The sequence below is a fragment of the Pan troglodytes genome, chromosome X (genome assembly GCF_028858775.2).
Source record: "Pan troglodytes isolate AG18354 chromosome X, NHGRI_mPanTro3-v2.0_pri, whole genome shotgun sequence".
Lineage (NCBI taxonomy): Eukaryota > Metazoa > Chordata > Mammalia > Primates > Hominidae > Pan > Pan troglodytes.
The window spans coordinates 4,643,548-4,715,636 of NC_072421.2; positions in this window are offsets into that span (position 1 = coordinate 4,643,548).

Genomic DNA, 72,089 nt, shown 5'->3' on the forward strand with positions numbered 1-72,089 from the left:
GGACTTGCAGATGCAATTGATGGAATTATAGGAGCATCACATATGCAGACCAGGTTATTATTAAAGTCGAGATCACTTTGGTTTTCAAGTCTCTCCCACTGTTAGTTTTCCCCAGAGTTTATTCTTAAGGATTTTCTTGATATCAGTGGGTGCAGAAAGAATTAAGAACATTACCAAAATTATGTACATGTTTGTGTCTACTGCCTGTTAGCTATGATGTGGTTGAGATGGAAGCATCAATTTTAACCTGTCTCAAGACCGAGCCATGTCTTTAATTAAAGTAGAACCATTGGAATCCTGCGCATGCACAATTACTCAGCATACACTCCAAAACCCTTATCTTATTTTAAAAATGTTTTTATCTGTATACATGTAAGAGGTACAAGTGCAGTTTTGTTACACAGGTACATTGCATAGTTGTGAAGTCTAGGCTTTTTGTGTAACCATCACTTGAATGGTGAACATTGCATCCAATAGGTAATTTTTCATCCCTCACTCCCCCTTCCCAACCCAATCCTTCTCAGTCTCTAATGCCCATGATTCTACACTCTATGTCTTCCTGTACACATTATTTAGGTCGCACTTAAACATGAGAATTTATGGTATTTAAATTTGTTTCTGTGTTATTTCACTTACAAGAATGGCTTTCAGTTCAAGCCATGTTGCATCAAAAGACACAATTTATTTATTTATTTTTGTCCCAGAATTTATTCTTGAGGATTTTCTTGATATCAGTGGGTGGAGCATGAATTAAGAACACTACCAAAATTTTGTGTAATTTTCTTTATCCAATCATTTTCTTTATCCAATCTCATTTTCTTTCTCCAGTCATCTGTTGGACACTTAGGTTGATTCCATATCTTTGCTATTGTGAATAGTGTTACAATAAACATATGAGTGCAGATGTCTTTTTGACAGGGTGGTTTCTTGTCCTTTTAATGCACTCTATTTGTGTAGGACCAAGAATCAAGATGTTCCTGTAAGTCAAGAGCATTTTTTCGTGTTCCCCCTCAGTCACCAAGTAAGCTGTGTTGCTCAGGGAAAAAGTTCTTCCAATTATTTGCACTGGGGTTTGAGCTAAAAATGAGCTAAAAATGGGTTTTCATTACCAAGGATAAACTACATTGTTTTACTTACTTTCTACCATTTGTTTGCAGGAGTTCCATTTGTGCCCAAACTTTACTTCCCCAGAAGTTTAAAGGCGGTGTCTCAGGATGACTCATGCATGAATCTTACGTGAATAGCCCTGCTATTCTACATGCAAGGTTGCTCGTGGGTGCTATTGATTTTGGAATCTGCATCCAAGCTGGGTCTCTTGGCCCCTGCCACAATGCAGGGGCATCTCAGCACATGCAGCCTCTGATGAGACCAAATTCTCTCAAGCTCTCAGAGGACTCAATTTGTTAAAGCAATGCTATAGTCTATGCAGAATTGATAAGAAACAGTCACCCTCCCTTCTAAGCTCTGCTTGTTGATATGAGCAGCTTAGAGGCAAATCTGAGTCTAATGTCTTGCCCAAGTGCACGTCAATCGTTTCATTGCAGATAAATAATAATTGGTGACCCAAAAATATGACGCTTGATGGATCATGAGATAGAGACTTAAAGAAAGAAAGAAAGAAAAAGAACAGATATTCTGCTCCATTTATCAAATGAACCTAATACTGTTTATTAAGAGTAAGTTTAAAATCAGACACTAATAATATGTGAGAAAGATGTTACTTTCGTTTGGGGGTAATGCCAGTGATGGCTTATGAAATCATAGAATTTATCATTAAACTTTCCATTTTCCATTGGTCCTAATGGAAGGACCTATGTTCCTATTCTGAATTGAAGGTCTCTTTTGCCATGCACATGACATATGGGTAACATTTAATTAGACTGAATAAATTAGAGGAATGATATCCGCTTTCAAGTCCCAGAGCATTCTGGCTTTTCTTCTATGGACTGACTTCATGGCTCTCCTAATTATCTCCTTGGCCTTGGTTAGTTAACTGGGTTAAGAGGTCAGAAGATCTTAAAACAAAAACAGTATTCCTAACTTGATTTTTCTCACCCTCATTAATTTTTAGAAGGATGCTTTAAAGTAGGAATATTACTTTCTTCCTATTTGTGAAATATGGATCAAGAGACTTGCATTTGGACCACACTTCTTGGAAATGGATGGGGCCCCCCAAAGCAGTCCCTTGTATATCTGCACATTTAATAAATGAGCGTATTCATTGGACATTTTCTTTACTGGGCATGGCAGATCGGTCTTGACCATACTCTTCTTTAGAGTGAAGCCATTTTTCTTGAGTTGCAGAGCAGTTGCTGCAGTATTAAATCAGAGATGTTGTGGCAGAACCAGGCACATACGGGCGATAAAATGCCCAGATTGGAGCTGATTGGTATATCAAATTATGGGAAGATTATCCAGGCTGACAACATGACGGGTTTACCTTGCCTCAAAAATGGAAATGTTACTTCCTTCCACTGCGGGATGGCTTATTAATAAGAACATCAGTGGATGAGTGGGCTTGCTGGGGAGGAGGAAGGATGAAGGAGTTTACCTTGCTCAAGGACAAGTCAGATTTTCTTCTCTGTAAAAAAGGAAGGCAGGTCTGGCACAGTGGCTTATGCCTGTAATCTTAGTACTTTGGGAGGCCAAGGCAGGGGGATTGCTTAAGCCGAGGAGAGGGAGACCAGCCTGGGCACCATAGTGAGACCCTATCTCTACAAAAAAATTTAAAAGCTGGGTGTGGTGGTGAGCACATGTGGTCCTAGCTACTTGGGAGGCAGAGGTGGGAGAATCACTTGAGCCCAGGAGTTGGAGATTGCAGTGAGCCGGGACTGTGCCACTGCACTCCAGCCTGAGTGACAGAGTGCAAAAAATTTTAAAAAGTGAGAAATAAAAAAGGAAAGCAGGTAAATTATATGTATACCAGGTAATATGGTGATTTGCTGGACATTTGGTTACAAAGTAAAAGGGAGAGTAAAAGTTAGGGAATAATAGAGAACATTATTAAAAATCAAACTCACCAATTCTCTAGAAAATGCAATAGAGAAAGAAAGGACTAAACTAGGTGTATTAGTCTGTTTTCATGCTGCTGATAAAGACATACCCAAGACTGGGCAATTTACAAAAGAAAGTGGTGTAATGGATGTACAGTTCCATGTGGCTGGGGAAGTCTCACAATTATGACAGAAGGCAAGGAGGAACATGTCGTGTCTTACATGGATGGCAGCAGGCAAAGAGAAAGAGCTTGTGCAGGGAAACTCCTGTTCTTAAAACCATCAGATATCGTGAGACTTATTCACTATCACAAGAGCAGCATGAGAAAGACCCGCCCTCATGATTCAATTACCTCCCACCAGGTCCCTCCCACAACATGTGGGAATTCAAGATGAGATTTGGGTGGCGACACAGCCAAACCATATCACTAGGTGATTGTTTTTCTTCTCTTGTTTCACTGGTCTTAGTCTCCTTGGCCTCAGCTAGACCATAAGAAAGAGCAAATGTGTGCTTTGTTGTTATTTATTACTATCTGATCCAATCATGATATTTTAGAGCCAGTTTTCTTCTCCTGAAAACCTGGGGCAGTTTGCATCATAAACCACAGCAAGAGAGATCAACAGTGATTAAGTGGCAAGCAGTGCTACTGAGAACAAGTTTTTCACAACACGCTAAAGTCATACAGTGCAGAGCTTCCCTAAGCACCCAAGAAACACATTCAACACCCTTAGAGCCAAGAGACAAGAAGCTTGGAGTCCTGTTGGTTTCATGAATACTCTAGGAGTATGAAGGACCCAGCAGGGGCCTGAGATGGGAAAATAATTATGTAAACTCAGACGGCCAGGGATGTTGTTTGAACAAATCATAGCTCCACAAATCCCCTTTAAAACTGCAGTCTGGCATGAAAAGCCCTATTAGAATTTCAAAACAAGGTAGTCTCCAATCTTCACAAAGCTGCACCTTGGGGATCAGAGCAGGGATTCCCAGGAGAACACCACAGAACCATAATCACTCTACTCTGCTAGAGTAAACTTTTTTTTTTTTGGACATTCAGGTTGCTTTCAAGTGCATTTCACAAACTCCTGGGTCATGGTGGTGGGCAGATTTTCAGGTGGCTCTCAGGACCTTCACCTCCTGGAGTTCATGCCCTTCAACAACCCACTCCTCTTGAATGTGGGCAGGAGGTGTGACCAATGAAAAATGGCTATGGTGATGAGTTGTCTGTCACTCCCAGGACTACATCTTCCTAGGTGACTCTCTATGGTCTTGTTCTCCTTGCTGACTTTGTAGATATGAGCTTCCATTTGTCCTGAATACAATAGGAAATGAATTCTGCCAATAACCCAAGATAGCTGGGAAGAGAACCCTTTTCCAGTTATGAAGACACAGCTATGGCTGACCTCTGATTGCAGTATTACTTAGCATTACTAAGGCCTTTCAAGGCTGAATAATATTCCATTGTGTATGTATATCCCATTTTATTTATCCATTCATCCATTGATGGACAATTAGGTTGATTCCATATCTTGGTTATTGTGAATAGTGCTGCAATGCACGTGGAAGTGCAGACATCTCTACAACATACTGATTTCCAATCTTTTGGGTACATACCCAGAAGTGCAATTGCTGGATCATCTGGTAGTTCTATTTTTAATTTTTTTTTTTTTTCTGGAAACTCCATGCTGTTTTGTATAATGGCTGCACTAACTTACCTTCCTGGTAACAGTGTGATAGGGTTCCCTTTCTCCACATTCTCAACAACACTTGTCGTATTTTGTCTTTTCTTTTTCTTTTTTCAGTATGAATGTTTACAGTGGCTTTATTTGTAAAGACAAAATCTGGAAAAACGTCAGATGTCCTTCATCAGGTTAATGAATAAACTAAAGCAGGGGTCCCCAAGGCCATGAAGGGTCCAGGCCATGGAGCAGTAACAATCCATGGCCCATTAGGAACTGGGCCATATAACAAGAGGTGAGTGGTGAGGGAGTGAAGCTTCATCTCTATTTACAGCCACTCCCCATTGCTCACATTACCACCTGAACTTTGCCCCCTGTCAGATCAGCAGCAGCATTAGATTCTCATAGGAGTGTGAACCCTATTATGAAATGTGTTTGCGAAGGATCTAGGTTGTGCATTCATTATGAGAATCTAATGCCTGATGATCTGTCATGTCTCCCATCACCCCCAGGTGGCACTGTTCAGTTGCAGGAAAACAAACTCAGGGCTTCCACTGATTCTACATTATAGTGAGTTGTATAATTATTTCATTATATATTATGATGTAACAATGATAGAAATAAAGTGCACAATAAATGTAATGCACTTAAATCATCCCAAAACTATACTGGCCCCAGCCCTCAACCTCCACTCGGTCCATGGAAAAATTGTCTTCCACAAAACCAGTCCCTGGTGCCAAAAAGGTTGGGGACCGCTGAACTAAAGGTAGTAAATCCATCCATAAAATGTATTGCTACTCATTAAAAAAAAGTAATGAACTGCTGAAACGTGCTACAATGTGGAAGAATCTCAAAATAATTTTGCTAACATAGAAACTAGAGAAAAAGACTACATAGGTTTTATTACAATTATACAAAATTTCAGAAAATCTAAACTGATTTTTCAGTTTGGCTGGAAGTTTTTTCTCACGAGTCAGCCTAGGGTTAGATTTGGCTTTCTTGTCAATCACCATCTGACAAGAATAGAAATAGACTCACTATTCTTGGCATTGCCAATGTGTTCATGACCTTTAAGACTTATCTAACCACAAAAGTAACTGGCAAGCTGTAATCTATGCCCTTTTGATAATAGCCATCTTAACAGGTGTGGGCTGATGTCTCCTTAAAGTTTAAATTTGCATTTCCCTGATGATTAATGATGTTGAGCGGTTTTTTTTTATATGCTTGTTGGCCCTTTGCATGTCTCTTGAGACAAGTGTCTTTTAAAAGTGATTATACCCTTCTGTTTAACAGGTAATTTTATCACACAGAGATGCTGCTACTTTCAATATTGTTCTTTTCATGGATTAAATACTGCATAACAATTTCTCTACTTAAATATTCACTCCATATGTGTTTAGTTTATAGTATAAATTTTCCAAATTGTACAATCTGGTAGTCCTATGTACATGATGGTCTTTTCTCATCCACATCTTCTAAAGAATCCCCTCCAAGAAGGCTTCCACAAATACTGGGGCCATGTCATTCTGCAGAAAATTTCTTGCCAACTCCAGCCTTGGCTAAACCCAGCATTATTTTTTCCATTCATCACTGCGGAGAAAATAGGGAAAAAATGTAAATTACAACACTGGGTAGAATGTTTTGCTTTTTATTTCATTAATTTCACTGGGTCACTCAAGGATGCTTGGCAACCTGTTAATTTGTCTCTAACTGAAACACTTTGTCAGCCGGGCGCAGTGGCTCAAGCCTGTAATCCCAGCACTTTGGGAGGCCGAGATGGGTGGATCACGAGGTCAGGAGATCGAGACCATCCTGGCTAACACGGTGAAACCCTGTCTCTACTAAAAATTCAAAAAAAATTAGCCGGTCATGGTGGCAGGTGCCTGTAGTCCCAGCTACTCGGGAGGCTGAGGCAGGAGAATGGCATGAACCCGGGAGGCGGAGCTTGCAGTGAGCCGAGATCGCGCCACTGCACTCCAGCCTGGGCGACAGAGCAAGACTCCATCAAAAAAAAAAATAATAATAATAATAAAAAAGAAGAAGATGAAACACTTTGTCCACATCAGCTTTCATAAGTATTGTTTATTCTCATCAAGCCCTCAAGCCTATTTTAACTCTTTCCTTTAAAAAAGCAGCTTCATTATGGTATAATTCGCATACCACAAATTATACCCTCTTAAAATTTGGTGAGTTTTGACAAATGTTTACTCATGGTTAATCAGAAAAACCACCAAAATATATGATGTTTCCATCAACTTAAATATTCTTTTCAGTATTTTTGCAATTGGCATATCTTCCACTCCCCTCATTCTCTGGAAGCCACTAATCTGCTTTGGCTATCTAGTTCTGTATACAGTTTGTTTTTTCTACATTTAAATAGGAACAAAATTACACGGCTTTCATTTTGTTTTTTCTTAGATTTTTTTTTAAAACTTAGAGTTGTGTTTTGAGATGCATCTTGCGGTTTCCATGCAGACGGCACAATCAACAACTCCCTCCAATGTCAAGTTTGGTTAGGATGTATAGACTGATGACACCACATGCCCCAAGAGAATATGACATTTGTTATTCACATAATGAGACTTTATGGGGAACTGTGGAGTCAGGGGATGACACAAATTTGTCCAGAATGATTTGAGCCTGGCAGCAAATGGTGACTTTGGTTTTTATTATTATTAGGCGGCACCAGCTGGGGTTTGCATGGTTTGAACTACTCACTGTCAGTAGGAGAGGTTGCATGCAGATATTGTCATCAGTTTGCCCAGATGTGGAGGCCAAAGGAGAAGATGTAGGTCGGGCTCGAAAACTCTCATGTATCAAATGTGAAGTCAGAATATACAAAAAACTAAAACAACAGTAAATAAAACAAATAATGCCATTTAAAAATGGGCAAAGGAAATAAAGAGACATTTCTCCAAAGAAGATATATAAATGGCCAACAGGTGTATGAAAAAATACTCATCATAACTATCATCAAGGAAATGCAAATCAAAACCGCTATGAGATATCATTTCAACCAAGGTAGAATGGCTATTAATAAAATACAAAAAGTAACAGATAATGTCGAGGATGTGGAGAAAAAGGAATTTTTATACACTGTTGGTGGGAATGTAAATTAGTACAGCCACCATAGAGAACAGTATGGAGATTTATCAGAAGACTAAAAATAGAATTACAATAAGATCCAGCATTCCAACTCCTGGGTATTTATTCAAAGGAAAAGAAATCAATATCTCACAAAGACACCTGCACCTCCATGTTTATTGCAGCACTATTTACAATAGCAAAGATATGGAATCAACCTAAGTGTTCATCAGTGGATGATTGGATAAAGAAAACATGGTACATAAACACAATGGAATCCTATTCAGCCATAAAAAGACTAAAATCATAAACCAGGCACAGAAAGACAAATATCTCATATTTTCACTTATACATGGGAGATAAAAAAGTGGATCTCATGGAGTTAGAGACGGGTTATGTTATGGGAATGGGGGATGAGGGAGGTTAGTTAACCCTTTTCCCATTTGCCAGGGACAACTTACCAGGGGCACTTGGGGCTGCAGTGTTTACAACGAGACAACTTTGCCCTGTAATATCTCACTTTTATTATTATTTTCACATTGCTCTAGTATGTCGACTTTGGGAACAAAACACAGCATTGTATTTTTAGTAGTGGCAATTCCATTTACAAAAATATAGCAATTCTTCATTGCTGAAAATGTTAAATCCTAGAAAACATAGCATTCCTACACGTGATGTTAACATTGATCTCTAACAGTTGTTGGCTGAAGATTCATTTCATGAATCCAGTTTTCCTGAAATAGATGACTCTGATGATTCAAATGATTCTTATGCTAGTTCTGTTTACAAATAACACCAATAACAGTTTTTATATCTTATGTTCACATTGAAAATCAGTCAGACTTGCTTTGGCCTCAAAGAGCGTATTTCTGTAAAATTAAATAAGCACTGGCAGCAAGCTGCACTTTTATTTTCTAAGTGGTAAAAGTAGCGGGTACTAACATATATTTAGGTAGAAAAAAGAAGTTATTATGTTCAATAGCAGGGTAAGGTGACTATATTTAACAACAATGCAATATCGATAAACTTTTAGCTAGACTTCTCAAGGAAAGAATAAAATTAAAATTAATTTTTAAAACAGAAACATCCAAGTTGTATGTGAGCAGTTTCTTCCTACTTATTGCTGAGTAGTAGATGATATTGGAAACAGACCATGAATTGTTTATCCAGTCAACTGATAATGAATATTTAGCTTATTTCTAGTTCGATGCTATTAGGAATAATGCTACCATGAATGTTAGCATGAAAGTCTTTCTGTGGACACGTTCTTATTTCTCTTAGGAATTTCTGTCCTAGGTATTTCACTAGGTCATATTGTAAAGGGATAGGTAATTTTATAAGAAATTGGCAAACTGTTTTCCCAAGTGGTTGTGACATTTTTACACTCTCACAAGAAAAATCCGACAGTTCCAGTTTCTCCCCTTCATCACCTACATATGGTATTTTTAGATCTGTTTGTTTCTTGCTTTCAGACTTTCTAATGATTTAATGATAATCTCATTGTAGTTTTAATTTGCATTTGTACTGATGTGCGTCTTTTCATGCGCTATTGATTATTAATATGACTTCATTTGAGAAATGTCTATTCCAATATTTGCCCATTAAAAATTATATTATTGGACTTGAGTTGTGAGAGTTAATTATATTTAGAATGCATAAACTTTGTAACACACATTATTTCATTTGGTTAATTATTCTCTAATGTCTTTTAACAATGTTTTGTAATTTTCTGTGTACAGGTTTTGCACATAATTTGTTAAATATATATCTAAGTATTTCATTTTTGATGTAACTGTAAATGCTTCGCAATTGAATTTTCATTAGGTTTTGGCTTGTATAAATCATACACTCGGTTTCACATATTTCCCTTATTTTCAGTTCCTTGGTTAATGCTCTCATTATTTCCGTGGGCTTTTTTGAAGAGTCTTTAAGATTTGCTGCATCCACGATAATTACATCTTCAAATAAAGACAGGTTCACTACTTTCTTGCTAGAGTATATAAAATTTCTTTTTCTTTATTTAGTTAATGGCTTGAACACCCAGTGCCATGTTAAAGAAAAATGGGTCTTAGAGGAAGAGCATTCAGTTTTTCATCAATAATTATGAAGTTAGCTGTCCTTTTTCTTTGTAGATGTCTTTTTGAGGTTAATTAATTCATTTTCTATTCCTAGTTTGCTGAAGTCTGTTTTACAACTGTGTTTGTCACATTTTTTTCTGCGTCTTTTGAAATTTTTTTCTTATTCTGTAAATATGGTGACTTGCATTAATTTATTTTTTTTTTAGTACTGAATCTTCTTTCCATTCCTGGGATAAAGCTCAATTGGTCCTTATTTATCATGTATTTTATGTATATTCCCTGGTTTAATTTTCTAATATTTCTGTCAAGGATTTCTGCACTTATGTTTATGAGAGATATTGGTAATGTCTTTTCTGGTTTTAATAGCAGAATAATGTGTGTTTCATAAGATGAATTGGAAGATGTTCCTTCCTTTTCACTTTTTGGAAGAGCTTATGTAGTATTGGTTTTTTTTATTTATTATAAATTTGGTAGAATTTACCAGTGAAACTGACTGGTTTCAGAGTTTTTCTTGTGGTGAGCTATTAATAATTAATTCCATTTTCTTAATAGATTTGGCCTATTCATATTTTCCATTTCGTACCGTATCCGTTTCAGTTACATATTTCAAGAATTTACCATTTTTCTTCAAGATTTTATATTTGTTTACTCAAAGTCCTTCATAGTATTTCCTTATTATGTTTTTAAAGTTTGTAGAATCTGTAATAATTTATATTATAAAATCCCTGACATTGTTAAATTCTGTCTTTTTTTCCTTGAGAAGTCTAGCTAAAAGTGTTATCAATTTTATGAATCTTTACAAAAGAATCATCTTTTGGTTTCATTGATTTTCTTGTTTCCTTCTTTTTCTATTTTGATTATTTCTTTTTATATTGTTACTTTCACTCTTTTACTTAGCTTTTGTTTAACTTTTAGTTTTTTTTTTCTTTTTTCTAGCTTCTTCAATGGGAAACTTAGGTTTGGGAAACTTTCTTATTTTATAGGCTTATTTAAAGCTTTAAGTTTCCCTGTAAGCATTAAGCTTTAGCTGAAAACTACCACTTTTATACTGAGTTTTAATTTTCGTTCAGTCAACATATTTTTCTACTTCCCTTGCAATTATTTTTTTCTTCTTCCTATGGACTATTTAGAAATGTGCTTTAAATTCCAAATAGGGGATTACTAGTTGTGTGTGTGTGTGTGTATGTGTGTGTGTGCGTGTGTGTATGTGTGTGTGTGCATGTGTGTGTGTGCATGTGTTTCAATTTTAACTCCACCATGCTCAGACTTCAATCATTTTAAATTTATGGGGACTTATTTCTCAGCTCGGCATGTGGTGAATCTTAATGAATGCCTTCTGGGCACTTAAAAATAATGTATTTTATCATTATGGAATATAGTGTTCTATAAATGTCACCTATGTTAATATTGCTGCTCATAGATGCTATATTCTTGTTGATTTTCTGCCTACTTGTTCTAGCATTTACTGACTGGGGAGTCTTGGAATCTCTAAATGTAATTGTGGGTTTATCTATTTCTCCTTGCAGTTCTGTCAGTTTTTTTTTTTTTTTTAATGTGTGTGTGCTGAAGTTCTTGTATTACCAAGTGCATACACACTCACAATTGTTATAATAGATTGACTCTTGTTTCCTTTTGAAATTCCCCCTCTTTATCTTTGCTAATAGTTCTTGGCCTGAAGTGTACTTTGTCTGAGATTAATATTGTTTCTTTGCTTTTCTACAATTAACACTTAAATCACATGCTTTTTTTCTGTTGTTTTCTTTTAACCCCTTGTGAGATTTTGTTTTTAAATTGTATTTCTTGTAGAATGTAATTAGTAACAAGCCTGCACATGTACCCCTGAAACTAAAATACAAGTTTAAAAAAAGAATGTAATTACTTCTTTTGTGTGTGCATGTCCTGTCTGGTCATCTGTGGTTTTATTGGCATGCTTATTTTCAGTAATAAAATCATGAATATGGTTGGATGCAACTCTACCGTCTTGCTATTTTTTTTTTAAATTCATCTTATTTGTTCTCCGTTTCTCCTCAGCTTTTCTGCCTTCTTTTAGATTCAGTGTTTAAATTTGCCATTTTATCTCTCTATTGCCTTATGAGTGATTCTTTCTACTTTATTTATTTTTGGGGACTTCTCTAGGGCTGCACTATCCAATTCGGTAGTCTCTGGCCGCATATCACCTTGAGCTCTTGCAGTGTGGCTAATATAACTGAGCAATTCATTTTTAATTTTATTTCAATTATTTTAAATTTAAATTTAAAAAATGAAAGCAGTATAAAATAGTTTGCTATTAAGCACAATTTTATTATTTTGTTAGGACTATATTTTATTTTAATTGTTGCCTTGTGTAAGATCTTTTTGTTATATTGTCCTATTCGTGTTGAGTGAGTGCATAGTTTTTCCCATTACACGTACACTAGTCCCAGATGTCATCAGGATCAACAGATTGATTCAGTTTGAATAATCTTTTATAGACTGATATAGCATTGTTATTTGTTGATTTTTGTGTTTTTTTTTTGAGTCAGCAACATTTGTGGTGATACCTCTGTAAATAGTAACAAGTAATTACATAGAAATATTTATTATTTTAATCATAACATAATTAAATCATTTTGTAATTTATAAAGTGTCTGCATATTTTAAAATGTACAATGAAGGCACAGAATTGTGTAGAAATGCTAAAGTGAAAATGAAGACCCGAATTGCAAGGAACAAAGAGATCTGAAGAAGGCACATTGCAAATATCCTGAATGTCACTTGAAATTTTCTGTGACAGCGAAAAACCATAAAGTTGTCTGTTTGCTGTAAAACAAAAATTAAATGACAGTAAACAGGACAATATTAAGAGATGCTTTTAGTAAATCCAAAATGAATTTAATTGAAAGTGGATATTTTCCTCAAAAATCAAAAACGATAAATAAAGTTAGTCATCTGAAATCTGAAATAAATGCTTAAACAATGGGTAATGATTTTTCACAATGTCTGAATAGGTGACAACAGCCAGTTATATAGTGGCTTGAATTTATGTGCACATCTCCCTCTCTCTTTTTCTCATAGAGATAGAAAGATGGCAAAATAAATAATTATTTTGGCTATGAAGATATTTGGCTGGAAACGTATGAGAAAGAGACTAAAAATTATCTTACAAAATGCAAAAGAGAGAGATTTTCAATAAAGTCCCCAGACAACTTTCCATGGGATGCAACACCTTTCTAATGACATTGGAGATCGATTAATTCAAAATTAGAACCATTAAAAGTGTATTTCTCTCCCGGGCATGATGGCTCATACCTGTAATCCTAGCACTTTGGGAGGCCCAGGTGGGCGAATTATTTGAGGTCAGGAGTTCGAGACCAGCCTGACCAACATGGTGAAACCCTGTCTCTGCTAAAAATACAAAAATTGTCTGGGCATGGTAGTGCATGCTTATAATCCAGCTACTTGGGAGGCTGAGGCAGGAGGATCACTTGAACCCAGGAGGCAGAGGCTGCAGTGAGCCAAGATCAGCCTCTGCACTCCAGACTGGGCGACAGAGCAAGACTCCGTCTCAAACAAAAAAAAAAAAAAAAAAAAAAAAGGAAAGTATTTATTTAGCCTTTGGTGATTTGTGTACAATAATATAAAGGACACTGTCTAATTCATAGTTTGGGAACGTTTTGTTTCAAAAGACTGAAGTTTATGAAAAAAAAAAAAAAATCACCTGGCAGTCTAATATCAAATTCATGGTATTACTGGAAAGGGGTCCTGATCTAGACCCCAAGAGAGGGTTCTTGAATTTCACACAAGAAAGAATTCACACGAATCCATAGAGTAAAGTGAAAGTAAGTTTATTAAGAAAGTAAAGGGATAAAAAGAATGGCTACTCCATAGACAGAGCAGTGGCATGGGCTGCTTGACTGAGTATACTTACAGTTATTTCTTGATTATAGGCTATGCAAGGGGTGGATTATTCATGAGTTTTCCAGGAAAGGGGTGAGCAATTCCTGGAACTGAGTTCCTCCCCTTTTACACCACATAGAGTAACTTCCGGACATTGCCATGGCATTTGTAAACTGTCCTGGTGCTGATGAAAGTGTCTTTCAGCAGCTAATGCATTATAACTAGCGCATAATGAGCAGTGAGCACAACCAGAGTCACTTTCCTCCCATCTTGGTTTTGGTGGGTTCTGGCCAGCTTCTTTACTGCAACCTGTTTTATCAGCAAGGTCTTCGTGCCCTGTAGCTTGTGCTGACCTCCTATCTCATCCTGTGACTAAGAATGCCTAACCTCCTGGGAATGCAGCCCAGCAGGTCTCAGCCTCATTTCACCCAGCCCCCTGTTCAAGATGGAGTCTCTCTGTTCAAAGGCCTCTGACAATGAGGGCAGAGATCAAGGAGAGATCACACCCGGGCAGGGTTGGGTCTACAGCTCTTTGTTATTTTTCCGGTGTCCCAAATGGAGCTCTGGACAAAGAAGGTTTCAAAACACAGATATTGCGTGGGGTTTCCTGACACTATTGGGAATCCTCAGTCACTCGGATGTATGAAACCAACTTACTGTAATATTAAAGCAAAAGCAAACAACAGAAACTGAATGAAAATCTTGCAATCTATCAATCTTCTCTAAGTTTTCACTCCTTAACAGGACACAGAACCTGGAGTCCTCTGGTCATTACTCCCCCCCTACACCCCCGACAATTAACCCGTGAATGTTGAGCACATTCTCACCTGGTTACTCTGTTTCATTAATTTCCTCCATTGTTTTGTTAAACACTCCTGCAAACAAACAAACTCTCCTTTTTTCTTAAAAATGCCAGAGACATCTACCTGATTTATCATTGGAATGACTTTCTCTCTGAAAATAACTGTTTTTTTTTTTTTTTTTTTTTTTTTTTCACTCTGGTTATTCTCTCGCATTTCTAACTATTGGTCCAGGAACTTGAGTCTATATTTTCTTTGTAATGGCATTTGTCAGACCATGACTCTTGTAGCCTCTTCTAAAATCTCCACTATTCTAAAATTGAACATTTGGCCATATAACCATCTACACATCCTTTCCACCATTTTATCCACCAATACTCTTTCAATGGTGTTAACTTAGAATCGGTGAATCTCCAATACCATTAGAAACGTGCTTCATCTCATGGGAAATTGTCTGGGGACTTCACTGAAAATCTCTGTTTTGCATTTTGTAAAATAATTGTTTAGTGTCTTTCTCATACTTTTCTAACCAAATATTTTCATAGCCAAAATAATGATTTATTTCTTCCATTTTTCTATCTCTGTGTATGTGTGTGAGAGAAAAATGTGGACACAAATTGAAGCCATTATATAAGTGGCTGTTGTCATATGCTCAGACCCTGTGAAAAATCATTACACATTGTTTAAGCATTTGTTTCAGATTTCAGATGACTGATTCTATTGATCTTCTTTGACTATTGAGAAAAAAACACTTATAGTTAAATTCATTTTGGATTTACTAAAAGCATCTTTTAAGAGATACCATCTAACGCCAGTCAGAATGGCTATTAATAAAAAGTAAAAAAATAACAGATGCTGGCAAGGTTGTGGAGGAAAAGGAACGCTTATACACTGTTGATGGGAGTGTAAATTAGTTCAACCATTGTGGAAGACAGTGTGACAATTCTCCAAAGACCTAAAGCCAGAAATACCATTCAACCCAGCAATTCCATTACTGGGTATATACCCAAAGGAATATAAATCATTCTATTATAAAGACACATGCACATGCATGTTCACTGCAGCACTATTCACAATAACAGAGACATGGAATCAGCCTAAATGCCCATCAGTGATAGACTAGATAAAGAAAATATGGTACATATGCACCATGGAATACTATGCAGCCATAAAAAAGAATGAGATCAAGTTCTTTGCAGTGACATGGTTGGAGCTGGAGGCTATTATCCTAAGCAAACTAATGCAGGAACAGAAAGCCAAATACTGCATGTTCTCACTTATAAGTGGAAGCTAAATGATGAGAACGCATGGGCACACAGAGGGGACCAACATACATTGGAGCCTTTTGGAGGGTAGAGGGTGGGAGGAGGAAGAGGATCTGGAAAATAATTAATGAGTATTAGGCTTAATACCTGAGTGATGAAATAATTGTTTCAACAAATACCCATGACATAAGTTTACCTATGCACTTGTACCCTGGAACTTAAATGTTTTTTTAAAAATTCCAGTTTACTGTCATTTAATTTTTTTACAGCAAAAAAACAACTATTGTTTTTTCCTATCACAGAAAATTTCAAGTGACATTCAGGAAATTTACAATGTGCCTTCTTTAGGTCTCTTTGTCCCTTGCCATTTTGGTCTTCATTCCAGCTTTTGCTAAACCCTAGCTCCAGGTTTCATGAACAACCATCGCAGTAGGTCCTCCATGTTTCTTTCCTGGTGAGCTCACCTTTGTGTCCCTCTGAAGCCACCTAGAATCCTTTCATCTTGCAATGACTAAGTCTAGACTTCCTGTTCTTCATAGTCCAGAAATTTGACATTTGCAGTCCACAGACCCAAGCATTCACACTGTCTAGGAAACTGATGCATGTGTCAGAAATAAAGCATGTCAGACTCCACCTCCAAACCTACTTCTCTGGGATATCCCCCTACCAGGGGTTGATTTAGTTGGTCGTCAACAATCTCTGGCATTCTTTCTCCTTTCACAACTTTGCACATCTTTCCAGTGTGCATCCGAAATTGAGAAACCAGAGCCCAAACCACCAAACATACTTGTCCTAGGTTCCATTGCTTCTCAGAGAGTCTCCCTACTGGAAAGGCGTCTTAGATATATCTTCTCATGAGGTTAAATGTCAGTCCTAAACTCGGTATAAATGAATCACTAACTTTAAAATATCTGGAACTGTTGCAGATCATGAAGTTTTGTTCAAGCAATCCTATAACTACCTCTACTAGGCAGCTGCCAATTCTCTTCATAAACACAACCAACCTTCACCTTGAATTCAGGCTTGATAAGGGATTTGCACTGAACTCCTCTTCAATCAGTAGAGTAGTTCTTTGCTGAATACAGTAAACCTGTCAACACTGAAAATGTTCTACAAAGAAGGAAATGACAGATACTGGGGTCTACTTGTGGGGGAAGGATGGGAGGAGGGAGAGGAATAGGAAAGATAACTATTGGGTACTGGGCTTAAAACCAGGGTGATGAAATAATCTGCATGACAAACACCTGTGACACATGTTTACTGATGTAACAAACCTTCCCATGTACCCCCAAACCTAAAATAAAAGTCGAAAAAAAGAAAATGTTCTATTACTTTAAGAAAAAACTCTGATTTCAACTTATCGTTACATTTTAATAATACTATTAAATTTATTTATAAATAAATATAAAAAATAATACTATTAAATTTATTTATAAATAAATAGTATTAAAAATAATACTATTAAATATTCCAGTACTCACAGTCTGTTTAGTTGTGAGAAAACGACTTCGTTTAAAGTACTTGGTATTTCTTCAAATGTTACACATAACTAAGATTTAAATCAGCAGCCCCCAACCGTTTTGGCACCAGGGATTGGTTTAGTGGAAGACAATTTTTCCACAGACAGTGGTGGCGGGATTGTGGGGGATGGTTTTGGGATGATTCAAGCACATTACATTTATTGGACACTGATTTCTATTTTTATTCCATTGTAATATATAATTAAATAATTATACGACTCACCATCATGTAGAATCAGTGGGAGCCCTGAGCTTGTTTTCATGCAACTAGACAGTCCCATCTGGGGGCGATGGGAGACAGTGACAGATCATCAGGCATTAGATTCTCATAAGGAGCATGCAATTTAGATATCTCGCATGCACAGTTCACAATAGAGTTCTCGCTCCTATGAGAATCATGCCGCTGCTGATCTGACAGGAGGCAGAGCTCAGGCAGTGATGAGAGAGATGGGGAGTGGCTATAAATACAGATAAAGCTTTGCTTGCTGAACCACGGCTCACAGGCCATGGACGAGTAGTGGTCCATGGCCCAGGGGCTGGGGACCCCTGATTTAAAGCATCCCTGTATCTTAGATAATGTGCAAATAGCACATGTCTAAGGTTTGGTTCTCAAGCAACAGGACCTGGGCTGAGTATTCTTGTTTGGTGAGGTACTGAGCAAATGCTCTCAGGAGAAACCCATAAAAAGCAAAGACAAGCAGGTGGAGAAGACCAGGAGTCCTCAGTTTGATCCTACAGGGAGCTGTACAGTCTAAGTGGTCCCAGAGGGTATTCCTCACCCAGAGCAAATGAAGCAGAGCTGCATTGGTCAGGTGTTTGCTAGCAGTTAACTTAGGATGTGTGCAGGAATATCAACTCCCAGTCATCTCCAGGTGAGGTAGAAGCAAATAAATGGTTCTCTGAAAAAGAGTGCAGGTATGAATTTATAGCAGCAACAGCACAGCATCTCTATAAAGAGGATTTGCATGGAGAACCCAGTATGTAGTAGCATGAAAACAGTCTATTTTCAGCCTCACTTTTCTGTGGTCTATAAAACTCTACCTGTACACAGGCTCTTGACTTACTCTGGAATAAAATGCCATTTACTCCCCACAGTTTCTCTTCCTCCAGGCTACTCTACTGCTTTCTTCCTATTTCTTCACTTGTTACTTCGAGTTTGTCACGAGCAATTAATTTCTGTCTCTGAAAGTAACCCTGTTTAATTCACCAAGGAGCCATGGCTCTTCACAGCATTTTAGCCTTACAATTAGAGCATAGTTTTTTAATGGGTTTATAATCTGCTTCCTCTCAAGAAGAAGAAAAATCAGGATGAAAACCTCCTGCAACTATTCATGGTATTTTTAAGAGGCTCGGGGAAAGAAAAGCTACCATAGAAATACAAATTGGCTAATGTGTGTCTTTAATTATATATAACACATAAATATATATAAATATGTAAACATATATATATATATTTTTCACAACCGAAACCTCCAGTGTCCATTTATATCTTCTCTCTTTTATCCCCCAAAAAAGAATATAGAAGAAAAAGTTTTGACAATTGATATTTGATTTCAAGGTTTTATTTGATCAGGTGTGGTGGCTCACTCCTGTAATCCCAGCACTTTGGGAGGCCCAGTCAGGCGGAAGACTTGATGTCAGGAGTTTGAGACCAGCCTGGCCTATCTCTACTAAAAATACAAGAATTAGCCAGGGCGTTGTGGCACACACCCATAGTCCCAGATACTCAGGAGGCTGAAGCAGGAGAATTGCTTGAACCCAAGGGGCGGAAGTTGTAGTGAACCGAGATCGTGTCACTACACTCCAGCCTGGGCGACAGAGCAAGACTCCATCTGAGAAAGAAAAACAAAATTTAAATTAATTTATTCACCTTCACTCTGGGCTTTTTTCCATGTAAGTAATGTCTCTTCATTCTTTTTATTTAAAATCTGCTCTGTCTTCATGTTTAGGAAACCCTCCAATGACATATATTCCTCGTTTTATGTTTATACTCACTTTCCACATAGAGCAGCAGATTTGATTTGCAATTCTACCTATTTAAATTGCAGGTTACTATGAAAGTTAGACCAGACTAGACATTCTCAAACTTTTCAGCATGTAAGAATAAACTGGGTGAACATTTTGCTTGCAGATTCTGTGATCTCATGTCGAGGAAAACTGGTTCTATCAGTTTGGGTAGGAACAAGGATGGGTCTATTTAACAGATAGTCCCAGGTGATTGTGCAGCGAGTTGCCCATGGTGCAAATACTAAGACTTGCTGTGAGGTGATCAGCCCTAGGAAGACAAAGGATCGTCTAACTTGTTTGCATTTTCTTAGTTGCATCAATGGATGCTAAAATAACTTTTTTTTTCCCGTAAACTGACCATGGATAATCAATGGTTCCCTCATTTTTATGAAATCATACAGAGCAAAACAGTAAAAGCCTTTCATTTCCCATTTGAAAGTAAGAGTCTGGGTCAGGTTCTCCTGCCCTGATAAACATGTGGCCTGCCTACCTTTACTACATTCCACATTTTCTGAATGTTATGGGATTTGTGCTTTGCATAGTGTTTCACTAAATGATAATGTGTCCTGTTGCTTTCCAAACTTTTCATGTTTCAGCCTTATTATCTTCAGTACTGTATTTTGTTTTACTGACAGCCCACTCATGGATAACTTGTTTACACCCCCCCCCACCCCACCCATGTGACCAGGTGAACTCCTATTCATCCCTCAAAAACCTGAATAGCTAGTACCATCTCTGGAAAGTTTTTTTCTTATACATATCTATTCATCCATCCCTGTGTACCTCTTTTTTTTTTTTTTTTTTTGCCTCTGTACTGTCTCTATACTTTAAGTACTTCCATGTCTGCACACACTCATTGAACATGCACGTGCTCATTCTCCCTCTTAGACTGCAAGAGATGTTGGAGGGGACATTAGAATATTGCCTGGAACATGGTAGGGACATACATTTTTGGTTGAATTTATCTAAATCATCATGCAGTAAACTGTTTTCAGACATTGCCAAATGTCCCCCCCTCCCCCGGGGTAAAATCACTCCCAGTGGGGGACATTTGACAATGTCTGAAAAGAGTTTTGGCTGTCACAGTTGGGAGAGTGGACACTACTGGGGTCCCGTGTGTAGAGACCAGGGGGTGATGTTAAAAATCCTACAATGCACAGGACGGTCCCCATAGCAAACAATCACTGGGTTCAAACTGTCAATTGGGCCAAGGTGAGAAACCCTAATTGTATTGTGTGCTTTCTGATGGAAAGCACTACACAACTTATAAGTTACATTACAAGTCATATAATTTGAGATTTTTGCAAAGCAGTTAATTATACACCCAGAGTAGTGACCAGACAATATGGAAAAGTCAATCTTATTAAATGAGTTGATGCTTGGTGATAGATTGATCAATTGCATAATTGAAGAGTTATTTTTTTTTGTAAAAATTTTATGTGAGGTTTTGAAGGCATATGTGGGCTATGTGCTAGAAAAATCTCATCCACTGCCTTCATTTCCAAAATAAAAACATGGTGAATTTTGTCTGATATAGTTCATTCCTCCCTCACAGTCTTATGTCATGTTAGAAACAAATCCAAGGATATTTCTTCCATATGCCATATTCTCACCCACTTGAGTGAGAAGAATAGTACAAAATTTTTCCTTCTGGTTTTTTCTGTTGTGTGGGGTTTTTGTTTGTTTATTTGTTTGTTTGTTGTTGTTGTTTTGCTTTTGTTGATTCTAGATCCTTTCTGTCAAAGCGAAGAATGGACCAAAAGGGAAAATACAGCAAGTATTTCCATGGAACAACCTCAGGGCTGTGTTGGAAACGGGAGAAGTCTGCCATTATGGTGATATAGTTCTACATTCCTCACGGAACAACACGGGCAAAAGTAATTTGTGTTTATTTATCCTGCCGTTATTCACAAAATTTGAAACACTTGTAACATGTAAAACTTAAGCTACACCAATTGCCGAGAGATGTATACATCCAGACTTCTAATATGCTTGAAGGTAAGCAGGTGATGTGTGTGACTAAGAGAGGAACCATCTCAGCTATCACAAATCATACAGATCAGAGAAAGAATGAGAGACTCAATCCTTATATTAAATTCAGTGTGCTGATGAGAGAGGATACCTAATCTAGTCTGGTGGGTCAAAGAAGTTTTGCAGAAATGAGGGATGAAGAAACAGCATGCAGAAAAGGTGGAGTGTAGCCTTGAGTAGAAGTTGAGTGTGAGAAAATAGCCAAGCTGTTATTAAACAATAAGAAATATTCTTCTGTGAGAGAAAGCTCAACATGTTTTAAGGGCAAAATCAGGCAGAATCATGTCCCATATGGCTGGTGCTTAGCATGAGAGAGAGGTAGGAGAGAGCAAGAGGGATAATTATGAGATGGGAGCAGCAGGCAGAGGACATTGTTGTGGCCCAGCAGATCCAATAAGGTATTTATAATTCATATGAAAAGCAATGTGGACATTTTTAGCCTGGGGGTGGTGAGATTCGTGTTCTGTTTTGGAAGGATAACTCTGGATACATAGTGTTGTCTGGTTTGGAAGAGAAGCAAGATGGTACCAATGAGAAAAGAGTGGATGCTCTTTTTAGCATCAACCAGGCTTCCTCTGATCTTTGCAGCCTTCTTGTAGTGGTAATGGAGACACGGTAGTGGTTTGGGTGCATGTGTATCATGGGTGGGCAGGGTTGGAAATGGGTGCGTTCAACTGGTATTTACCAAGTGGAATTGACAGGACATGCTGACACACAGGATCTCAGAGGAGGGAAGAGAGCAGAGTCCAGGATTAATCTTGTGTGCTTTTTGCTTGGAAAGGGATAGTGAAGACATGAATTGAGACAATGGACACTGGAGTGGCAATGATCACTAGTGATATGCTGGCAAAGAGATGATGCACTTGGTCATGATGAGTTAAAGGTGATGAAGGCAACCAAGTTAGGATGTCCTCCAGGTGGTGGAAAAGGAGATTTTTTAAATGTTGTGTGGATACAAATGAGATTCTACTCAGCCTTAAAACAGAAGGAAATTCTGTCATTTGCAACAGCATGAATGAAACTGGAGGACAGAATGTTAAGTGAAATAAACCAGGCATAGAGAAACAAATACCACACAATCTTACTTATATGTGAAATCCAAAAAAGTAAAACTCATAGAAGTAGAGAATGGAATGATACTTACCAGGAGCTGGGTGGGAGGCTTAGGAGATGTTGGTCAAAGCATACAAAGTTCCAATTAGACGAGAAGAACAAATTTGAAAGATCTATTGTACAGCATGCTGACTATAGTTAATCATAACATAATGCGTCTGTCAAAATTGCTAAAACAGTAGATTTGAAATGTTTTCACCACAAATGATAGGTTTTTAAAGTGGTGAATATGCTAATTAGCTTCATTTAATCATGTAATATATCATGTTTTATATACATGTGTGTATATCTATATCTATCTATATATAGATATTAAGACCTCAAATTGTACCCTATAAATATATACAATTATTATTTGTCAATTAAAACAAAATAATACCTTAAAAGGCTCTGAAACTGTAACTCAAGGTTTGGGAATGATATCAACTTTTCTTTTCTTCATGTAATTTTTTAAATGTTTTCTCTAGAGATTGTCATCATCTTGGGGGAAGAGACCTGGATTTGCCAATTTCTCATAAAAGTACTTGAACTTGAGGAAGACAACTGAAAAATATTACCCGTTATTTCCTATCATGAAAATAGACTTGAAACAGAACCCTGCCATTCTTGGCTGGGCGTGGCGGTTCATGCCTATAATCGCAGCACTTTAGGAGGCCAAGGAGGGCAAATCACTTGAGCTCACGAGTTCAAGACCAGCTTGGGTAACATGGTGAAACCTTGTTTCTTACAAAAAATACAAAAAATTAGCTGAGCGTGATGGTGCTCACCTGTAGTCCCAGCTACTTGGAAGGCTGAGGTGGGAGGATGGCTTGAGGCTGGGAAGTGGAGGTTGCAGTGAGCTGAGATGGAGCTACTGTACTCCAGCCTGGGTGACAGAGTGAGACCTTGTCTCAAAAACAAAACAAAACATTCTACCATTCTTTACATCCTTCTAGAGCAATTGATTGCTCAGCACTAGGATTAGACAAGATAACTTTGTGGTCATATTTGATCAAGATGAGCAGTATTTCTTCAGTGTAAGGCATTTCTGCATTATTTGATTGGCCCTAACTATTTAGCAATTATGTCTTTCATTTAGCCTGTATTCATTGCGCTGTATGTTCTTAGGAAAATGTGTGTTGTTTGCATATTCTTTCCAAACAAGGTTTGAATATTTTAAGACAGGGGCGTTCTGTCCTATTACTTTATTAACTCTTATATGAGTAGGCTAATTTTCCAAAAACTGGGTACTGTATACAGTTGGACTGCAAATAATAATAGCAATCATTATTATTATTATTATATTTCTGGAAAGATATTTTGAGTGCTTAGGGGGGAAAATTATGTTGGCATGCAGCTGCATTAGTCTTAGTACCTAAAAAGGGAAAAAGATGCTTCAATTATTCATTTCAAATACTCTTATGGGATGAAGAAGACAGGAGATCTGGGTTCAAACAGCAGCACACCTGACAATTTGGGTCTGGATTATTATTTGTGTGGCATGAGACTGTCCCATGCACTGTGAGAGGTTTATCAGCCTTCGTGCTCTCCACCCACTAGAAGCCAATAGCAACCCTCACTCTGAGCCTTGCCAAGGAAAAACGTCTCAAGATTAAAGTTAAAGATGATGAAGTCATCCAAGTTAGGATGTGCTCTAGGTGGTATAAAAGGAGATTAGAATGACATATACATACACAATAGGATTTTATTCAGCCTTAAAATAGAAGGAAATTCTGTCATTTGTAAAAGTATGGATAAAGCTGGAGGAGATTATGCTAAGTGAAACAACCCAGGAGTAGAGAGACAAATACCACATAATCTCACTTACATGTGGAATCTAAAAAAGTCAAACTCATAGAAGTAGAGAGTAGTGACCAGGGGGGATTGCCAGATTTAGCAAATAGGGCAAGTTAATTTTGATTTGCAGAAAAAAATGAGTAATTATTTAGTGTAAGTATGTCCCTTGCAATATTTTGTCTGGAAAGCCTGCCTGGTGTGTAAACATCACCTTCAGTGTGCTCTTCTTATTTCTGTCTTCTTAAATTTACAAATACCTCAGGATGTCAGGCTTTGCAGGGAGACATGGCATTTTACATTAGGAGAGTACTCAATGCTGTTCTACCTGTATATTTTTAGGTAGAATCACAAATTCAGAACGATCTATCTCAGGGGCCCACATTGTCCCCATTTATTGTTAATTGCATATTTTCCACCTTCCTCCATCTACGAAACTCAGACAGTGTTAAACACTGACGTGTGCTAAATGCATCTATTACTTGAGTAGGATGCTGTATTGCAAATTTCTCAATGCCCCTTTAGAATTCCTCTTGTGGGAAATAACTGAAAGTTCTAATTATATTTCATGGGCTTGATGAATCTCTTGTCTGTAACAGTTTTTCCTCCAGGTTATTTCTGCTTGGAAATCTTAAGTTGGTAAAAAAATAAAGTGTACTCTTCTGCCTGAGGAACTGAGTGGCCTTTATCTTCCAGCCTGCTGGTCCTAATCTAGTTACCTGGTGTGAAGAGTCATTTTTGGCAGTGAGACTAGACTGCACTGACAATGGGTAATGCCTCCTAACACAACAGCCAGCAGACCCACAAAATTAAAAGGAGGCATTTCATAGGTTATTTCTGGCAAGTTTTAGAGCTGATGAAAACCTCAAGTAGCTTTTACTCAGAGATTAATGCATAAAATAGATGCATAAAAGTTGCAATGGGTTTATAAACTAAGTACACGGATCTGTGTGGTCCTTTTAAAAAAAATTGGGTCTACCTCTATTCCCTCAGACTCTGAACATGGAAAGAACTCAATAAATGCTAATCGCTAAAGGGAGGTTAAAATAGGGTGTCTCCACCTTAACCAGAAGCTTATACTTTTCTACTGGTGAATCATGTCACTCTTAGCCTTTTTCTTGTTTTCTTTCCATAAAATAAATTGTCCTCATCTGTGATAGTGATAATGGTAATGATGGTGATGGTGGGGACGCTGATGATGGTGATGATGATGGTGATGGTGGCAATGATGGTTATGGTAATGATGGTAATAATGATAGCAATGATGGTGATAACACTGATGATAATGGTGATGATGGTAATAATGTTGATGATGGTGGTGATGATGATGATGGTGATGATGGGGATGATGATGATCGTGATGACGGTGATAATGATAATGATGATGGTGATGGCGATGATGATGATGGTGATGATAGTGATGGTGTTGGTGATGATGGTGGTAATGATGATAAAGATGTTGATGATGATTTTATCTCTGTTCTACTTATTTATTTTAAATTTTAACAAGCTTTTAGTAAGTGTTCTTCACTAAGATTGTGATCAGCTTAAATCACTCCAAGAACAAGTCTAAAATCTTTTTAAGAAAACAAGACGTCACATACACAAAAAGATGAGCAACACTGTGAGTAACAAGTAATTCAGAAACAGCCCTGAGGCTAATGGAAATGCACTGTAAGTTTCCTGTATCTGGGCTCTCCCATATGTATCTCTACTAACTCACATTATACTCTAGTACTCTAGTTTCAGTATTTTATCTCTCCTTTGTAACACATTCTTTTTTGTTTTTTGTATTTTTTCAGAGGGAATTTTGCTCTGTTGCCCAGGCAGTGGCACGATCTTGGCTCACTGCAACTTTCTCCTCCCGGGTTCAAGTGATTCTCCTGCCTCAGTCTCCCGAGTAGCTGGGATTACAGCTGTTGCACCACCACACCGAGCTAATTTTTTTTTTTCAGTAGAGACGGGGGTTTCACTATGTTGGCCAGGCTGGTCTCAAACTCCTGACCTCAAGTGATCCACCAGCCTTGGCCTCTCAAAGTGTTGGGATTACAGGCGTGAGCCACCATGCCCAGCCTGTAACACATTCTTTCATGAGGCTTATTCATCCCTGATGGGAAACCACTCTCCTTTCTCTAGCAAATAATGACTACCTGTAATGACTACCCTCTAGCTGTAATGACTTTGCCCCTTCCTCACCTTTATTTAAAACCTGTCTGTCTTTCAAAAATGCCTCTTCGACATCTGCGTCCTCTGATTTCTCCAACCCACATTGATCTCCTTTCCCTTAGGACACACTATTATTGGGGTCTAATTTGTGATGGAATTACAAACTAATTTACCTTGCTACTCAGCAATTCCATGAACATATGCGCTGCTTTAACCATCTAATATAACACACACAAATGGGCAACAGGTTTGGTTGACCAGAAAAATCAGAAAGAGAAAAAAACCTGTGTGTTTATACTTTTAACTTTTAATCAATAGACGTAAACAATTTTTTAAAAATCAGCCTCATAACGAAATTTAGGGTATAATACAGCAGAAATGAATGAAAAGCAACAATGAAGCAATTCCTCCCCTGCTCCCACCAAATCTGCACCCACCAAATCAAAGCTATTAGCAACATATTGATAAATGTCAATACTTTGATCACTCTATATGATCGATTGCCTTTCTGAAGGCTTACTTTTCCTTTACTATATTAAAAAATTGTTTTTCAGGCTTCAAAAAATTCAATTATACTTAAAAATTCTAATAACCCTTCTAGTAGTAGCGTATTCATATTTTAATTTTTTAAAATATTGTTCTAAGTAAATAATGTAAAAAGAGGAGAAAACAAAAGAAAAGGGAGAGTAACAGCACAAAGTCATCAGTATTTACCTCTCAGTGTTGACTGGGGCACAATTATCTCGTTTTTATTCAGCTAAAAAAGAAAAAAATGTTAGTTATTTTCTTTTCACTTTTATTGTGTGATCCACAGCACATAGTCAACACTCTTTGGACATCTGCCCACTCTGTTTCCAGCGTTGGGCAAACACTTGAGCCACTAACTTGGAGCAGAGGACACCTCTGCCCTGGAATGCAGCAGGCAACAGGATCCCTGCATGGAGAGATGGGCACTGTTTGAAAGTTACTTGGCTTAATAAGCGATTGGGTAGTAAATGCCAGTCAAGGTGACATCTGATACCAAGTTTTGAAGAAGAGAGAGAAGTTGCCCCAGTGTACATGAGGCAAAGGTATTTTCTATTTCTGGGAGGGAGGGGTGAAAGGAGACAGTAGAGAAGGAAACTGGATAAGAGAAGAGTCAAAGGAAGATGAACATCGGTCGCTGTTGTGTGGGTGTGTGGTTTGTATGAAAGAAAACCCTACATGGATGAGATATTGGGATTTTGAGAAGAGACATTTGTAAAATGCAGTGTTATTTACTTATTTAATATTTTCTACCTTTATTCGGGATTCAGGGGAGTACATGTTCAGATTTGTTACATGGGTATATTGTGTGATGCTGAGGTTTGAGGTACAATTTATCCCATCACTCAGGTAGTAAGCATAGTACCCAATAGTTAGTTTGTAACCCTTGTCACCTTTCCTTCTTACCCTTTCTAGTAGTCACCAGCATCAATTGTTGCCATCTTTATGTCCGTGAGTGAGAACATACAGTATTTGATTTTCTATTCCTGTGTTAATGCTTTTAAAACAGTGGCCTCCACCTGCATTCATGTTGCTGCAAAGGAAATGATTTTGTTCTTTTTTATGGCTGTGTAGTATTCCATGGTATATATGTACCAGATTTGCTTATGAAATCCATTATTGATGGGGGATCTAGGTTGATTTCATATTTTGGCTATTGTGAATAGTGCCACAATGAACATGGGAGTGCAGATCTCTCTTTGACGTACTGGTTTCATTTGGTTTGTTTTAAGACACAGTAAGGAGTTTGTGAATTGGATCTACTTTGGTGATTTGGGTGACATAAATGCTACTGTTGCTGATCTTTTTGTTTTGGAGCCATTTTCAGAATTTGCCAGATCCTTGTAACAGATGTGATTCAATTTTACAAAGCCTAGTTCAATGAATAGAATCATTAAGATGTTACTCCTAAAAGAGGTAAGTGATACCTTATGTCGGCTCTATGTTGGTCCTCTGTTTAAGGATGGCCAGCCCTAAAAGGTTGAGCAACCACTTGCCTAGATAATTTGTAATAGGTCCTCAGAAACCCCACTTGCCTTCCAGTTTTGTCGATAGCTATGTAATATATCTTCTCCTCATTCAAGGGAACCACTGGCCTGTCCACTCCATCCTGTCACCTCTGATGATCTGCAAACTTCAGACCTCCAGGGACTTTGGAGCCAGTCACAGGTAACAAACTCCATTCTCAGCACTTTGTCTGATTATTAAGAAACAAAACAATAACAACAATAACAAAACAAGGACTCTCAGCTGAATTTTAGATAAACAATGAACACATTTTTTAAAGTATCAGTATATCCCAGATATTGCATGGGACAGGCTTACACTAAGAAAAAAACCAATCGTGAATCTGAAATTCAAATGTAACAGCGCATCTTGCGTTTCAGGTACTAACTCTTCCTAATCATCAGTCCCAGGGGGGACCTATTGCCAGATCAACCCATCTGAAAGCCCTGGCAGCAGATAAAACTTGGCCACATTTATCCCAGGAGTGTATCTTGGTCCTACAACCAAGCAAGTCCGCTATATTTAGACATGCCATGGGGAACGCTGGTTGCAAAGATCACTTAGCGGGAGGAGAGTGATTAAGGGGTTATTTGCTTACAACTATAACCTGTATCTGTATTATATTACCAGCTCACCTAACAAGCTTCAGGAGTTTGTGTAATAAGGCTCAAAACATCACATATACCACACAAATATATACACCTACTATGTGCCCACAAAAATTAAAAAGGAAAAAAACTAAAGAGAAACATTAGCTCATTGGAAGATTTGAGTGTGAACACACACACACACACTCACACACTGCACACCAGGATTTTGGCAGTTATTTTCTTCCCCCAAAAAAGCTATAATTTTCTCAATTCAACTGGAAACAAATGTGTTCTTTGATGGAGCCCTAACTGGCGTTAGAAAAAAGCAGCTTATTTTGGTATACTAACAAATTGACTGGTAGGAATTATTTGAGTGTACTGTTCTTTATGTATATAAGCAGCTGCCTACAATTAAATTTAGATCATAAAAGCATTTATAATTAGTTATTTAAAGTTGTATTTCTTTTTACTTTACTTTCATTGTCTATTTTTCCCCTGGGAAAAAGGAAAATGATGTTTTAAGTGTCTAAGTAGTATAATACATTTGTTCCTGGTCACAGTTGCTTTAAAGATGGAAAAGCACAAATTTGAAGTTTCTCTAATTGCACCACTTTGTTTATATAGCTTCATGCTAGAAGGATGCCTGGATTCAACTGGATCTGAGCGGCAGTGAGCCTTTAAAATACTAGGTTTGAAGAATTTGATGACTTACTGAAATGTTGACATGTACTCGTAAATCAAGATTTATTATGAATTCCTATTACCTCAGTACAAACAACGACAAGGAAGGAAATTTGGCTTGTATTTATTGCTCAGTAATAGTTGTTATATCCATTAAAATAATGCTGCAAAGCACTGGTCTATGCTTCTGGAGGTCTTCTGCAGAGCAGCATCTTTAAATTGTCATTTTGGTGGCATTATTAAAGTCAGATATAATCACAGGATGGAGTGCATGGTTCATTTTTCCATGTCGTAATCACATTTTTCACATAACATGATACCACAAATAGACATTTTCTTACCAGTAGATCAGAACTGGTGGCACTTTTGCTCACTAGGGGAAACTTAGAAAGGTTTTGTAAGTCATTCTCACATTGCTGGTTGAGAAGCACTATTCAGGTCTGTTACGTAGGTAAATTGTGTGTCACGGGGGTTTGGTGTACAGATTATTTCATCATCCAGGTGATAAGCGTCGTATCCAATAGGTAATTTTTTAATTCTCTCCTTCCTCTCACCCTTCACCCTCAAGTAGACCCTTGTGTCTGTTGTTCCCTTCTTTGTGTCCATGTGTGCTCAATGTTTCGATCCCACTTATAAGTGAGAACATGCAGCCTTTGGATTTCTGTCCCTGCATTCATTTTCTAAGGATGATGGCCTCCAGCTGCGTTCATGTTGTTGCAAAGATATGATCTCATTCTTCTTAAGGCTATGTAGTATTCCATCTTGTATAGACACCTCATTTTTAAAAATTCAATCTACCATTGATGGGCACCTAGGTTGATTCCATGTCTTTGCTATTGTGAATTGTGCTGCGATGAACATGTGAGTGCATGTGTCTGTTTGGTAGAAGGACTTATTTTCCTTTGGGTCTATATCCAGTAATGGGATAGCTGGGTCAAATAGTCTTTCTGTTTTAAGTTCTTTGAGAAATCACCAAACTGCTTTCCAAAGCAGATGAACTAATTTACATTCCTACTAGCAGTGTACAAGCATTCTCTTTTATCCACAACCTCACCAATATCTGCTTTTTTTTTTGACTTTTTAATAATAGCCATTCAAAAAGCACTATTCTGGATAATTGATTTCATTTAGGCAAAAATCTCTTTATATAGGATAAAATAAAAACTTTATCTGTTTACCACATTGTGTCTCTATCCATCTATATTAATCTATAGCTATCTACATTTATATCTATGTATGTATATATAGATACAGAAACTTATGTATTTTAAATATATATCACATAATAAATAAAATATTAATTAAATCAATTTTATTAATGTACAATACAAATTCATATAATATATGTATTTTTAAGCATTTTTTTAATTTCTAAGACTTTTCTTGATATCCCCCAAAATATCAATGAGAGAGTGGTAAGTCCAAAAATTTTAAAGACACATGTCCCTCAAAATAGTATAAACTTTTCTTTCCTCTCCTGTAAAAACCACTATTGTGAACATTCTATTAATCAGCCCTAGTTGTCTAATGAGTAAAGGAGTTACCCACCATTTTTTCTGCACCTGCTGCAGTGCTCTTCGGCCACTGCACGGACTCCCTCACTTCTAAGGGGGTCAAGTCAGGGCTGCCCTGCTTGGCTGCATGCATTCTTCACTTCACACATGGTAGACAAATCCATCGGGAAAATCCAGCCCCTGCTGGGATCACCAAATCATGTCATGAGTCTGCATCCACCTGGCTAACTCCCTACAACAAAGCAGAGTCAATAATCAGTAGTGCTGCCTCCAAGAAACCCTGCTGTCCTGAAATTCTAGGTGTCCTTGCACTATGGGGACTTCTGTGAGTCCTACTTAGGTTTGATCATTTGTAACTTTCCTGTACATATCTTCCATACATCCCCATCATCTGAAATACTCTGTCTGCATCCCCATCCTTGCCATCTAAAATTACCAAAATGCATTATTTACAAATACCATTTTCTAGGAGGATTGGACCCATTGATCTGCATCCCCATCCTTGCCATCTAAAATTACCAAAATGCATTATTTACAAATACCATTTTCTAGGAGGTTTGGACCCGTTGATCTGCATCCCCATCCTTGCCATCTAAAATTACCAGAATGCATTATTTACAAATACCGTTTTCTAGGAGGTTTGGACCCATCGATGCCAATGAGTAGCACAGTTGAGGTGAAGCGTTGATGTCATGAATCTTGAAGAATTTTCCGCAAACATGTTCTTTAGACTTGTCATAAAACAGCAGGATATTCTGTCCATGTTTATTATTTTTGTGTCTATACTGGGACAGGTGATGATTAAAGCATCATTCACTGAAATTGAGAACAAAAATTGGAAAGAAATTCAAAGAGATGATTATAATTGATAAATCATGACTGACACTGACAAATTAAAAGCACAGATTACCAGAGTGAATAATAAAAAGAATTGACACTGAAAGGAAAATAAGAGAATATTACCACTAAATTTATGACTATACATTTGATGACTAAGAGGAAATGGAAAAATTCCTGGAAAAGCGTAACACTGTGAAACCAGCACAAGAAGCAATAGAAAATTTGGGCAGTACTACATCTAGTTTTAAAAAAAGAATGAAAATTTCAATTAAATATGAGTTTCAATACTAATATGGGTCTCAAAAATTTAACATGGGTTTCAACATTTCCCATAAATGAAACTTCAGGTCCTGACTGTTTTCCGAGTAAATTCTACCAAATATTTACTATGGAAACAATGCTAAATCTATACAAACTTTATGTTACAGGATTATGGAATAAAGAGAATGTACGTAACTCCTTTAATGTGGTTAACATAATCCTAATACTTAAACTTTACTACATTATCCCTTTCCACCCCATTAGACAGTATCTTTCATCATATAGACACCAAAAATCTTTATAAAATTTAGCCATATATTAGTCCACAAAGAGTCTATATTTCAAACTATAATTGCTTAAACTGAATTCTGTGACAAAGTATAAAAGGACTATGAATATAGGAAAATTGTGGACCACATGAATTTGTTTATTTTCAAACCAGCAAATGAATTTTAAGCTGAGACATCAAAACTTTAATCTCAAACCATCTGGATAAAATATATAAAATATTACATGTCTAAAACTGTAGTATAAATAAAGCCCAAGAGACATTTACAAATGTAGACACCTTTAATAATAAACACATATTAAATTAATAAATTATACTCAACTTGTTTAAAAGAAAACAAAATATTATTAAAGAGACAGGAAGAAAATAATTTGTAAATATAATAACATTCTGATCAATTGAGGGGCTGGTTCTGTTGGGAAACAAAACCAATGATATGTAAATAGCTAATCTCCTCCTGGAGAGAACAAAGAAAATAATCAGTGCAAAAATTTATAAAAGACAAAAAGGAAGCAAACAGAGAAACTAAATTCAGCACAATTAATAGTTTGAGACCAGCCTGGACAACATGGCAAAACCCCATCTGTACAAAAAGTACTAAAAGTAGCTGTGTGCATGACTATAGTACCAACTACTCAGGGGGTTGAGGTAGAAGAATTGCTTGAGCCCAGAAGGTCAATGCTGCAGTGAGCCATGATTGCGCCACTGCACCCTGGGCAACAGAGCGAGATCCTCTCTCAAACTAGAGTAGAAGCAGATTTTTTTCCTAATAATAAATAAATAAATGTAGGTGTACCGATTGCTTAATGAATTAATGAGTTTCTCCTGGAAGAGTGTGTCATGGAATCTAGATTTGGAAATTCCATGTTAGAGCAGCACTTTTCTACCATGCTTTGAGCATTTCAATCCTCTGGGATTCTGCTTAGTGCAGGTTCCAGTTCTCTGTGTCTGGGGTTGTGTCTTTGATTCTGCATTTCTAACAAGCTCCAAGCTGAGACTAATGCTACCCATTCATGGACCACCCTTGGAGTAGAAAGTGGTCAGAGCATAAAGTTAAGAGGCAGGGAGTATGGAGAAATGAGGCTTTCACAGCTTGGTCTAGCGTGTTAATTAGTTTTGATGACATCCTGCAGGCGATGGTAAGCCACTGAAGAGTTGGAAGGAGTTAAATGATCACGCATGTTTTCAGTAGTGTCTTCTGAATAGAGGGTAGGTTTGATGTCATTAACCTAAGGGCAGAGACTCACGTAGACAACTTTGTAATAGGCAAGCCAGGAGAAGACAGGGGCATAAACAAAACAAGTAAACTACAGGAGAGTGGTGAGATTTTCAGGAAATATTTAGCAGTTTCAATCACCAGAATATGGCCATTGATTGCGGGAGGTGATGGATGTGGGAGGAGAAGCTTCAGGCAGCAGTTCCCAACCTTTTTGGCACCAGGGACTGGTTTAGTGGAAGACAATTTTTCCACGGACTGGTGGTGGGGAGGATGGTTCCAGGATGATTCAAGCACATGCCATTTATTGTGCACTTTATTTCTATTATTATTACATCATAATATATAATAATTGTACAACTCAAACTCAGCATCATGTGAAATCAGTGGGAGCCCTGAGCTTGTTTACCTGCAACTAGATGGTCCCATCTGGGGTAATGGGAGACAGTAACAGATCACCAGGCATTAGATTCTCATAAGGAGCACACAATCTAGATCCCTCACACGCTCAGTTCACAATAGGGTTTGTGCTCCCATGAGAATCTAATGCCACTGCTGATCTGACAGGAGGCAGAGCTCAGGTGGTAATGCGAGTGATGGGAAGAGGCTGTAAATACAGATGAAGCTTCGCTCGCTTGCCTGTTGCTCACCTCCTGCTATGTGGCATGGTTCCTAACAGGACACAGACCAGTACCATTCCATGGCCCAGGGTTTGAGGACCCCTGGCTTAAGGGGAAAAGAAGATAAGGTTGATAATCGGATTTTCCAGTGTGAGTGATTGGTACAGCACATGAAAGGAAGAAATGCAGGTGGACGAACCACTTAGGCAGAGACATGCTGAGTGTGTTGTAACCTTGCTGACTTTGAGTGTCTGTGTATATCCAGGAAGGCATCACAGGTATGTGGTTGGAGGTATGAGAGTGAAGCTAGTGGAAGTGCATCTATGATGTAGATACAAAAGAGGCACAGAGCTGGTAAGTGAAACAAAAAGTGTGCATGCTGTGACAGCCTAGGGAACAAAGTAAAGTGAGGAAATCAGTGGACCCCATGACACAGAAAACACCAGCAAGTAAAGTTAGATAAATGGAGAAAATAAACAGACGCAATGACAGAAAACACCAGCTTGGGTTTGATAAATGGAGAAGAAACACTTGAAAAAAGTGGAGGGGAGAAGTTCAAGGAAAACAGACACGCATCATGTCACCATGGGAGAGTTTGCTAGACATGGTGAACCTCTAGCTCCACCTGGGATTGTGAAATGGATTCTACATTGTAACGAGATGCCTTATGTGATAGGAATAACAGGTTGCAGTGTAAGAAATCCTAAAATGGGAACGGTTCCAGGGAGAGGCTAGCAGGGCTTCTGTGGGGTTTGAAGGAATGGTTCTGGAGTGGAAGGATCATTGAGGAACGTGAGAGAGGAAGCTACCCAGACAGAAACAGTCAGGTCGAAGAGCAATGGTAAGTGGACTTTTTTTCTTGTATCCCAGTGTGCACAATGTTAGATTTTCTTAACTATTCATCCTTTTGGGTGTGTGTACAGAGACTGATGAGTGCAGCACAAGGCAGGACTGGGGCTCTGCACACATGGAAGAGAGTGGAGAATAGTGAATCCAGCTGGCTGGTGAGAGAATTGCTCAGATATTCAATCAAGGGCATATTAGTCTGTTATTACACTGCTAATAAAGATATACCCAAGACTGGGTAATTTATAAAGGAAAGAGGCTTAATGGACTCACAGTTCCACATGGCTGGGGAAGCCTCGCAGTCATGGCAGAAGGCGAAGGAGCAAAGTCATGTCTTCCATGGCAGCAGGCAAGAGAGTGTGTGCAGGGGAACTCCCCTTTATAAAACTATCAGGTCTCGTGAGACATATTCACTGTCACAAGAACAGCATTGGAAAGACCCGCATTCATGTTTCAATTACCTCCCACCTGGTCCCTCCCATTACACGTGGAAATTATGGGAGCTACAATTCGAGATTTGGGTGGGGACACAGCCAAACCACATCAAAGTGTTAGAACCTTTCTGGAAAACAGTATGAGGATTTCTCAAAGAACTAAAAATAGAACCAGGGTTTGATCCAGCAATTCCACTACTAGCTATATGTATCCAAAGGAAAAGAAATCATTCTATCAAGGAGACACCTGCACTTGTGTGTTTATCATAGCACTATTCACAATTGCAACGATGTGGAATCAACGTAAGTGTCCATCAACAGAGGATTGTATAAAGAAAATGTGGTGCATATACACTATGGAATACTACTCAGCCATAAAAAAGAATGAAATTATGTCTTTTGCAGCAACATGGGTGAACCTGCAGGCCATTATCCTAAGTGAATTAACTCAGAAGCAGAAAATAAAATACCACATGCTCTCACTTACAAGTGGGAACTAAAAAATGTGTATGCTTGGACATATAGATGGAAACAATAGACACTGGGGACTCCAAAAAAGGGGAGGGTGGCAGGGGAGAAAGGGTTGAAAAATGACCTACGTGTACAATGTTCACTATATGAATGATGGGTTCACTAAAACCTAGACTTCACCACTATGCAATATATGCATGTAAAAAACCTGCACTTGTACCCCCCTAAATATATTAGAAATAAAACAATATTTTTAAAAAGCCATTAAAAAAAGGTTTGGAAGAAAACCCTTCAAAAGGCTGATAACCTGGAAAAAATAGAAGGATGTTTCTGCCCTACCACTGGATAAACTAAGTGGGAAACTCTAAGAGAAAGATGAAGTTCTTCCCATCGCTAGACAATAAGTAAGAAACTCTAAGAGAAAGATGAACTTTTTCTACCAAGTGTATTGGAAGGCAGATGTGGTTGACCCTTACACAACACAAGTTTGATTTTGTGGATTTTATTTTGGCTCTGCCAGTCCCGAGACAGCAAGACCAACCTCTCCTCTTTATCGTCCTCCTCAGCCTACTCAACCTGAAGACGATGAGGATGAAGACCTTTATGATGATCGACTTCCAGTTAATGAATAGTAAATATATTTTCTCTTCCTTAGGATTTTGTTAATAACTTTTTTTTCTCTAGCATACTTTATTGTAAGAATACAATATTCAATATTCATTAGATCCTGATACAGTGGAACATAGGAAGAGATGGATGGTATATTTGGCAAGTGGATGGTGGATGGTGGATGGGGAGTAGACGTGGGGTTATCAGGATTGTATCTAAAGATGTTTCTTCTTGTGCTGTTGAGGCTGAAGAGGCAGGGGAAATAGAACGGGGCACAGTCTTAATTTTCAGATTTAGTATAAAGATCTGATCATTTCTACACACAAAACGTCATGTTTCTCCATGGCTAAAAGTTATATTTATACCCCTAGCCAAGACACAATCTCCAATAATATTTCTTTCCATTTTTATCCCTGGATTCACCTTTTAAATGTAATACCCTGAGGAACTCATCCTTCACCGGGGAAACATCTCATGGCATGCAGTTGACCGTGTACTTCGAGCCTCTTGGGAACATCATTTGAGGCAGTCTTCCTGAGTGTGCTCCAGCAAAATAAGTACCTCTCTCCCAGATGCTCTTGTGGACTCAGACAGGAATAAATTGCAGCCCTTTGTACAATCTACAGAGAGTCTTGCTCTCATGCAGAAGAACCTGAGTGATATAGCTTGGATCTGTGTCCCTGCCCCAATCTCATGTTAATTTATAATCCCCAGTATTGGAGGGGAGCCTGGTGGGAGGAAACTAGATCATAAGGGCGAATTTCCCATGAATGGCTTAGCACCATCCTCTTGTTGCTGTCCTCATGATAATGAGTGAGATTTGTGAGATCTGATTGTTTAAAAGCATGTGGCACCCCCAAACTCTCTCTCTCTCTTTCTCTCTCTCACTCTCTTTCTTTCTCCTAACTTCTGCCATGTGAAGGGCCTGCTCCCCCTTCTCCTTGCACCATAATTATAAGCTTCTTGAGTTCTCTCCAGAAGCAGAGGTTGACACCATGCTTCCTATACAGCCTGCAGAACTGTGAGCCAATTAAACCTCTGTTCTTTATAAATTACCCAGTCTCAAGCTTTTTTTTATAGTAATGCAAGAACGGGCTAATACACTGAGTTTATAAAGAACAGAATGTGTTTGTATTGGTGAAATGCAGACACAAGTCAGGGGACCGTCTTTTCCATGGGTGCTGTCTATTCTTGGGAAGAAGGAGGTTGGTAGGCTTTGTTTGTGTTGGACCAAGGAGTACAGATAGGGCGTGGTGGTATCCAGGCATCTGTGTTATCATCTATGTATTGCTGGTATTCACATAACTGTTGTTATTTCCATTTGTTCCAAGAATTGGTCCATGCAGGTCCACCTGGGTTGACCTTTATTCTCAACCACTAAGCTTCTTAAATCTTCCTTTCCCTTAGGTGAGTCTGTGATGTCTGTGGGAATATGGGATCATCTTGTGCCAGATGTTCCATGCACAAACGTCCTGGCACTCCTCAAATATAACAGCCAACAATTTTAACCACATTGGATCTACTTGTTTTTTGTTTTGTTTTGTTTTTTTGATGCCATAAATCCATTTGGAAGTTTGGCCTCAGACAAACCCTCAGGCAAGTTTGGAACATAGGAGGGCATAGAGAGATAACCTTGAGTTTTTTTTCTTTTTTTTTTTTTCAGGAAGCACAGCCTCAGCCCTTTAATATCAGTTCTGCTCTTTTCCCAAAAGGTGGTGGTGATGAATGAGTTAAACCACACACCCTTTTTATTTGAAGAAATGGAGATAGAATATGTAGCTTACTGTCTGTAAAAGAACATGAGAGATTGAAGTAATACAAAAAATCTAAAAGACAAAGCTTAGGAATTCTTAAATAGAATCTGAACACATTTGTATGCTGACAGCTAAGTTCAGAACCTGTGAAATAGTTCTTGAATGTATGAATTAATGAAAGAAAATTCAATTTTTTTAAAGGATGGAAGTGCTTGGTTGGAGAACTAAATAGTTGAGTGAACACAGTACACAGACTTGAGTGAACACAACACACAGACTTACTGAGATGTCTGCACCGTTGCTATTTTCTGCTTGCTGCAGGTGCCCCAGGGGATGCAGAACATGGTTACAAGGGAAAAGGAGTTGGAGACTGTCAATTGCCTTCAGAGTAAGAGGAAAGGGAAGAAGAAAGCGCAGAGCAGGAGGAGGAAGGATGGGGCAGGGCTCTCATCTGGCTGAGTGACATGAATTCTCAGAATGTAAACGAAGATAACAGCATATCCTTAAAGCTGCGTTCAGAACCCTGGCTAAGATTCTGGACAGATAAAATGCATGCCTGTTAGCCATGCATGATGGCATCTGCATGTAGTCTCAGCTGCTAGAGAGGCTGAGGCAGGAGAATTGTTTAAGCCCAGGAGTTCCAGGCTGCAGTGAGCTGTGATTGCACCACTGCTCTCCAACCTGGGTGACAGATCAAGACCCTGTCTTAAAAAAAAAAAAAAAAAAAAAAAAGAAAGAAAGAAAGAGAAAAGAAAAGAAAGAAAGAAAGAAAAAGAAAAGGAAAATGGTCTGGCAATAGAGTGAAATTTTGTCTCTTAAAAAAAAAAGAAAAGAAAAATAGAAAAACAAAAACAAAAGCACTGGGGACTCGAAAAGAGGGAGAGGGTGGGAGAAAGTTAAGCATTGAAAAATTATCTATTGGGTACAATGTTCATTATTTGGGTGATGGGTTCACTAGAAGTCCAAACCCCAACATTATGCCATATACCCATGTAACAAACCTGCACATGTATCCCCGAATTTAAAGTAAAAATAATTTTGTTTTAAAAGCATGCCTACATCTATATCCTGGGATCTCAGGAATGCTCCTTTAATGACGCATTTTAGCTGTCACTTTGACTGGGTCATGGAATGCCAAGATCCCTGATTAGACATTATTTTTTAGTGTGTCTGTAAGGGTGTTTCCAGAAGAGATTAGTATTTGAATCCATAGATTAAAGCAGATGAAACCTCCACAATGTGGGCAGACATCATTCAATCCCCTGAAAGCCAGAAGAGATAAAAAAGGTGGAGGAAGGCTGACTCTCCCTCTTTCTTCCTCACTGCTGAGCTGGGACATTTATCTTCTGCCCTAAGTGCTCCCAGCTCTCAGGTCTTCAGACTTGGACTGGAATCTACACCATTGTCTCTCCAGCTCTCAGACCTTCTTCAATGACACCACTAGCTTTTCTGGGTCTCCAGCTTGCAGACAGCACATTGTGGGACTTCTCAGCTTCCATAATTGCATGAGCCAATACTTAAACTAAATCTCTTTCTATCCATCTATTGTTCTACTATTCTATCATTATGTCATTCTATCTGTCAATTGTTCTAGCCATCCACAGTTCTATTCATCTGCCCATCTACCTCCCCACCCTTGCACCCCACTGAAGCCTCCAGGTCCCTTTTCCAGCAGAATTATATCTCCTCTGGATGTCTGGTAATTTCCTTGTGCTGTTGTTTAGTTTGGCTGTTGACTTTCAAATTTCTCTTGTCTCTTTTAGAAATGGCGACCATTAAATGAATAAAGTGTCTTATTTCAAAGAGAACAGGTGGACATTTGTGGATTCTGCATAATGTATGAGGAAGGAGGTCAGGCCTGAGACTTGTGTTCTGCAAATGCTTCTGAGGATGTTTCTTAATGCCACCATCTGATTATTCAAGGTCACCGTATTGTCCTCTGATTATATGAAGACTTATTGGCTACAAATGTAATGAAGACCAATGCCACCTGTCTATTGACCCTGTAATTTCTCCTTTCATTGAATTACTGAAATTTATTTATCAATCAATTTGCCTTTTATAGGCTTTTATAATTATAAGGAGCCTTGAAGAGTAAATGGTGTGTTGTCCAAATCACATTAGCTGGTCACTAAGGGAAATACTAATATAAACACAAATTTTTCTTCATAATCCATATAAGTTTGATTAATTGATAATTCCCTTCAGCTTTATCATGCACTAAGGTCTCTATGTAGCAGAACAATGAGGAAAAAACCCGAATTGCTACAAGATTATGCTTCAGATTTTTAAAAAAATCATGTGTAATTTTACATTATTACATGAGGAAATTAATGACTTAACTAGGATAAATTAGTTACCATGTTTGTAGCTGTTTTAGACCTAGATCTTTTTTTTTCATAAGAACACTCTGCCTTATAATTGATTTACTGAGTTTTAGTGAGATATTGCTCACATATCCTAAAGTTCCCTCTTTTAATGTGTCCAATTTAGTGGTTCTTTGTATGTTCACAGAGTCGTGCAACCATCACCTCTAATTCCAGAACATTTTTATCACCCCAAAAGGGAAACCTCATATTTGTTAAACATTTACTTCCCATTACCTCTGTCTCCAATCCCTGGCAACCACTAATCTATATTCTGTCTATATATTTACCTAGTCTTGGCATGTCATGTAAATGGAATCATATAACATGTGGCGTTGCCTGTCTGGTTTCTTTCATTGAGCATGATGTTTTCAACGTATAACCGTGTTGTAGTCTATGTCAGAATTTCATTTATTTTTATGGCCAAATATTACTCCACTGTATGGGTTGGCCACTCCTTTGAATAGATAAACACGCGAATGTTTGTGTATTCATCCATTGATGGACATGCGTGTGGTTTACAATTGTTTGGCGATTATGAATACTGCTGTATGCACATTTGTATACCAGTTATTGTGTGGCCCTGTACGTTCATTTATTTTGAGTATATACATAGGAGTGGAATAGATGGAGTCAAAGAGTCACTCTACATTTAACATTTTGAGGAACTGCCAGACTGTTTTCCAAAATGGCTGTGTCTTTTTATAGTAGTGTGGGAAAGTTCCATCAGTAGTGTAGGAAGGTTCTATCAGTAGTGTATGAAGGCTCCCAACAGTAGTGCAGGAAAGTTCCATCTTTTTCTGTATCCTTTCCAACACTTGTTATTATGTCTCTTTTTCATTTTTAATTCTAGCTACATCACACACATTGACCCCATAAAAATACTAATTTCAAAAAAACAAATTGAAGTTTCTACTTTTAATTGCAAAAGATTATTTCTGCTCAACCTCAGTAATCATCAGGGAAATCCAAATTAAAACCGCAATGAGATTTTATCTTACCCCACTCAGAAAGGCTATTATTAAAAAGATCAAAAATAACAGATGTTGATGAGGATACAGAGAAAAAGGAATGCTTAAATACTGTTGGTTAATACAACCTTTATGGAAATCAATATGAAGATTTCTCAAATAACTAAAATTAGAACTACCATTTGATCCAGCAATTTCACTACTGGATATGTACTCAAGGGAAAATAAGTCATCATATTAAAAATAAACCTATACTCACATGTTTGTGGCAATCCTATTCACAATAGCAAAGGTAGTGAATCAACTTAAGTGTCCATCAATAGTAGGCTGGAAAAAGAAAATGTGGTACATATACACCACAGAATACTATTAGCCATAAAAAAGAATGAAATTATTTCTTTTGCAGCAACATGGATGAAACTGGAGGTAACTATCTTAAGTGAAACAAACCAGGCACAGAAAGTCAAATACTACATATTCTCACTCACAAGTGGGTGCTAAATAATGTGTACAAATGGACATAGAGAGTAGAATGACAAACAATAGAGATGCGAATGGGTGAGTGGGTGGGAGGGAGGAGTGAATGATGAGACATTAGTTAATGGGTACAATGTATGTTGATTAGATGATAGATAACCTAAAAGTCCTGTTTTGACCACTATGCAATCTATGCATGTAACAAAAGGCACCTCTACCTCATAAATTTGTACAAAAAAAAGATTGTTTCATTGACAGAAGAATGCACTACCATATTTTTTTAAATTAGATGCTTCCTATACATTTTAAAATGCTGCTTGATATACTTAGTTTTTTAAAATGATCACCTTAGATGCAAGCTAGACTCATAACTCAATACGCAATATTTTGGGTATGCTGATTTACAGAAGTGAAAACGATTCCAGAATAACTAACCTTTTGCAAGTGAGGACATCCATCCAGCAGGGTCTCTGGTATCCCCATATCTCTGAGCTGCTTCCATTACAACAACACTCACAGAGGGCTTCAGTCATGTCTCAAATACATGCTAGAGTTTCCCTATCAGGATGGCCAGCCCTCTGCTGTGGTCGTGACCTTGATCACCCTCTACGATCTCAGCATCTTCTATCATGAAGTTGACTCCACCTCAATGACGAAGTATCTCTCCTCTTTCTCGGTTTGTCCCACCACATCTTCATCCCTATTACATTTTTCCTCTACTTAAATTGGGGTATTGTTCCCTTCTCATTGGTCTTATGCTATTTTAGGAGACTGCTAATTAAGTATTCTTTACCCAGAAGGCTGGAGGAGGGAGTCATCTCCAGGTTAGGTCAAAGGATACTTAAATTGCAACAATCAGAGGGTCAAATGTAGATTTGCCTTCCCACAGAAAACCAAATGGTGCATGAGATGGAAGCCAGGGACCTTTAATATCTGTTAACTGTAGACATGCGGGTGCCTTTGTGAGTGAGTCTTCCCCATGGATGCAAACAGCCCTGTTTCTGCGTGACTCAAAAGTTCTCTCCCCTCATTCAGTATCATTATACAGACTATTATTTGGAGACTGCTCTCTAGGTCAGGCATCTAACTGCCCACTGAGGAAAGAGTGAGAATAAACAGTCTTTCCTCTCCAACTGTTTTAGTTTGTGAAAAGGCAATCCACTGTTATAAAGGCGAGATGTTCTGCAATTCTTCTCGCACAATGCACCTTTCTATGATACAGTGAGCTCCAATGCAATTGAATTCACAGCGGCACTCCTAACTCAAACCGGGGTCACAGATATCCTCCTGGGAGATGGAAAGGCTAAGAGGACCTACGAATTCTAGCAGGAGTCACCTGGGGGAAGAAGTTCACCGGTGATGTCCAAACAGAATACAGCTTGTTGAGAGGAGGGAAAACCTTGTTGTAGGAAGCAGCATTCAACCCTCAACAGATGGTGACCAGTTAAGTCAGTTGGAGCACAATGGTTACCACACTTTCATGTCTGCTCTTTTGTAATTTATGGTGCAAATTTGCTGTCCTTCCAGGAGTCTGGTATTTAGGAAGGTGGTAAGCAGAGGGTGCCTATGTGACCAGCCGCTAATAAAATCTTTGGTTGCGGAGTCCCTGATGGGTAGAAACACTCTTTGGGCATGACTGTTTTTGTTACTGTTACTCCTAAGAAGCCTGTGCTTGGATTTCTTCAAACTATGACAGTGTCTTTTTCCCTTAATGATGCGGCTGAGTATCATTACTGTGTTGCTGTAATGAGTCTTAACTCTAACTACTTCTCACAAATTTTTGAGCATGGGTTGGTCTTGGGCACACCCCAAACAAATAAAATACAACTTTCCACAAATTGAACACAACTTTCCACAAATTGAATATAACTTTCCACAAATTGAACACAACTTTTGCTTTTCACAACATCCTGTGTTGTGAAACAAGATGCAAAGAGTTTTCTGCATGCACTCACCTGCAACGGAGTGATTTTCATGTTTGCCCATCCCCCCAGTAAATATAAAATGTTGTAACATCTTTATAGGCAGGAAGTATTTCTCACTCATCTTTGTTTTTTTTTTTTCTTTTATTTTTTAATTGACATAATAATTGAACATATTTATGGGATACACAGTGGTGTTGCAATACATATAATGTAAAGTGATCAGATTGGGGTAATTAGCATATCCATCATCCTGAATATTTATCATTTCTTGGTGTTGGAAACATTCAATATTCTCCTTCTAGCTGTATAAAAACATATATATTGTTAACTGTAGACATCCTACAGTGGTATAGACCACCAGAACGTATTCCTCCTATCTGGCTGTAATTTTGTATCCTTTAACTAATCTCTCCCTATCTCCTCCTTCCCACCACCCTTCCCAGGCTGTAGCATCCTCTGGTCTAGTTTTTAATTCTATGAGATCAACTGTTCTTTTAACTTTTACATTAAATTCAAGAGTACAAGTGCAGGTGATATGGTTAGGCTTTGTGTCCCCACCCAAATCTCATCTTGAATTAAAATTCCCATAATCCCTATGTATCAAGGGAGAGACCAGGTGGAGGTGATTTGATCATGGGAGTGGTTTCCCCCATGCTGTTCTCATGACAGTGAGTGAGTTCTCATGAGATCTGATGGTTTTATAAGGTGCTTTTCCCCCTTCGTTCCTCACACTCTCTCACCTGCCACCAGGTAAGACATGCCTCTTCCCCTTCTGCCATGATTGTAACTTTTCTGAGGCCTCCCCAGCCATGCAGAACTGTGAGTCAATTAAACATCTTTTCTTTATAAATGACCAAGTCTCGAGTTGTATCTTTACAGCAATGTGAAAGCAGACTCATACAACACATTTATTACATAGGTAAAATTATGTCATCAAGATTCGTTGTACAGATTATTTCATTACCCAAGCATTAAACCTAGTACCCAATTCATATATTTTCTGCTCCTCTCCCTCCTCCCACCCTCCACCCTTTTGTGGGTCCCAGTGTCTGTTGTTTACTTCTTTGGGTCCATGTGTTCTCATAATTTAGCTCCCACTTATAAGTGAGGACATGCGGTATTTGTTTTATTTGGTTTTCTGTTACTGCATTAGTTCGGCAAAGACAATGGCCTCCAGCTCCATCCATGTCCCTGCAAAGGACATGATCTCATTCTTTTTTATGGCTGTGTAGTATTCCATGGTCTCACTCAGCTTCGTTTCCTTGCTTCCTAGTACAGGATGCAGTGCTTGGCTTATGGTAGGCCCTCCATGAATATTTACCAAACAAATGCAGAATGAAGGGATTGCCAATCATTCAGCAGTTTTTCCTTCATCCTTTGAAAATAACTATTATTATTACTATTTTACATATTTAATGGGTACAAGTGCAGGTTTCTGACATGCATACATTGCATACTGGTGAAGTCTGGGCTGTTAGTGAACCCATCTCCTAAACAGTGAATATTATACCCACTAGGAAATGTTTCAACCCTCACTCCCCTTCCACTCTTCCCATCTTTGGATTCACCAGTTTCTATTATTCCACTCTCTATGTCCATGTGGACTCATTGTTTAGGTCCACATATAATTGAGAATATGTGGTATTTGACTTTCTGTTTCTGAGTTATTTTACCCAGAAGAACGGCCTCTAGTTCCATTTATTTTGCAAAAGACATGATTTCATTCTCTTGTATGGCCAAGTAGTTTTCTGCAGTGTATATGTACCACGTTTTCTTTATCCAGCCCTCTGTTGATGGGCACTTCGGTTGATTCCATATCTTTGCATTTGTGAATAGTACTGCAATAAACATGCAAGTGCAGTTGTCTTTTTGATATAATGATTTATCTTCCTTTGGATACATACCAAGAAGTTCACCACTTTGGTTATTGAAGACAGTTTCTAAGGACAGATCATTAATCTATTGTCACCAATCAGGGGAGACTGTGTCCTATATAATTGCAACTTCAAAGTTAGTAAAGGCCAATTTTTATTTGAGGGAAAAAATCTTCCTTCCAGGAATGTATTATAAAATGCCAGGCAGGTTTATCGCAGCTGGGATCACTGCCACTACAGAACTGTCTGGGGAGTCCATGTTCTCTTATAAATCAGCCTGGCTCTTTATATCTGTTTGGGCTGACTTGTCATTTACCTTTCTTGGGAAGAAGCAAGAAAAAGATGAGCCTCACCCCAACTTACTTGTGTCCTCTGGTAAATATAGCCCTGGTGAGATTTCGTGGAAAGTTTTCACACAGAAAATGTGAAACTGTATCTTGAAAATAGCAGATAAGTCAAATATTTAATGATGAAAGAATGCATATACACTGGTTGACTGGCCAGGGAGTGTGGCTTTTACTAATGAAGAAGTAACAAGGAAAGCCTATGAAATTAAAAACCAAAACACTTTTCTGTCACTGTTTTGTTTATAAGAGATCAATTTTATACTTTCTTTTAATATATCTGTTCTTTTTCTTTTTTCTTTTCTTTTCATTTTTTTTTTTCCTTGATACAGGGTATTGCTTTGTCACCCAGGCTGGAGTGCAATGATGTGATCATAGCTCTCTGCAGCCTCAACTTCCTGGGCTCAAGTGATCTTCCCACCTCAGCCTCCTGAGTAGTTGGCACCAGAGGCACACGCCACCACACCAGGCTATTTTATTATTATTATTATTTGTAGAGATGGGTTCTTGCTATGTTGCCCAGGCTGGTCTCAAACTCCTGGGCTCAAGTAATTTTTCCATCTCAGCCTCCCAAGTTCTTGGAATCACAGGCACACACCACTGTGCCCAGCTATTTAAAAAAATTGTTTGTAGGGACAGGGTCTTGCTATATTGCCCAGGCTAGTCTCAAACCCCTTGGCTCAAACAATCCTCCCACCTCAGCCTCCCAAAGTCCTGGGATTAGGGGCATGAGCCACAGCACCCAGCCAACATTTCTATTTTTTCTACTAAAATGCTCTTCGTGCAGAATGTTTTTAGCAATGATAGCTCATATCCTCCAAGAACAGAGCATACGAAGTCTACAGATGAGATCAGAAATATGCCATTTTTTGATATCTCCTAGCTCCTGTGTTCACAAACTTTACGAGGCTTTTTAAGACAGTTTTACAAGCCCCACTTATGGGAAGGTTGGTGTGCTTACATATCTCCAAATCCACCTCCAGATTTGATGATCTACTAGAATAACTCAAAAGACTGAGCAGATAATCATACTCTAAGCTATGATTTATGTAAGCAAAATATAGCAAGAAAAATTAGCAAAAGGAAATAGCAAATGAGGTGAATGCCACAGGAAACCAGGTGCAAGCTTCCAAGGAAATTCTCTCTCACTGGAGTCACAGAGGATGTGATTAATTCCTCCAGTGATGAATTTTGACAACGCGTTTGAAATGCTCTCTACCAGGGAATCTCCTTGGAGACTCAGTACCCAGGATTTTTATGGGGGGATCTTCACAAAGACATCTACCAAAATTTCAGCCATCTGGAAAGAAAGCAGGTGTTCTCCCCAAATTACATTTTTGGGGTGTAGTTTAGACATCATGAGCCATGCTTATCAGTTAGGGTAGCAGGAAGTTCCCTAAGTCCAAGTTCTTAAATGGCAGTCTTGGGCCAACCTAATAAGTATGACTTTCTCAGGATAGTCTTTCTCAGGATAGAGCTCAGGTCTTTAGCTCGACTCTTTTTAGTAGGCTTTTTATTTTTTATTTTGTTTTATAGCACAGTATGAAGGAATATCCAGGTTCATAGGAAGTTTTCAACCAATGTCTGCAATGATGTCTCTATGACAAAAGATGGTTTTCAGAGAAAATCCCTTATATATTGCTAAATAGAACTAATCTCCCCCACTATTGGGTATATTAACCATGGCAGCATACTCTTCTTATTTTTAAGCTGGATATGTAAACTCGTTTTTCTTTTGTATTTGTATAAATTTAAGGGGTCCAAGTGCACTTTTATTACATCTATATATTGCCTAGTGGTGAACTCTTGGCTTTTAGTGTATCCATCACCTGAATAATGTACATCATACCCAATAAGTAATTTCTCATCGCTTATCCCTCCCTGACCCTCCCACCCTTCTGAGTCTCCAGTGTCTATTATTTCACTCTCTATATCCAAGTGTACACATTATTTACCTCCCACTTATGAGTAAGAACATGCAGTATTTGACTTTCTGTTTCTGAGCTGTTTCACTTAAGGTAATGTCCTTCAGCTCCATCCATGGTGCTGCGTATAGTAGAAAATTCTAATGGCAACCACACCTGATGTGGAATTATCTTTGTGTGTGTGAAATAAAATTATATACCATAATAGTCACCCTTTTAAAGAGCACAACTCCGTGGCTTTCAGTATATTCGTAATTGTGCAATGTCACCACTATCCAATTGCAAAATACTTTTATAACAGCACAAAGAAGCCTCATATCTATTAAAAGTTACAACTTCAAAGTTAGTAATATGGACTGGGTGCGATGGCTCATGCCTATAATCCTGACACTTTGAGAGGCCAAGGTGGGCGGATGGCTTGATTCCAGGAGTTTGAGACCAGCCTGGGTAACACAGTGAGACACTGTCTCTACAAAAAATACGGCCGGACGCGGTGGCTCACGCCTGTAATCCCAGCACTTTGGGAGGCTGAGGCGGGCAGATCACGAGGTCAGGAGATCGAGACCATCCTGGCGAACACGGTGAAACCCCGTCTCTACCAAAAATACAAAAAAATTAGCCAGGCGTGGTGGCGGGCGCCTGTAGTCCCAGCTACTCGGGAGGCTGAGGCAGGAGAATGGCATGAACACGGGAGGCAGAGCTTGCAGTGAGCCGAGATTGCACCACTGCACTCTAGCCTGGGCGACAGAGGAAGACTGTCTCAAAAAAAAAAAAAAAAAAAAATATATATATATATATATATTAGCTGTGCATGGTGATGCACACCTGTTGTCCAGCTACTCAGGAGGCTGAGGTGGGAAGATCACCTGAGCCTGGGGAGGTGGAGGCTGCAGTGAGGTGTGATCATGCCACTGCACTCCAGCCTGGGTAATAGAGCAAGTCTCTGTCTCAAAAAAAAAAAAAAAAAAAAAAAAAATTCCCTCCTCTTTCTCTCACCCACCCAAGTCCCTGAAAACCATGAGTCTACTTTTTGACTCCATGAATTTGCCTCTTCTGGACATTTCTTGTAAATAGAATCATACACCATGTGTCCTTCTTTCACTCAGCATAACTTCTTCAAAGTTTATCCACATATTAGTGTGTGTCGGTACTTCATTTTTTTTTTTGTTTTTTTCAAATGAGCAATTGGGTTTTCAAGTAGTGAGTTCAGGGGTCTAACACTGGATAAAATGTTATCAGTAGGCAAGGCAAAGACAGGTTTTTTTGTTTGTTTTTGTTTCATCCAATTATTTTTCTTCTCTATTATTAATAGGGGAAACAGTTAATATTTAAGATTATAAATTTGCCTTCTGAGTAAGGCATTGGCTACATCCCATAACTTTAATATTGCCATGTTTTCTAGTAGTTTAGTAATGTACTATATTCTAATTAATGCTTATTACAATTCTGATTTCCTCTTACATCCGATATTTATACCAGACAGAGTTTCTTATTACTTGTATTTGTTTGTCTCATACATTTTTTTATTTTGATATCATTCTGAATTGATGCACCAACTACAAATTAGTGATAAAATGCTGCCTGGACCACATTAGCTTTTATGAATTTATTAAGATTCTCTTTCTGGTGTGGTATATTAACAGCACTTGGGAGCATCCTGTGGACAAATGAAAAGGGGACATGGAATCTGCTTGAAAAGATATGTTCTGAAGCTTAGGGTTGATCTCTGCTACAGGGCTGTTCTTTTTGTAGTACAAAGTGATTTCTCAAAGAACTTAAAACAGAACTACCATTTGACCCAGCAATCCCATTATTGGGTACATACCCAAAGGAATATAAATCATTCTACCATAAAGGCACATGCACGCATATGTTTATCTCAGCACTATTCACAATAGCAAAGACATGGCATCAACCTAGGTGCCCATTAGTGGTAGACTAGATAAAGAAAATGTGGTACGTAGGCAACATGGAGTACTGCACAGCCATAAAATAGAACGAGATCATGTCCTTTGCAGCAACGTGGATGGAGTTGGAGGCCATTGCCCTAAGTGAACTAACACAGGAATAGAAAACCAAATACCATGTGTTCTCACTGATAAGTGGGAGCTAAACATTTAGTACACATGGACACAAAGAGGGGAACAGTAGTCACTGGGGACTACTTGAGGGTGGAGGGTGGGATGAGGGTCAAAATAAAAATACTACCTATCGGGTACTATGCTTATTACCTGGGTGATGAAATAATCTGTACACCAACCTAAAATAAAATAAGTTTATTTTAAAAAAACAAAAACAAGAAAACAACAACAACAGCTGTAGGCAGGTGACCTCTTAGATCTCTGCAGGTGACTGTCCTAGACTTCAGATGAACCCTTTAATATTTTGTTAATGATTGTTTCACAGAGATAATTTCTCTTTCATTATGGGTCTGTAACGTGGAGCCTTATGTTGATGAAAAGAATTATTTATGGAACATTGTCAAAGTCCAGGTGCCATTGTGAGGCATGGATTCTCAGCATCCACATGGCCTTCATCAGTGTGTACTGGCTGAAGGTGGCACTTCCTGTATTACAGATATAGTGGTGGAGAGCCTCTTCCCAGAAGCACGGGGCCTGGCAGACTAGCAAGTCATCTTATTTCCAATGTGCTTATGGAGTTCCCCTCAACAGCTCCCTGTGATAGACAGCCCAGAGAATCTGAGCTATGTTCCTGCCGTGAACATAGTTGATCATTCTCTACCACTGAGTACTGGGGCTCCCAGCTCCTGGCACTCCATCAGTCAGCATTTGCCAAGCTCTCATGGTGCAGGAAAAAAAGTGTTGCATACACAGGAAAAGTATCAACAGAAGAGGAAGATGTGGTATGTGCTCTTTAGCAATTTAATTTGATTACATGTATTTTTTGCTGTTACAAAGGAAGCCTGTGGCTGGAATAAAAGTGTGAAGAGCTGCTGAGAACCACCAACAGTACGGCATTTAATTGCCCTGGATTTCAATTTTCTCATTGTAAAATGGGAACCAGATGAGATTATCTGTGTGAAAGACCTCTTTGCTTATTTATTGAACATACGATTTTGCTCTGTCTCCCAGGCTAGAGGGCAGTGGTGCGATCAAAGATCACTGCAGCCTCCATCTCCTAGCTCAAGTGATCCTCCCACCTGAGCCTCCCAAGTTGCTGGAAATACAGGAGGGCACCACCACACCCAGCTAATTTATTCTATTTTCTGCAGAGAAGGGGTCTACTATGTTGCCCCAGCTGGTCTTGTGCTCCTGGGCTCAAGTGGTCCTCCTGCCTTGGGTTCCCAAAGTACTGGGATTACAGGCGCGAGCCAGCTCACTGGGCCTGCACTTTTAAAATAATATGAGATTTTGAAGGGCTTTAACCTTCCTCTATTCTTCCTCTTCACTGCCTAGTATAGGAATAAGTGTGTATGGTTATGAAATCCTAAGTTGTTTGCCAAGTAAGATATCATAAGAGAAGAGAGAAAAAAAGAGTCAGAGACAGAGAGAGAGAGGGAGGGAGGGAGAATTATTTCTCTACTACTATTGTCTTTAAAATGTTAAGATATTTGTTGACAAGGTGACAAAAAGAACTAGGTCAAATTAAGCGTAATGGGCACTAAACATCAATTTGGGGAAAAGGCCAATTCATAGCATCTTACTCATGGTGGTATTTTGGAACATTAACGGCTGAATCACCTTAGTTTCCATTCAACCTATACTATGAAGTAGGACTTAAAAAATTAACTGGAATTTAGAGTTTTTATGAGTATTATGCATGATTCTAAATACAACCATTCTAAACAACAGAAAACATATGATTTTATTTCTTTCAGTCTTAAGGAGCTTACCATACAAGTAAATTTATGGCACTTGCTTCTGCAATATATTCTGGCCATGTGAGCTGAAGTTGTTTTTCAAAATGCATGTATATAATTTTTTTATTAAGGGAGAATATTCTTTTTTTTTTTTTTTTTTTTTTTTTGAGACGGAGTCTTGCTCTGTCACCCAGGCTGAAGTGCAGTGGCACAATCTCAGCTCACTGCAAGGTCCGCCTCCCGGGTTCACGCCATTCTCCTGCCTCAGCCTCCCGAGTAGCTGGGACCACAGGCGCCCGCCACCATGCCCGGCTAATTTTTTGTAGTTTTTAGTAGAGACGGGGTTTCACTGTGTTAGCCAGGATGGTCTCCAGCTCCTGACCTTGTGATCTGCCCGCCTCGGCCTCCCAAAGTGCTGGGATTACAAGCGTGAGCCACCACACCTGGCCCGAGAATATTCTTATACTTAGATGCAGGCTCAAGATTTGCCAACTACAAATTTCTATTTGGATTTCCTTTTAGGGGAAGATTTAGTGTCAAAATTAACATCTCTGGAGAATGTCCAGCCTTCCAAATATGATTCCTTGATCAAATACTCCCATTCTTGAAAAACCTTCCTTTGATATCAAAATTTTTAAAGAATAAAATGTTGACTAAACCATTAAATTTTAATTTAAAAATGGTAAGATTGTTGGTTTCTAGAATTTAACAGCATCATATATTTTAACAATTTAATACATTAGAAATAACAGATTTAAATATTTAAAAGTTTAGAGGCTTTTTTAAGAATATAACTCATAGACCATAACGTTCAACCTTTCAAAGTATACAGTTCAATGGCTTTTTCTATGTTCAGAGTTTTACAACCATCACCACTATCTAACTTCAGAATATTTTCATCATCACACAAAAACCCAGTACCCATTAAGTAGTTACTTCCCATACACTCTCCCTCCAGCCCTGACAACCACTAATCTGTTTTCTGACTCAACAATCTTTCAGCTACTGTGATAGTCACTGACAAAAACATTTGAGTTCAAAGAAGATATAATCAAAGACTGGTGGCTTGCTCGGGGAACTGTCTTACTGCTCTGCAGGTGTTTTTTCCATAAGTATGTCCACTTGATCCTCAATTCATTCCTGATATGGTTTGGCTCTGTGTCCCCACCTGAATCTCATGTCAAATTGTGATTTCCAGTGTCGAGGGAGGGATCTGGTGGGAGGTGATTGGATCATGGGGGCGCACTTTCCCTTTGCTGTTCTCATGATAATGAGTGAGTTCTCACGGAACCTGATGGTTTTAAAGTATGTAGCACTTTCCCCTTTGCTCTCTCTCTCTCTCCTGCCGCCATGTGAAGAGGGTGCTTGCTTCCCCTTAGCTTTCTGCCATGATTGTAAGTTTCCTGAGGCCTCCCAGTCATGCTTTCTGTTAAGCCTGTGGAACTGTGAGTCAATTAAAGTTCTTTTGTTTATAAATTACCCCATCTCAGGTAGTTCTTTATAGCACTGTGAGAACGAACTAATACAATTCCCTTTGTTGTGCATGCATCCAACATAAAGAACCCCATTCCCCATGTTCAGTTGGGGATTAAAAGCAATTGAATAACTTTTTCCATAGACATTGTCATTCTTCTCTTGTAAATTCAGGGATTGAGGTCTTGGTGAATGACTACTGTCATCTGTGTATGAGCTGGACACAAGGTTGAAGGAAGTGACTGAAGGTAAATTACAGCCTTACTCACCATCCTAAAAATCCAAGCCTTCCATTGTGGAGCTTGAGGGCCCTGATACAGCATTATTAGTGCTCTGGAAATATAGCATGAGTGACCAGGAGCCAGCACGGATGAAAAAATGCCCAGTTGCCCCATTAATTGCTCAAAATCTATTATTCACACTACACAAAAACACACAGCATATGAGGTCATAAATACGTTAATTAGCTTTATTTAGTCACCCCACAATGTATACAAATATCAAAACATCATGCTGTACACAACTAATATATACATTTTTGTCAAATGGTAAATACATTTAAATTTTTAAAATCTACTTATTTTAACCTATTTTTTTAAATACTTATTCATTTGTTTTTTGAGACAGAGTCTCACTCTGTCACCCAGGCTGGAGTGCAATGGCGCGAACTTGGCTCACTGCAAGCTCCGCCTCCTAGGTTCAAGCAATTCTCCCGCCTCAGCCTCCCGATACAGGCACCCACCATCATGCCTGGCTAATTTTTATATTTTTGTAGAGATGGGGTTTCACCATGTTAGCCAGGCTGGTCTTGAACCCCTGACCTCAGATGATCCACCCACCTCAGCCTCCTAAAGTGCTGGGATTACAGGCATGAGCCACCGCACCTGGCCATCTATTTTTATTTTTAAGGGATAGAGTTTCACTATGTTTCCCAGGTTGGACTTGAACTCTTGGCCTCAAGTGATCTTCCCACCTTGGCCTAAATGCAAGTGTGGTGGTGCATGTCTATAGTCCCAGGTGTGATTTATTTCAGATCACTCACTATCTTCATTATCCTGAAGTATGAATCTACAAGGCATGATTTTATGATTCTATGGATTAGGATCAAGAGTGTCTTTTTGCATATTTACATAGAGGGGCTGAAAAATGAATCTCCTGTAGAATGTCTTAGTAAGAAATTGCATTTAAAATGTGAAGCAAATTGAATATGTGAAGCGTATTGAATACCAACAAATACATATAATTATGGTCCATATTGAAATCTCAAAGACCAATATAATTTAGGGCAAAAATAGGGATATTAAACTTAATAACAAAGAGAGGCTATTTTATCCTTCCAAAATAAGAAGACATCGCTGATTAAAGAAGAGCCCTGTAAAGAGAACTCCATTAACCATTGTTCTGCTCATTTATTTAGTGCAGGCAAAGACATTGTTCTCAATGTCCCTGGAGTGGCCTTAGAAAGCCACAGAACACAAAAATACAAGTATTAATAACAACAGATCATTAATGAATACTTGTTAACTTTTACAATACATTTATTATACATAAAATTAATAATTTGTTACCAATTAAATTAATAATATATGAACACATGGATAATTTAACATTAAGAACCCAGGTTTGAGTCAACCAGGAAAATAAAAGTGGAATTCCACAGTATGGTCATGCATCTTAGTAGAATAAAAGAATCTCTATGACCTACCCACATTTACCTCTTTGCTAGCACAATACCTCCTCTCTTACCTTGCCTGAAACAATGCAAAACAGCAAAGATACTCTTTTTATGACCCAAAACATTACTTTATCCACCTGGCAGTTTTGTTTTCCTGTTGGAATTACTTTTTTAAACGAAATCATGAGGAGCTCCAGTTAAGAAGCAAAGTGTGTTATTTTTCTTCCTAGATGGAATGTTTTGTTGTAACTCACAGGAACATATATGGGCAGTACAATCTTTCTCAAGGTGGTTTCCGAAATGCATCACATCTAAACAGACACTGTATTGTCTCTCCTCTACATAAACAAGCTTTTATCAGCCATGATGCAAAAAATCAATATTTTGATTATGTGAATTTTTATACTATTAAAATAATAAAAAAAAACTTTAGAAGAATTTAGCAGAGTTTATTTGAGCAAAGAGTGATTCACGAGTTGGGCAGCACTTGGGAGCAGAGGAGGTTCAGAAAGCTGTGCCAAGCAGTGTGACAAGAGAGGTTTTATAGACCAAATACAGAAGCAAAGTAGAAAAATCATCTGATCGGCCACAGCTGGCCATCTTCTTTATTTGGGCATAATGTGATGAGACATTCACCTTATTTGAGAACAATCTGATTGGTTATATAGCTGCGATTAACTGAAGCTCAACTGTTTGTAATGAGGTGAAACTCTAAGTTTTCCTTTCCTACATATTACATTAGATCTCTGTTTGTTATGTAGAGACTCCAAGTATGGAAGCATGACCACCTCATTTAATTTAACAAGACTTACAGTCCACCATTGGAGTCAGAATAGTACCTTTGTAAAAGAAATGTGTGTGAATTTTTCAAGAGCTGTGGCTTCCTTCAGCATCAAAGTTATTTTACACTGACATGTGCTCCATCTTCGGGATTTTTGTTTTTGTTTTTCTGAGACAGGGTCTTGCTTAGTCACCCAGGCTGGAGTGCAGCAGTGTGATCTCAGCTCACTGCAACCTCCACTTCCCAGGATCAAACGATTCTCATGCCTTAGTTTCCCGAGCAGCTGGGACTACAGGCATGCGCCACCATGCCCCGCTAATTTCTGTATTTTTAGTAGAGACAGGGTTTTGCCATGTTGGCCAGGCTGGTCTTGAACTCCTGGCCTCAAGTGATCCACCTACCTCGGCCTCCCATAGTGTTGGGATTACAGGCGTGAGCCACCGCACCTGGCCTGGATTCTTTTGATGAGGTCCTGCGAGGGAAGGAGGAAAGCTTTCAAACGCTATGGAAACAGCACTGCAACTCCTGTTAATTGCTAATCCTGCATCCCAGAGAACCCCAGTGAATTGTGTGGTTGTTACAAGTATGAGCAGTTAAGGTTATTTTGAATATACTACCCAAACTCTTTTAAATGTGTGACTCCTGTTTTGTGTGTGTGTGTGTGTCTGTGTGTGTGTGTGTCCTAGCTTTTCTCATCCTCTAGACAGATGTTAGCTGTGCATATATGTTAGCCTAATCGGGGGGGAAAACATGAGACACACATATTATAAGTAGAGAGTTTATTTAGTCCAAGTTTGAAGATTGTAACCCAGGACCATAGGTTCAAGTTGCCCTGAATGTATGCTCTGATTAACAGCAGGAACAAGTGAGTTTTTAAAGGAAAAGAAGAGGCAGTTCCTAAATTGTTTATCAAGAATTTACATGAAAGTAACATAAAATATTGATTGGCTGTACATTGTTCTTTGTATCACAAATTCCAGGGACATGAAGCTACTAAGTGAGACAGCGAGTCAGAAATAAAATGCTTTCAAACAATTGCCCCCAGGCATGGGTACGAGGGTGAGTGAGTATGGCTGAAGTCTCACATACACTTGTCTCCCTGGGCCTCATAAGTTTTGCATACTTCACATAACTCAGAGTACTCTGAGCTATAAAAATATCTATAAATATTATGTTGCTAACATTCTCCTGGAATTTGAGTAAGACTGGAAAAATCTTACAAAATAAATCATAAACTTCTATCTCAAATTTCTTTCAAAATTTCTAAATGACATCTATGCAAACCCAATTTGGAAAATAAATTGTGAACAAAAAAAAAATCACTTTAGAACTTATCAATTTTAATGGAATTTCAAGAAAACCCCAAAACAAACAAAAACATATGGAGAAGAATCTCTCTTGTAGAAATCACTCAACTGTAATATCCCTGAAGTTTAATTTCTTTGCATGGAAAAGAAACTGATTATAAAACTTGTTCAAAATGAGTTGAATGAGATAGTTTAAGAGTAATGTTCAATACGTTTTGATTTAAATAATAGATTGCTCACAGAATAAGTGTATGTTGATTTAAGCCTTCATTTTCTCATAATAGGAAATTTTACTGCTTTCCACACAGTATGACAGCTTGAGTTATAGCACAGCGGGTCGGAGCAAGAGCAACAATTGAGAACCATGTGCATACAATTATGCAAATCCCTTATCATCGCCCCCTCCCCTAGGTCTCATTTAATTGTCTTCTTCTATATATGCAGCACTAATATTTCTAGAATCAGGGAAAAAAAGAAATAAAAATGAATAAAGCCTTATTCAAAGCCACAAGTGAATAAACACAATCATTAAATAGGACAATATGCAGAATAAAAATAGAAGGAAACTCCCATAAGGAACTAAAACACCAAAGAGAGAGAAAATATTTTAAGACTTTGTCTCTTTCTGTTGTAAACCATATGGATGTTCCAAACCAAAGCAAAAACTTTGGTAAAGTTGGAAGGCAATTCATTTACAAGGAATAAACTTTTTTCTACCTCTGATTTAAATTTTTCACCATTTTAATCCTTTATTCTTTTCCTGATTTAATGCAATTTTTTTTTCTCTTGGAGATTTGAGAATGGGACATATGCTGAACCCTATAAGCAAATGTCGTAACTACTTGTTTGAGATTTATCTTCTTTAAATTGTATGTGGTATTTTAATGGGGATTGCGTTGAATTTGTAGATTGCTTTTGGCAGTATGGTCATTTTCACAATATTGATTCTACCCGTCCATGAGCATGGGATGTGTTTCCATTTGTTTGTGTCATCTATGATTTCTTTCAGTGGTGATTTGTAGTTTTTCTTCTAGAGGTCTTTTGAATCCTTGGTTAGGTATATTCCTAAGTATTTTTTTTTTACAGCTACTGTAAAAGGGGTGAGTTCTTGATTTGATTCTCTGCTTCATCACTGTTGGTGTATAAAGAAGAGGTACTGATTTGTGTACATTAATCTTGTATCTGGAAGCTCTGCTGAATTCTTTTGTCAGTTCTAGGAGCTTTCTGGAGGAGTCCTAAGGATTTTCAAGGTAAATGATCATATACTCAGCAAACAGTGGCAGTTTGACTTCCTCTTTACTGATTTGGATGCCCTTTCTTTCTCTTGTCTAATTGCTTTGGCTAGGACTTCCAGTACTATGTTGAAGAGGAGTGGTGAGAGTGGGCTACCATTTCATCCAGCAATCAAGCTACTTGGTATCTACCCAGAGGAAAACAAGTCATTATTCGAAAAAGATACTTGCACACACATGTTTATAGTGGCAGAATTCACAATAGCAAAATCATGGAACCAACCCAGATGCCCATCAATCAATGAGTGGATAAAGAAACTGTGGTATATATATGTATACATATATATATATATATGTATATATATGGTGGGATCGTATATATGTATATATATGATGGGATCGTATATATGTATATATATGATGGGATCGTATATATGTATATATATGATGGGATCGTATATATGTATATATATGATGGGATCGTATATATGTATATATATGATGGGATCGTATATATGTATATATATGATGGGATCGTATATATGTATATATATGATGGGATCGTATATATGTATATATATGATGGGATCGTATATATGTATATATATGATGGGATCGTATATATGTATATATATGATGGGATCGTATATATGTATATATATGATGGGATCGTATATATGTATATATATGATGGGATCGTATATATGTATATATATGATGGGATCGTATATATGTATATATATGATGGGATCGTATATATGTATATATATGATGGGATCGTATATATGTATATATATGATGGGATCGTATATATGTATATATATGATGGGATCGTATATATGTATATATATGATGGGATACTATGCAGCCATAAAAAGGAATGAATTAACAGCATTTGCAGTGACCTGGATGAGACTGGAGACTGTTATTCTAAGTGAAGTAACTGAGGAATGGAAAACCAAACATTGTATGTTCTCACTGATATGCTGGAGCTAAGCTATGAGGATGCAAAGGCAGGAGAACGATACAATGGACTTTGGGGACTTGGGGGGAAGAGAGGGAGGGGGGTGAAGGATAAAATACTACATATATGGTGCAATGTATACTGCTCAGGTAATGGATGCACCAAAATCTCACAAATCACCACTAAAGAACTTATTCATGTAACCAAATACCACCTGTACCACAATAATTTATGGAAAAAATTGTATGTAAGAGCGTGATTATATAATTATGTCATAGGTATTGTTCATGGTATTGTTTCTTTTTTCTTTTAGTTTTTCCTTCCTTCCTTCTTTCCTTTCTTCCTCCTTCCTTCCTTACTTTCTCCTTCCCTTCTCCCCTTCTCCCCTTCTTTCTTTCCTTTTCTTTTCTTTTCTTTTCTTTCTTTCTTTCTCTCTTTCTCTCTTTCTTTCTTTCTCTCTCTCTTTCTTTTTTCTTTTCTTTTCTTTTCTCTTCTTTCCTAGATTTTAATGATTGCCAGTAGTTTCTGGTGTTCCTGGGTTTGCAGCTGAAAAACTCCAATTGCTGGCCGCATCTTCACATGGACTTTTTCTTTATTGTTTGCCTGTATCTCCATGTTTCCTTTCTTCTTATAAGGACAGCAGCCATTGGATTTAGAGCCAACCCTAATGCAGTATGATCTTATTTTAACTTGACTGACATTGGGATAATTTGTGTGGGTCAGAGTCCTACGCATAGGTGGGATAACTTAGATGCCAAGACTAGATTCTAAACCTCGGCTTGATCACTGTCTGATATTGTGACAGTTTCTGATCCAAACTTCATTTTTCTTATTCATAAAAGCTTTAGCACCAGCAACTCTCATTTCAACAGATTCATGTAAAAATTAAATGAATCTGTGTAACATGTGGTTGTTGGAAACCCTTGGTCAGATCCTATCTAAGGATTCAAACACCACCAGATAAGCAACATAGAGTGAACACAGCATGTCTATTTTCTAACTCACCCTGAAACCAAATTTCCAAATATTTCCCCCCAAAATTATAAGTGTCGTTCTAAAGGACAAAACAAGATAATGACAGAATTCCTAGGAAAATTACTTTCCTGAAGAATTAGCTTGCTTGTTAAAGTGTAGGGAGGCTACAAAGTGGTGTACAATTTAGTACTTCCACTAAGATGGACACATTGAACCCATGTTCAATTACATGCCATTATTAAACCAGCTCCAATTATATAAAGCAAAGGGGCCTTTCTGGGCATCCACCATCTTTTTTTGCATGGGGAACGGATTAAAAGAAACGAGGACATTTCTTGTTTAAAGCATTTTCCTGGCTGGTCCCATGGAGCTTGGCTGTGGGGTCCCAGCTCATTCTTTTGTTTTCCTCTTCTCTCTGTGTGAATGAGGCTTTCTGAAGGGCCTACGCTTGTTGAGATATTCTGAGGCTGACCAACTCATCCAAGTTTGCTCTGCAACTTTCTTGTTCTACCTCTGAAAGTCCTACATCCAGAAACTCACTCTGTCATATGCAAACTGGCCTATGACTGTCATAGCCACCACAGAGCTTGACTGACTCTATCCTTTGTCAGAGAGGTAAACACAATTGGGGTGAGATCCAAATGCTGTCCATTGTCTTGTACAGGAGAACAAAGTCACAATAAAAATCCTTTGACTTGTATGACTTTTTATATTGCCTCATGTAAGAAGAGACTCATCTCTTATTTGTCAGGTTGTAAATTAAGCATGTAGCACAGTCTCTACCTACCTATCTAGCTAATTTGCTAGCTAGCTACCTACAGAGTTATCTACTTACTTATCTACCTACCTATCCACCTACTTGTTTGTCTACTATCTACTAAATACGGCCTAAGTACCTATCTATATTCCTTTCTACCTGCTAACCTACCTACCTACCTATATATGTGCCTATCTATTTAGCTACCTACCCACCTACCTACCTCTCTACCTCTCTATTTATGTGTCTGTCTACTACTTACTAAATATGATGTAGTACCTATCTATTATATATATTATAGATCTTCCTACCTAGTAACATACCTAGTATCTACTTATCTACATATCTACGTACCTACTTAGCTACCTACCTAACCACTTACCTACTAACTGAGCTAAATATATTCTCACCTACCTATATACCTACCTGCCTGTTTACTACTTACTAAATATGACCTAAGTACCTATCTATATGCCTTCCTATCTACTAAGCTACCTACCTATGTAGCTAGTTAGCTAGCTACATACCAACCTCTACCTACATACTTATCTACTTATGTATATACCTACCTACCTACTTATAAATAAACATACCTACCTAACTATCCACCTATCTCCCCTACCTACCTATCTATCCACTGACCTGTGTACTACCTACTAAATATTACCTAAGTACCTATCTATATACCTTTCTACCTACTAAGCTACCTACTTACCTAGCTAGTTAGCTACCTACCTACCAACCTATACCTATATGATATCTACTAATTATAAACTTACCTACCTGTCCACCTATCTACCTACCTACCTATCTACCTACTAAATATGACCTAAGTACCTATGTATATACCTTTATACCTATTAAGCTACCTATCTACCTAGCTAGTTAGCTACCTACATACCAACATATACCTACATACTTATCTGCTTAACTATCTACTACTTATGAATATACTTACCTATCCACTTATCTACCCTACCTACCTATCTACCTACTTGTTTACTACCTAGTAAATATGACCTAAGTACCTATCTGTTTACCTTTCTACCTACTAACCTACCTAGCTACCTACCCACCTACCTATTTACCTACTTACTTACCTAACAATCCACCTACCTATTTGCCTACCAGTCTAAGTACCATGTTTACTACCAACTAAATATGGCCTAAGAACCTATCTATATACCTTTTTACCTACTAACCTACCTACCTACCTACTTACCCACCTACCTATATCAAACTAGCTAGCTACCTACATCCTTACTACCTATCTATCTACCTATGGGAAATCTGGATCCCAAAAAAAGTGAGTTTTGGAAACCACATCCTAGCCCCTGTTATTATATTGCCAGGTTAAGATGTAGTTCTGTTTTATTTTTGTATTAATTCCTCTGTGGCAACACTCACATCCTGTCATTCATACTTCTGGTAAAGCGTACAACTGGCTTGGGCAGTGATGATTGCAGGGAACCTTAGCCACTGCTGTTGGCCTGAATCCCCCACTCTCTGGGTCCTTGCATCTGCCCATTGTTCAGCCATTTGTGCCTAGTCTTGGCTGCCCCTGCTGGGCACCAGTCAACATTATAGGGCTCTGATGATAAACACCTTAACAGTTTCCCTGATGCCCTTTGTAAAACGCATACTCACTTACACCATGCTTCACACATTGATTTGAAAAAAGAGATTCAGTACCTTATTTAAATACACCACCAATTTAGTAAAAGACATGACATAAAGCATTGAGTTATCAAATCACACCCTCTGGAGTCAGCCAGGTCAGGCTTTACTGAGGATATTAGAGGCATGAGTAATTTTGCAGTATAGTAAACTAGAGATATTTGTTTTCCTCCATCGAGACTCCTCAAGTTTCCTCTTCTCTCATTGCATGTTTCTAGACCAGGTTGATGGATGAGGTTTCTAACAAAAACCCATGACCATTTTACCATGAAAAAGAAATATTTGGGGTCATGGAATATCTTTTTTTTTTTCCTCAGTTGCACAGCTTAGGTGAAGGTTTCCAGGGAGCTATGTCACATAGATCCATAGATGTCATGTTTCCTTGCCATAAAATAAACCTAAAGAACTAGGTACGTCGTGCTAAACCATTCCATAGATAAGGATTGTCTTGCTAGCAAGAACCACTTGGTTGCCTCACTATGAGGTCTGCTAGGAGTATAATTAGAATGAAATGAGCCTAAATCTCTTGTGTTAACCCCCACACTAAAGGAAATGGATGGGTAGAAAACCTATTACTTTAATTGTTGGCTTCCCAGTGAAGAAACCTAAGATTTTTATTGTTATTAACATGTACAGGCACTATCCCAACACAACACACTCTCTCTTTCTCTCTCTCTACTTAGTTAGCTTTAAGCCTTCTAAGTCTGTAAAGTATACTTTATCATGTCAGAAAAGAAGTTTGTAGTCAATTTTAACATTATTAGAATAGTGATATTTAATATCTAGGATTTAATTGTGCTATATTAGTTTTTCAAGCAATTAGAATAATAAAGTTTTCTAAAAGAGATCTAAAGCTGTCATTAAAGGGAAAATCAACATCTTTGAATTATTAATAAAAATTGCTTAGCAACCTGTTCCAATAAATAATAATAATATCAACAATAAATAATAAAACATCCCCCCGGCAATTTTTTATTATTGATTACAAATGAAACTAATGTATCATTTGTTGGTGAAAATAATATTAAAGTGAGCAATAAGCCATTTTTAAGCAATAATAAAAAATGTGATTTTTTATTAGCTTTGTTTTGCTTTCATTTCTTCTGCTACTGAATTATTTGATATTTTATGAATTGGTTGATGTTTGCCATTGGTAGACGTTCAAAAGAAAATAGAAATAGAAGATTATTCTCTTTCATAATGTTTGCATTAGTAATGTTGCCTCAATTTAAAGAATCTGTAAATCCTACAATATATGAAATTGTCGCTGTGATAACCAATCTTTGATTCATTGGGTTTACTCTGTTAGTAGCCACCCTCCATTTTTTGCATGATAGAAGGTGGATTGGACTTTAGTCCATTCTTCATCTTTATGTACAGAAGTGCAAAAACCATTTTAGCTAAATGGGCCCTTCTGGTTTTAGAGCTTTGACTTAACAATTCATTAGTGACCTCTACAGTAGGTTGAGGGGCTAGTTTGTAAGACAGTGAAGAGCACCATATCAACTGCCTATTTGGTAATTTAGTCTAAGCTTTGGATTTCCCACTGGTTGAGATACAATTTTGAGTGGACTTTTAGATGAGAATTTAAAGGGTTGATAAAGAGATCTCTAAAGATGACCAGGGCCTGGGCGTGGTGGCTCACGCCTGTAATCCCAACACTTTGGGAGGCTGAGGCGAGTGGATCACCTAAGGTCAGGAGGTCGAGACCAGCCTGGCCAACATGGTGAAACCCCATCTCTACTAAAAATACAAAAATTAGCTGGGCGCAGTGGCAGGCGCCTGTAATCTCAGCTACTCGGGAGGCTGAGGGAGGAGATTCACCTGAACCTGGGAGGAAGAATTTGCAGTGATCAGAGATGGTGCCATCATACTCTAGCCTGGGCAACAAGAGTGAAACTCCATTTCAAAAAAAGAAAAAGGATGACCAGGAGCAAATTAATCACATGAATTCCATCTTGCTCAAAAGATATTACAATCAGGAAAAGCATGAAAAAAAATCTGAGCAAAAAGACAAAAAGGATAATTACATGTCTTTGCTATTTAGTTATACTCCTCTTTTCCTTGTATCTTTTTGTATATCCACCTCTGCAGTCTACTGGTACCTCTATGTTCAGATCCAATATCATGACCTGCCCTTGGGATTCTCTCACTCTTGCTCTTGGTCTCACTTCTACATTCCAATGTCTTACATAGCTTTACCAAAAACAAGCAAAAATCCTTAGAGATCCTTGATGTTTTTCTTCTTATTCATGGTTCAGTAAATGTCTGTAGAATCAAACTCTTCTGCTATATTGATTCAATCATTTATTTTCTCTCATCGATTTGTTCTATAAGAGTCACAGACTTCACCTTCCTGAGTCCTAAGAATTTGTAGATACACGATGGAATGTTTCCCAGTGGTAATTGGTTAGGAGCTGCTACATGTTACATTTATTGTTGTAATTTGAGTGGAACCTTCTGTCAGAGAAGCTCTGTCCAATGCATGAAGGGACTATCTGGGTTGCTATGTTTCATGTGCAATTACAGATGACATTCTCTTGAATTTCCATCTGGGATGTCTTCTGTAGATCCCATGACAAATCATGTTGTCACACATGTTATTAAAGAAATTCAAGACCATCTCATCCCATGAGGTCTATAGATCCCCTTATCTGACACAAATTCTTTATCTCCCAAAGTTCTCAATTTCTGGAAGCTTCCACTTGCCTTGTGGCACTCATAAATTTTTTAACAAAATTATTCTTACCATAAACACTTTTTGAATGTTTCCTTTACTTTCTTTTTCTCATTGAAAGCTTGGCCCTTCAGGGAATATCATACTCTGGGGACTGTGGTGGGGAGGGGGGAGGGGGGAGGGATAGCATTGGGAGATATACCTAATGCTAGATGACGAGTTAGTGGGTGCAGCGCACCAGCATGGCACATGTATACATATGTAACTAACCTGCACAATGTGCACATGTACCCTAAAACTTAAAGTATAATTAAAAAAAAAAAAAAAAAAAAAAAAAAAAGAAAGCTTGGCCCTTCCTTGGCGGGGTAAAAATTTGTTGGCAGCATCCTTCAATAGAGACAGTCTCTTTTTCAATTTTCTCATCCCTAGGGCTAGAGGTGGCATGGTGTCTTTTTGCCTGCTGACACCCTTCTCCAGAATCTCCTCTTTTAAAAAGGCCAGCTTTGGAGCTCATGACATTGGCCATGTGGCCATGTCAATTTCCCTCTCCCTCCAAGGGACAGCCATTCAAGGAATCCATTGTTTGTTGAAAATTTTAGCATGGGATTCACAAACACTACTTCTGTTTTAGTAACTGAAGATTTTAAAATTCATGGGGTTTCAACCTCAGGTACATATTGACATCTTGGAGGAGCTTTACAAAATAATAAAGCCTGCTCTCTGTCCCCAGAGAGATTCAGATTCTGTGACTTGGGTTCTGCTTTCAGAAGTTTCCCAACTGAACATGATGCATAGCCAGGATTGAAAACTACACACATAAATGGTCTTTTCAATACCTTGGCATTTCCATTTATTTATCTCTTGCATAGATTTCCTTGTTCCTAACTCTGACGTGCATTCCTATATTCTCGACCTTCTCATTACTCACAACCAAAAACATAGACAATCTTTCCAATGCCTTTGTATTTCCATTTCTTTATGTCTTCTCTTGCATGTTTTTCCTTGTTCCTGACTCTGGCATGCATGCCCATACTCTCCACCTTCTCATCACTCATCACTCTGACACCAGTTTTAATGATTAACATCCTCTAATTACCATTTATCACTTTTTCATTTCTGTTCCTCACACTGACAGTCTTCAGCTCTGCTAAGACTGAAACTTACTGTTTTTTGTTTGATTTTTAGCACTGCATTGCTATCTTTTGCCCTGTTCCTGTTCTTATGGCCACTCTTACCTATCTTCAATGACAAGTACCATTATGATACTCCTTGCTTGCCTTCACCTATGACTCCCTTTACCCTCTGGAAGGAAACCGCACTTGAAAAAAAGAAAAAAATTACAGTGACAGATTGGTATTTTATTATACAAGATAGACTAGGCGATGCTGCAGTAATGAAAATCATATACTAATTTGCAGTCCCTTAAGCTAGCAAGGGTTTATTTCTAACTCTTGACAACTGTTCAGAGAAGCTATTTCCCATGCAGATGGCTCTGTTCCTAATTTGTAGCTCAACAATCTGAAACAGGTAGCCTCCTTAGTGTATACAGGAAAGGAATTAGTGAGAAATAGGTGAATGATCTCACTCAATAGCCAGGAGCCTGAGACATGCAGTCTCTATATGTCTGGAGGGGATGACAATCTTTTATTGATGGATACTAGTAATTGTCAGGGATTTTGGGGGGTTTACAGATTATATTATTAATTTTTTCAATTATCCTACTTTATTCTAGATTGGGGATAACAGGCAATAACAATATATTATTAGGTAACACAGTGAATTGACTTCTCTACTAATCCCTTAATTTTTTTTTTAATTTCAATAGTTTTGAGGGAAAAGGTGGTGTTTTGTTGCTTGGAAAAGTTCTTTAGCAGTGATTTCTGAGATTTTGCTACACCCATCAACAGAGCAGTGTACACTGTACCCAATATGTGGTCTTTTACCCTCACCCCGCTTCCATCCTTCTCCCCAAGTCCCCAAAGTTTAGTATATCATTCTTATGCCTTTGCATCCTCATAGCTTAGCTCCCATTTATAAGTGAGAACATGTAATATTAGGTTTTCCATTCCTGAGTTACTTTACTTAAAATAATGGTCTCCAACCCCATCCAGGTTGCTGCGAATACCATTATTTTGTTCCTTCTTATGACTGAGTAGTATTCCATTATATATATATGTGTGTGTGTGTGTGTGTGTGTATGTGTATATATGTATATATGTGTGTGTGTGTGTATGTGTATATATGTATATATGTGTGTGTGTGTGTGTATATATATATATAACTTTTTCTTTATCCACTTGTTGGTTGATGGGCATTTAGGCTGGTTCCATATTTTTGCAATTGCAAATTTTGCTGCTGTAAACATGCATGTCCAAGTGTCTTTTTTATATAGACACGGACTTATTTTCCTCTGGGTAGATACACGGTAGTGGGATTGGTGAATAAAATGGCAATTGTGAAGGTTAATATTGAATTCAACTTGATTGGATTGAAGAATGCAAGGTATTGTTCCTGGGTGTGTCTGTGAGGGTGTTGCCAAAGGAGATTAACATTTGAGTTGGCGGAATGGAAGAGGCAGACCCGCCTTATTCTGGGTGGGCACCATCTAGTCAACTGCCAGTGCAGCTAGGATAGAAGCAGGCAGAGGAATGTGGAAGAACTAGACTGGCTGAGTTTTCTGGCCTCCATCTTTCTCCTGTGCTGGATGTTTCGTGCCCTCGAACATTGGCCTACAACTTTTGGACTTTTGGACTTACACCAGTGGTTTGCCAGAGGCTTTCAGGCCATCAGCCACAGACTGAAGGCTGCACTGTTGGCTTCCCTATTTTTGAGCTTTTGGGACTCGGGCTGGCTTCCTTGCTCCTAAACTCCCTTTCATATTACATCTATCCTATTAGTCCTGTCCCTCTAGGAAACCCTGGCTAATACAGTAGTTCTTTTAGTTTTTCAAGGAATCTCCATACTGTTTTCCACAGTGGTTGTACTAGTTTACATTCCTGCCAGCAGTGAACGTGTCTCCTTTTCACCACTTCCATGCCAACATCTGTTATTTTTTAATTTTGACCAGAGTATGATTGAGCTCATTTTCTTGATCAGGAATTGAAGGTCAGAGTTGTTATCTAATTTATTCAAACTTCTCTACCGGTGAGAATGATGAGATATGAATAAAGGTTTGCCTTATAACCACCACGAGTTCTACTCCAATAGCAGAGGAATAATTTATCCCACAAGAGAATGCCACACCTGGTTTAGAGGTGTGATTTGAAGATCAGTTTTATGTTCCCTCTTCGTGTATTCATTGGTGATAAGCACTTCAATTTTTAACATCTTCAGAACTGGCTTCCTTTTGGTTCCCAAAGCTCCTGGTTGTTCCATCCTGAACAGATTCATATATTTGAGTTGTCTTCCTGACCAAGGAAGCCATCTGAGTTTGTGGTTCTGCCCTTTAACCTCTATAAAGCACAATCACCTAAGATGCAGTAACCCAAGGCAAGCTTATTTTAGTGGAATATCAGTCCTGTCTGCTAGCTAGCTTTAAAACAAAGACCTCCACAATTAACTTTGTTTAATCTCTTGCCAACCAGCTGAAAAAGTACAATCAAAACTGATGACTTATTTTATTTTTTAAGACCTTAATCCTGCAAATATTAGACCGGCCATGGCACACAAGCCTTGAATAAATCAGTTGAAAAAAATTTTCATTTAAATGACCAGCATTTATAAAATTCATAAAAGACCAGCAGTCATAAAATGTCCTCTTTGCTTGGTCTCCTGATCTTAGTGAACTGATGTTACCCTTTCCAATAAATAATGTTTCAGGATTATGAGTGCTTTATTCTATTGATCTCTTCCCTCCAAGGAGCAGAGTGGGTGTCAGGGAGCATCTACTTAATGTCTGAACTTCACTGTGTCTGGATTTAGCTTCCAGCTTCAGATACATTTTGGTTTTAATTGTGTTTAGCTTTTAATGACTACAAACAAAGCCCAGCAAAATAAAATTCATCTACCATTGCATCTGAGGGAGAGGTCCTCCAAAAATCAATTGCACTTAGTTAAAACATCATCTGTCGCATTAAATAGATCACTAACTATGGATCCAATTCTCCTCCTTGCAGTCTTGTCTCAGGAAATTGTTTGGAAAAGCATATTCAGACCTTCAAGGTCGTGGTCTGGGACATTATGTAGCCCTGGATTGAATGAGCTATTTTGAAATATACCATAAATTCTTTATAACTATTGTCCCCCTACTGTGCTACTGAACACTAGAACTTCTTATTTTTTCTAGCAAATCGTATTCTTATTTTTTATTTTTTTAGAGAAGGGGTTTTCCCTGTTGTCCAGGCTGGAGTGCAGTGGTGTGATTGTAGCTCACTGAAGCCTCAGACTCCAGGGCTCAAGCGATCCTCCCACCTCATTCATCCTTCAAAGTAGCTGAGACAACACCATGCTCAGCCAAACTTAATTTTGTGTGTGTGTGTGGAGACAGAGTCTTGCTGTGTTGCTTAGTCTGATCTCAAACTCTTGACCTCAAGCAATCGCCCTGTTTCAGCCTCCTAAAGTGCTGGGTCTATAGGCACAAACCACCTCACCTGGCTCCTAACTGTATTTTTGTGCTTATTATCTCAAGGTCATTTAAAATTTCTCTAAACGATATAGTTTTGTGGAGAAGATCCTTCACATCTGTCATTATATTAGTTCCTAGGTACATGGTGTTTTTAAGATATTGGAAGCATCCCCTTATAAAATTCATTTTGCTCTTTGTTCCTGACTCTGTTAATATCAGCAGGTGTGCAATGGGCTGAGCTGTTTTGCTGGAGTAGGAGGTGTAGCTGCATGACACTGATCCTGATTGAACATCTCTGGATGAACTTGTTAAAAATACACTCTTGAGTCCTACCTCCCTCCTGAATTTGGTCCCAAAATATTTCCCACCTAAACAAAAAAGTTATACTATTACTCTAACAGTTGCACAGACTAAAAATCTTTCTTCTGCCCTTTTATGAATAACCCACACTCAAATCTATCAACTTAACGCTATCTGCTCGCCTTTCAAAATATATCCAGAACAAATACTTTCCAGTGCCATAATGCTGTCTTTTTCATACCCCATCGCCTTTTCCACTGCCAGTTATGATAGCCTCATATCAGTCTTCTTTCTGTTATCCTTGTCCTCCTTCAGTCTGTAGTTGGAGTGATCTTTTTAAAAACTGAATAAGGGAACACCTCTACTTTTCTCAAAACCCTCCAAGGATTCCCATCTCACCAAGGTAGAAACAAGTCCTTAGAAGGCCTACAAGACCCTCATCCACCTCTCTTCCCATTCTCTCTCATTTCTTTTTGTCAACTCCATTTTCTGTGTTCCAACCACACTTCTGCCCACATTTCCTCAAACGTCACAATCCCACTGCTATATTAGGAGTTTTGTCTTTGCCATTTCTGTTCCTTTGTTCTTGCATGCTCTTCTCAGCAGCTATCAACATCGTGTGCTTTCTCACTTCCTTCAAAATATAACATTTTCAGAGAGGTATTCCCAAACTACTTTCTACAAAAGTTCTCCTTGACTTGCCACTCTCAATATTGTGGATTTTCTTTCCAATTATTACTGTTACCTGAATAAAGACATATTCATTTGTTCATTACCATTATTCCCCTACTAGAACGTGAATTTCATAAAAGATGAGCTTTATTTGTTTTGCATGGTGTAGTATCTCAAATGCTTAGGAGTGTGCTCCACCTATAGAACAGTATTGTCGTTGGTGCAAAAGTAATTGCGGTTTTTTTGCAAAAAAAAAAAAAAAAAAAAAATATGGAACCAGCCCAAATGCCCACCAATCAGTGAGTGGATAAAGCAACTGTGTTGTATATTTATACAATGAAATACTACTCAGTCATAAAAACCAATGAGTTAATGGTATTTTCAGCAACCTGGTTGGAACTGGAGACTATTATTCTAAGTAACTCAGTAATGGAAAACCAAACATCATATGTTCTCACTCACAAGCGGGAGCTAAGCTATGAGGAGGCAAAGGCATAAGAATGATAGAATGGACTTTGGGGGCTTGACGGAAAGAGTGGGAGGGGGTGAGGGATTAAAAAACTACAAATTTGGTTCTGCACAGGAGAGAAACAGGAAGTGTGTCCTGCACATGGAAGACAGGAGGTGTGTTGCACACAACGGAGGAACAGAATGTGTGTGCTGCAGAGGGGAGAAACAGGAAGTGTGTCATGTACAGGGGAGGAATGGAAAGTGTGTCCTGCACAGAGGAGAAACAGGAAGTATCTTTGTCTCAGGAGAATAACAGGAAGAGTGACCTGCACAAGGAAGACACA